This window comes from Epinephelus lanceolatus, chromosome 4 (genome assembly GCF_041903045.1).
Source record: "Epinephelus lanceolatus isolate andai-2023 chromosome 4, ASM4190304v1, whole genome shotgun sequence".
In the NCBI taxonomy this organism is placed as follows: domain Eukaryota; kingdom Metazoa; phylum Chordata; class Actinopteri; order Perciformes; family Serranidae; genus Epinephelus; species Epinephelus lanceolatus.
In genome coordinates this window covers 48,662,761-48,734,849 of record NC_135737.1, presented here as the reverse complement: position 1 = coordinate 48,734,849, position 72,089 = coordinate 48,662,761, and the positions used below count along the sequence as shown (strand labels likewise).

The 72,089-nt window shown below is 41.0% G+C and overlaps 8 protein-coding genes across 8 annotated transcripts; 2 read left to right on the top strand and 6 right to left on the bottom strand.

The window, feature by feature from the left end:
* The first annotated feature begins 9,650 nt into the window (after positions 1-9,650).
* On the top strand, positions 9,651-19,275 carry LOC144462693 (olfactory receptor 4B13-like). Its single transcript, XM_078166811.1, has 3 exons — positions 9,651-9,667; positions 9,758-9,775; positions 18,333-19,275. Exons 1-3 carry the CDS (start codon positions 9,651-9,653, stop codon positions 19,273-19,275), a joined length of 978 nt encoding a protein of 325 aa, XP_078022937.1.
* Positions 11,451-12,386, bottom strand: LOC117259243 (olfactory receptor 4B13-like). Its single transcript, XM_033630490.1, has one exon. It carries the CDS (start codon positions 12,384-12,386, stop codon positions 11,451-11,453), a length of 936 nt encoding a protein of 311 aa, XP_033486381.1.
* A 3,762-nt stretch (positions 19,276-23,037) lies between the features above and the next one.
* LOC117259244 (olfactory receptor 4B13-like) lies at positions 23,038-23,967 on the top strand. Its single transcript, XM_078166810.1, has one exon. The coding sequence runs from the start codon at positions 23,038-23,040 to the stop codon at positions 23,965-23,967; it is 930 nt and encodes a 309-aa protein (XP_078022936.1).
* A 4,275-nt stretch (positions 23,968-28,242) lies between these two features.
* On the bottom strand, positions 28,243-29,172 carry LOC117259245 (olfactory receptor 5M5-like). The gene has a single exon (XM_033630491.2). The coding sequence runs from the start codon at positions 29,170-29,172 to the stop codon at positions 28,243-28,245; it is 930 nt and encodes a 309-aa protein (XP_033486382.2).
* A 5,120-nt stretch (positions 29,173-34,292) lies between these two features.
* LOC117259246 (olfactory receptor 6N1-like) lies at positions 34,293-35,222 on the bottom strand. Its single transcript, XM_033630492.2, has one exon. It carries the CDS (start codon positions 35,220-35,222, stop codon positions 34,293-34,295), a length of 930 nt encoding a protein of 309 aa, XP_033486383.2.
* A 10,917-nt stretch (positions 35,223-46,139) lies between these two features.
* LOC117259247 (olfactory receptor 5F1-like) lies at positions 46,140-47,069 on the bottom strand. Its single transcript, XM_033630493.2, has one exon. It carries the CDS (start codon positions 47,067-47,069, stop codon positions 46,140-46,142), a length of 930 nt encoding a protein of 309 aa, XP_033486384.2.
* Positions 47,070-53,409: 6,340 nt separating this feature from the next.
* On the bottom strand, positions 53,410-54,345 carry LOC117259248 (olfactory receptor 10A6-like). Its single transcript, XM_033630494.2, has one exon. The coding sequence runs from the start codon at positions 54,343-54,345 to the stop codon at positions 53,410-53,412; it is 936 nt and encodes a 311-aa protein (XP_033486385.2).
* A 16,234-nt stretch (positions 54,346-70,579) lies between these two features.
* LOC117259250 (olfactory receptor 10A6-like) lies at positions 70,580-71,515 on the bottom strand. Its single transcript, XM_033630495.2, has one exon. It carries the CDS (start codon positions 71,513-71,515, stop codon positions 70,580-70,582), a length of 936 nt encoding a protein of 311 aa, XP_033486386.2.
* Between the last annotated feature and the right edge of the window lie 574 nt (positions 71,516-72,089).

The following is a 72,089-nucleotide window of genomic DNA, read 5'->3' as shown; positions in this document are numbered from 1 at the left end:
CTTTGGTCTGATGAGTCCAAATTTGAGATCTTTGGTTCCAACCGCCGTGTCTTTGTGAGACGCAGAAAAGGTGAACGGATGGATTCCACATGCCTGGTTCCCACTGTGAAGCATGGAGGAGGAGGTGTGATGGTGTGGGGGTGTTTTGCTGGTTACACTGTTGGGGATTTATTCAAAATTGAAGGCACACTGAACCAGCATGGCTACCACAGCATCCTGCAGCGACATGCCATCCCATCCGGTTTGCGTTTAGTTGGACGATCATTTATTTTTCAACAGGACAATGACCCCAAACACACCTCCAGGCTGTGTAAGGGCTATTTGACCAAGAAGGAGAGTGATGGAGTGCTGCGGCAGATGACCTGGCCTCCACAGTCACCGGACCTGAACCCAATCGAGATGGTTTGGGATGAGCTGGACCGCAGAGTGAAGGCAAAGGGGCCAACAAGTGCTAAACACCTCTGGGAACTCCTTCAAGACTGTTGGAAAACCATTTCAGGTGACTACCTCTTGAAGCTCATGGAGAGAATGCCAAGAGTGTGCAAAGCAGTAATCAGAGCAAAGGGTGGCTATTTTGAAGAAACTAGAACATAAAACGTGTTTTCAGTTATTTCACTTTTTTTTGTTAAGTACATAACTCCATATGTGTTCATTCATAGTTTTGATGCCTTCAGTGAGAATCTACAATGTAAATAGTCATGAAAATAAAGAAAACGCATTGAATGAGAAGGTGTGTCCAAACTTTTGGCCTGTACTGTAGATGTTCAGTTGGGCACACTTATTGGCAACATGACAAATATTGTAACTATTTCTAGTACTGAGGCTGTGTGTTAAAGGAATAGTTCAGGTTTTTGGACATGAAGTTATGTGAAACGCTGACCATCTGTAGCTCTGATGTGACGGTGTCACTACTCTCAACGAGCCTCCTGCTCTGAGAAATCGCCCGTAGCTTACCGGAGAAAAAGTAGTTCTTAAGATGTACGGGGGACACGTAACCAAAAGGTTTTAAGCTACAAAAAAGTATGCATGTGTTTTGTTAGACTATTTCAATAATTTTAAAACATCCCCACATTACATCAGACCTTGCTATCAATTGGGACTATTTTCTGGCCAGTATCACTCCGCCGTGCAGGCCCGCAAGACAGCACGCCAACAGAAATCAATCAGACAGTTCATCACCACGCCGTGCAGGTGCTCAGGATAGCAACGGCTAACGAAAACTTCATCTGCTGTTTCCAACAGAGAACCAGTAGGCTATTATTAGTGAGGAAAAATATGTACTAGCCCTATATATACCTACTACTACAGCGCAAACACCGGCTCAGACTCACGACACATCCTCGTCAGCTGCTGTAGGTAAACAGAGGAATACCAAAATGGTGCGAACTTGTGATTTCCCCAGCTGTGGGAATAAAAACATTGCCGGCTCCCAATTCCATAGATTTCCTGTTACAGATGTAACCCGTAGGCAACTTTGGCTAACCCACCACCAGAACAAAGTAGAGACTGGTCGTAATCACATATGAATTCACATTTCTATGTGATTGATTACTCATGTCATGGATTTAACAGTTCGCCTAATATAATAAACTAAATGCTGACGGTAAAACGAGGCCGCGTATAATGTACTCTCCACAACACAACAGGCTATTAGTTCAATCAAACATTTTGTTTTACAGACAATCAGTTACAGACATCGTTATATAGACTGGTATTAGGTAATATATCTCTCTTTGGGCACAGCAGTGTGGAAATTGCATTTTCTCTGTCCGTCGGGATCTGTGGGCAGCTGAAGTGAGCCTGACATACACGCAGTTGCTTCACCCTCGCCGGCTTGGTAGCGAGGTTCATCCCAATTGACACGAGCCAAAGTTGCCTACGGGTTACATCTGTAACAGGAAACCGATGGAATTGGGAGCCGGCAATGTTTTTATTCCCACAGCTGTTTGCACCATTTTGGTATTCCTCTGTTTACCTACAGCAGCTGACGAGGATGTGTCGTGAGTCTGAGCCGGTGTTTGCGCTGTAGTAGTAGGTATATATAGGGCTAGTACATCTTTTTCCTCACTAATAATAGCCTACTGGTTCTCTGTTGGAAACAGCCGATGACGTTTTCGTTAGCCATTGCTATCCTGCGCACCTGCACGGCGTGGTGATGAACTGTCTGATTGATTTCTGTTGGCGTGCTGTCTTGCGGGCCTGCACAGCGGAATGATACTGGCCAGAAAATAGTCCCAATTGATAGCAAGGTCTGACGTAATGCGGGGATGTTTTAAAATTAAAAATAATTAAAATAATTAAAATAGTCTAACAAAACACATGCATACTTTTTTGTAGCTTAAAACCTTTTGGTTACATGTCCCCCGTACATCTTAAGAACTACTTTTTCTCTGGTAAGCTACGGGCAATTTCTCAGAGCAGGAGGCTCATTGAGAGCAGTGACACCGTCACATCAGAGCTACAGATGGTCAGCGTTTCACACAACTTCATGTCCAAAAACCTGAACTATCACTTTAAGATTTTTTATTCTGTGATAGACTTGTGAGATAATAAAATACACAAAAAAGAAAACAAATGATCTGGAACAGACTGAGTATTTAATCAAAGTTGTAATTGTACATTTTTTGGCATATTTTCCAGGAGGGTGATCCTACCATTAAGAGATCTGCTGCCATTGTGTCCATCATTGCTGACAGTGAGGATGTAAACATGGTGCCATACCATCCCCGTGAAGTCAAGGTCTTCCTCCAGGATCAGGTTGTCTTGCAGGGGACTGAGTGCTGGCCTGATGCCCTCCTGTACTTGTATGGCTTGCTGTATGTCCTCCAGGCTGAGTACCCAAAAGGCATGACGTATACGTTCGAGTTCATTCAGAAAGTCCTTCTGAATGTGGGTGGAGACAAACTGAATCCCAAGACGCTGTCCTTAAATAATAAGCTACAGTAGTGTACAAACAAGTACAGACAGTGTTGAAATTGTTTTGTTGTTATGGAGATGTTGAGCTGTTCTAGCCCTGATTGTATACTGTATCTAAAATGGCATGGCACCCTGTCAGCTTTCATGATCAGTTAAAGGAATAGTTATTTGGGGAAATACACTTATTTGCTTTCAAGTACAGAGCTGGAGCCAGGAGGGGATTAGTTCATTTTAGCATAAAGAATGGAAGCAGGACTGTCCAAAATTCCAAAATACAGGCTCCCTGATTAACACGTTCTATCATATTTGTTTATTCTGTACACAAATCAAAAACTACAAGCTACCCAAAGCAAAATCAGTTGCATAGTTAGCAAAGAAAGTGTCATTTTAGGTCAGGATTGATCACCATGGTAAATAGAAGACAAGTACTTGCAGACATGTTGAAATTGTTGCAGTTCTTTCATGAAGATGTTGAGCTATTGACCCTGATTGTGGCCCTTGCAAAATTAAAAAAAGATAAATTTTAGACCATTATGTTCAGAGTTTTTCTTAGCTAACCTTGTATTTTGTATTAGCAGTGAGAATGTTGAGACACCATGGGAGTTTGTATGAACAGTAAAATGTTCTGGACACGGCATAATTGATTATTTTTAGTAGAGAAATGTGTTAATGCTACCCAACATTTTTACGTTAGATATATTTATTTTTGAGTGTAAGGCGTTTCCAAAATTTATTTTGAGTTGTTTTTAGATAAGTGAATTTCAACTAGTGTCAACATAAATGCTTTTAGTAGGTACATTTGGAGAAGATGTGAAAACAGCCAAATGTAGTGGGTTTGGTTCATATCAACTTTTGAGTATATTCACATCAGTAGGAATAGTTATGTTGACATAAAAGCAATTCGTACACTTAATGAAATAGATTATAGGTTCCAAACACAAATCTTTTTTGTCTTTGTCACACATTAACAGTAGTGGTGTAAAAATAAATATATTTAGTATATAAAGCAGGAAGTGTATAGTTCAAATGTCATTGTAAAACTATCAACACTATTTTACAGTTTTTGTTTAACATAAGTAAAAAAAACATGGGTCGTATGGCAGAAAAGATTCAATATGTAAGTATAACAAAAATGTGTGAAGTTAACTTAATTTTTATAGTACATTTAGTATGACAAATGTCGATATTTTGACACATTTTTTGTATGTATGGAACACTGGTTTAATAACGTTTTAAAACCTAAATATTTTATGCTTAATGCACACAATGATAGACGTTTTGTAAAAGAAAATTAATAGGTTTAAACAGCAGAGAATATATAGTTCAAATGAACAATTACAAATGTGTCACCGTATTTTAAAAGATTTTTGTAAATTGCACTAAAAAAATACTGGTTGGAAAATGAATAACTTCATGTTAAGTTGACTATAAGACTGTAATACGTATTAGTTAACTGTACACAAAATAATTTAGTTTAGTCACGTCATTGTGTTTGTGTTGAAAAACCATTGATATTTACATTTAACAACTCAATAACTTTGTGTTATGTATACTAGATATTCCAACTTAATATGACATAAACTTCTAAGTTCTTAAAACACAAATTATTTCATCAATTGATTGAAAATGTTATGTTAAACTGACAGAAATCTCTGGTCAGACAAGGGTCATGTGACACATTTATTTTCAGTTAGGTGTACTCATAACTTTCATGTTACTGTACTGAAAAGTTTAGTGTGCAAGCTGTTTCCAATAAATATTTGAGTAGAGTGAGCTAATTGGGATTTAGCTGAATAATGAAAAATGTTGTTAATTTGACTTTAAAATTACAATATATAACTGTTGTTTATACATAAAATGACTAAGTTATGACACACTATTTTGTTTATGCCCAATAAACATAAAAAAATGTCATATAATATATATATTTCCTGTTAATATGACATAAAAATAAATGCTCACAAAACACAAATTATTTTGTTGTGTGATTAAAAAAGTTCTGTTGAACTGACATAAATGTCCAGTCAGACAAGGGTCATGTGACACAGTTATTTTTGTGTCTGGTGTACTCAAAACTTTCATGTTACTGCACTGTACTAAACTAAAAATTTTGAGTGCAAGCTGTTTCCAATAAATTTTTAAGTTGAGTGAGCGAATTGGGATTTACAGTGAGCTTTGAAAGGACTCAACAGCAAATATATGACAAGGCAACAACATAAAAAGCTGGCTCATCTCTCTTCAGGCTGCTGGGTTTCACATTTAAGAGAGAACTGAAAAATACTGTAAACAGAACAACAATAATTAAAAAGTTCAGCCAGTAGAGTCAGATCATTTCACTTTTCAAAAACATCTACAGTAAGGCACATCAAATCACAAGAGTCAAAATATGCCGATATAGGAAAAGTCTGAAATAATCTGAGGTGAAATTATTTCTACAATGTTTCTCTTGTTTGAAGAAAATTAGATTTAAGGACTCAGAAATGGTGAGATGCTGACAGTTAAGCCCTGTACAAAAAGAGATCAACAGGTTTTACTTGTTCTGGGTGTTTGGGAGTTCATCAGTAAATCTGTCCCATCTGTAGGCTAAAGATGTCAACCGCTGACTGCTCCGTCCATCTCTTTCCTGCTGAACCACTGACTCAGCACTTTAATACCCTCTGTCTGAGGCTGCTATTGGCTGCAGAGACAAAGTCAGACTGAATGTGTCAGAAAGTGTCAGTGTCTTCCAGTGTAACTAAGAAACTAAGTATGGAAAACTTTATCAATTCTAAAGCACATGAAAACAATTTAAAAAGTTCCTCCCAGTAAGGTAAGAAGGACTGAACCATCATCATCCTCACTGTGACCTCGTCACATGTCCACGTTTGGTCATGGACTTTCCACGTCCACATATGACGTCCAAGGTACCCTGGGTGTGTTGGTTGTTGACGTTCTGGGACGCCGTGTCAACTTCAGCCTGTTACATGCATTGTCTGTTTTCAAAAAACACTTCTGTTTTCACAGGAAATGTACAGTTTGCATACAGTCTCTTTCAAAATAAAAGCCCTACGTCAGTACAACACTTCAAAAGTGTTTTTTTTTTTTCTTCAGCAACACACACGTGGTTACGTTTAGCGGACACACACACGTGGTTACGTTTAGCCGACACACACACGTGGTTATGTTTAGCCAACACACACATGTGGTTACGTTTAGCCAACACACACACGTGGTTACATTTAGCCAACACACGCACGTGGTTACGTTTAGCCAACACACGCACATGGTTACGTTTAGCCAACACACGCACGTGGTTACGTTTAGCCAACACACGAACGTGGTTACGTTTAGCCAACACACACACGGTTACGTTTAGCCAACACACACACACGTGGTTACATATAACCAACACACACGCGTGGTTACGTTTAGCCAACACACACACGTAGTTACGTTTAGTCGACACACACACGTGGTTACGTATAACCAACACACACACGTGGTTATGTTTAGCCAACACACAGACGTGGTTACGTTTAGCCAACACAAACACATGGTTACGTTTAGCCAACACACACACGTGGTTACGTTTAGCCGACACACAGACGTGGTTACGTTTAGTCAACACACACACACGTGGTTACGTTTAGCCAACACACGCATGTGGTTACGTTTAGCCAACAACACACCCATGGTTACGTTTAGCCAACACACACACACGTGGTTACGTTTAGCCAACACACACACATGGTTACGTTTAGTCAACACACACACACGTGGTTACGTTTAGCCAACACACGCATGTGGTTACGTTTAGCCAACACACACACCCATGGTTACGTTTAGTCAACACACACACACGTGGTTACGTTTAGCCAACAACACACCCACGGTTATGTTTAGTCAACACACACACACGTGGTTACGTTTAGCCAACAACACACCCATGGTTACGTTTAGTCAACACACACACACGTGGTTACGTTTAGCCAACACACGCATGTGGTTATGTTTAGCCAACAACACACCCATGGTTACGTTTAGTCAACACACACACACGTGGTTACGTTTAGCCAACAACACACCCATGGTTACGTTTAGTCAACACACACACACGTGGTTACATTTAGCCAACACACACATGTGATTACGTTTAGGAAAAAAGAACAGGGTTTGGCTTTACAATCTTACAGGAAGAGAACACCATGAATGTGTGAATGCGATATCTCAAGAACACCTTAAGGGCACTCCTCAAATTTGGCACAAATGTCCACTTGGCCTTAAGAATGAACTGATTAGAATTTGGTGGTTAAAGGACAGGGTCACTGTGACCTTGTGTCCATCTCATTCTATGAATGCAATACCTCAAGAGGGCCTTGAGGGAATTCCTCAAATATGGCACAAATTTGTAGAAAACCAAGAAAATAAAAGACAATTTGTAGCAGGGGCGATTGCTCTGACACAACAAGGGAGGCTGAACTTCCCCTAAAATTTCATAGAAGAAATGGTCAAATATGCACTATTGAATTTACATTAAAATAAGAATTTACATTGCATTAAACATGCGCTAGGATGCGTTTCACATCATGACTATGATGTTCAAATGTCAGCTGTTTATCACCAGTTTTCAAACGCGACCTCCCTGTCATACATTCTTGTATCAGCAAGGTGGACGTGGAGCCTCCAAGCATTCCTATGAGACAGCGCTGAGCAGGTTTTTTGCAGCAAAGCGAGACACTTGTGATATATCTTGATCGAGCACTCGGTACTCGACTATGTTCACCTGTACTGTATTTGATCAGGGCTCGATTGCTCGTGTCTGTGGTCGTTGACATGGCTACCAGTAAAGGCTACCGTTATACGTCTCCGTGTCCTGGTAATTATATGAGTATCATAGGAACATATACTCACCCTGCATTCGGGAGTCAAGCTATACTATAACAGTATATCTAGGAAACCACAACAACGCTCATTGGATAAATGCAACAAAATCGTCACTTCCAGGGAGGCTCAGCTTCCCTGGGACCTGATGGAGCGGTAGGCGGAAGAGGATGCTCAGTGTCTGCCTGCTGATTGGAGGAATTGTCTAAAAGGCTGAACCCCTTTGTGATTGACAGCGCTTTTGATGTACACACCGCCATCGAGCTCAGTCCCATGCGGATATTTGCGAGTGGAGTCTTCTGACAGAGTGCCATCCGGAGTTCCTTATTTTCATAAGCCATATAGCTCATTTTCACTGTTTGTACAGTTCATGTGTTTAAACCCATCTTTGAGGTGATTAAAAAATCTCTGAGGTGTGTGTTGCTGTGGTTCTGTGGCATGAGTGTGGTTGAAAAACTGCTTCAATGAAAAGTTCCTTTTATAAGTTACTGCCTCGCTACAATATGACACATGTTATGATGTAAACTTAAAGTGAGCTTCCCCTGTTTGAAAGACCAGCAGCCACCACTGGTTTGTAGGATATTAGAACTCAAGTAAATCAGGAAAGACTGTCAGATAAAAGTATGCTTTAAGAAGGGACTTAAAAGATATCAGTGACTCGGCCGACCTACTTCTTCTTCTTCTTCTTCTTCTGATGTTTAAAGTCGGTTGGCAAACAGCTTTTAGGTGCATTACTACCACCTCCTGAAATGGAGTGTGGATTGGAGAGGCCTCATGCCTACATTATATACTTATCCCTGTGTTCTCCAAAAATGTAAATATTGCCCTATAACCTACATGCCCTGAGTTCAACTGTAGCATTTCCTTTAGTTCCAGTTTGATGCGTCTTTCCTGCCAATACTTTGGACAATTCATTATAACACGCTCTACTGTCTCCTGCATGTTACAATATTCAAACATGCCTGTTTCATTTTTACCAATTAACCTAAGTGCACTATTCAGACCAGTGTGTCCAAATCTCATCATTGAAATTATATCTTCCTCTTTTTTAGTTGTGCTAGTTTCTCTCATTTCTTCTGTTTTATTTTGGATACTGTAGTAATGGACTCGGCTGACCTGATTTCCTTGTGCAGATCAATCCAGAGCCTCGAGTCCTGACTGCAAACACTCTGTCCTCTTTAGTTCTCAGCCGGGCCTCTGTAAAAGACAGAGGACCTCTGCTCCCGAGGATCTCAGAGTACGTACCAACATGTACAGAATTAAGAGGTCTGACATAGAGTTGGGAGAGAGAAAATGAAGAGCCTTAAAAGTAACTTGTGAACATACTTGTGCTGTTATTTTCCTTTATTTCAATAAAGGGTTAAAATATCTGCAGCTCATTCAGCAGGAGGCTCTCGTGTCTTCTGTGTCTCTGCATCAAAAACCAAACTTTTTTGGAAATATCTGAACTCAAGAAGCTCAGACATCAACAGTTTACAGGAAACAAGGACCTGAACCACAGCGCTAACACATGACGTCGACCTGTTCAAGGTCAGTGAAGGTCATAGATGGATTCATTGTCCTTGTTTGTGTGATGTTTGGTGGACAGAGAGTGGGCAGTGGGGACTCTGGTGTGTGATTTCATCATGTTTACTGTTTCATCTGACGGTAATGAGCCCGGGAGGAGAAACAACACCAGACCCCAGAGGCATCTGTGGACACTTGGACACTCTGGAGGCTCTAAGCAGCTCCACAACAGGCCAATTAGCACACTGTGCATCATGGGAAATCATGGGAGGAGACTGCTGTAACCATGGTTACTGCTGAACACACAGCTGCTTCAGGCCTTCGCTCTGGGTGTTTATGCTCCTGTGTAGTGACCACAGGAAAAAGTAATGTTTTATTTTATGATGTGTTCCTGTGGCAGCTGTCACACTGATGTATAATTGGCAGATTAAAAAGATGAGAAAGTGAAAGAAGGAAGGAGGAAAACTTACAACAGTTTACAGTTCTTTTTCATGTTTTATCCAAATAAGCACAGATACAGTTTACTTCTGTCCCCACTGATCATTTTCCAAATCATCACCAATTTTTAGATTGATGTCCACCCTCCAAAGCCACTGGTTCTAATTAATTTATAAAACATTTCATCTTGCCAATAAATTATCAATCACATTAAACATTTAGTCACCTTTATGTTTAGTCAGAATTATAATATTATAAGGTGAAGCAGCTGAAAACAGGAGCGGATTGGAAGATGTCTCCCTACTGTCAAACATCCGATCTTCAGGCCCTCTAAAGGTCTGGGTCACTTTACCTGGTTAATCAACCCTAATGTCTGTGAGTTAACTATGACTGGTGAGAAAAGCAGTGAATGCCGTGAGCTGTTGATTTACCACCCCTCCTGCCTACTCCACTTGGACTTTTTACCGACTTAACTTTCGTCCTTGTCCTGCTCCGTTTCCCCCTGAGGCCGCCACGCACCATTAAACTATAACAACAACTGGCTGCGTGTCATGCCAGTGTTAAAGGATGCCTTTTTTGTTGGTTTATGACACTGCAAGTCACTGCCCAAGTGAGAGTGAGACCTGGCTCTGATATCTGTCTTTCACTTTGCATGGTAGAGTCTGAACTGTCATTGGTAGATGCAGCCATGTGTTTACTGACAGTGGTTTCCAAAGTGTTCCTGAGCCCACGTAGTAATGTCCTTTATACAGTTAAGCTGTTTTTTAATGCAGTGCAGTCTGAGGGGTCAAAGGTCATTCAGTGTTGGTTTTCAGCCTTGTCCCTTACATACAGAGATTTCTCCAGATTCTCGAAATATTTTGATAATATTATGGATTGTAGATGTGAATTCACTAAATTCTTTACAGTTGTGTGTTAGCTTAGTGAAAGTGTTAGCTGATTCAGGAAACAAAGGGAAATTAACTGATTCCATGAATGCTTTTTTGCATTCCCAAGTTGCTGAATATTGGCGCTTGGGCAGTAACTTCCGTGTCAGACACTGACGAAAAAAGCCGTCCTTTCATGTCAATATGACACACGGCCGGGCACCATCAGCCTGTGAATTATATTTACTCAGTCTCTTTTCAAGGCAGCTGATCTGTAATCATGGTGCCCACCAATGTTTTCAAAAGTGTTGCATTGCTATTAGTATTAATAGATTAGCAGATTAACAGGTTATTTACAGTTCAGTAGATGTGTTTATTTCTTCACACTGAAAGAGAATACATTTTTATAACACAATAATAACTTCATTTGTGAAGCACTTATCTAAACAAGGTCACAAAGTGTTTCACACAGTGTATGAAAATAAAACAAGGATAATAAGAACAACAATTAGCCTAATAAAAATAGAGATTACAATAATTAAAAACAATGTTAAGAGCGAAGACAAATCATGTGCAAAAACAGAACAAAAGGATATAAAACAAACAAGTAACGTGCTTGCAAGACTGATTTACTCAGGCAGAGAATTCCAGAGCCTTGGGCCTTGATGGCAACAGCCCAGCAACTAGTGAGGGCAGGCTTTAGGATCTAAGTGCATGACTTGCAGCACACAGAGTCAAATGCTCAGCTATATAACTGGGAGCCAAACCACATTGAGCTTTAAAAATTATTAAAAGAACCTTAAAATCAAATCTGAAGTTCACTGGCAACCAACAAACAGAGGCGAGATTGGGCTGATATGTGACCTACGATTTGTTCCAGTTAAAATATATCATACCTTTACATAAGACACGGATTTTAGACAGTTTCAGGCCGTACATCATAGGGTTAAAGAGCGGCGGGCATGTGAGAAAGTATAATGACAAAAAAATGCGCAACATATTGGGAACAACAGTCATCTTAAACCTGCTCTGTATTATTTCAAAGCAAGCACCAAAAGAAAAGTTGAGCAGAGAGGCGAGGTGAGGTGTGCAGGTACTGACAGCTTTCTGTCTCGTCTGTTTAGAACCAGAAAAACAAACTTTAAAGATCTTTATATACGTGTAACAGATTAAAAACAGAGGACAGAAAACTGATAAAGAAGTAACAATGAGTCCATAAATGTTATTGATGGTTGTGTCAGAGCAGGCCAGTTTCACTACAGAGTGATTGTCACAGTACACTTTGTTAATGATGTTCCCACACAGCTGTAAAGGCACAATCAAAGTTAATGTGAAAATATTTACAAAAAATGTGAGTAACCATATCAGAGCAATAAGAACAACAACTTTTTTTGCTGTCATACGTGTGTTATATTGTAGAGGATAACAGATGGCAAGATATCTGTCATAAGACATGACGGCTAAGTTTAAAAATTCTATGTTTCCATATGTGTACACACAGAAAATCTGCAGGTAACAGAATGAAGCAGAGACAGTGTGAATGTCAGAGAGGATCTGAAGCAGCAGCAATGGAAACAACCCTGTACTACCATATAGTTCATTTACAAACAGGCTGCACAGAAACATGTACATAGGTTCATGTAAGCTTCTGTTCACACAGATAACCACAATCAGCAGGAGGTTGGAGCAAAGAATCAACATGTATAGGAACATGACAATCAAGAAACATAAGTGTTTAAACAGTCCAGTGTCAAAGTAGGCAGCAAACATGAAATATGAAATTTGTGTAGAGTTAGTCATGAGCCTCCTCCTGCTTCACCACAACTCTACTGTGCACACAAAGCAACAGAGTTGTTAAAATGTTGTAGATTCAACTGGTAGTTACAGTGAGTCTGGTTGTTTGGCACAATGTGCAGCTTAAACATGAAGCACATATAAACACATCCATTGTGACAAGAAAAATGTTATCAACCAACCCCAGATGTATCGTTTCAATTTCAGAGTCAATGAAATCCTTTGGTCAGAAATTAGAAGAAAACACTTTTGTGACATTGTGTCAATGTGAGCCTTCACCTGCTGCAGTCATACTGAGAGTCCCTCCTCACTGAGCTGAAACTCTGCTTTGACTCCTCTTAAACTTTTCCAGACAGAGGGCACCCACAGCAGCAGAGTGACCTCATTATAAAAGGACACACTGATTCATACTCACATTTAATTAATGCCAGCAAAACACTGAACTCATTACTAATTACTTAACAAATGTTTTTTTTTTCCTTTCCATTCCAATGGACGAAGATACTTAAAGCATAAATCACCCAACAGGAAAAACGACTGTAAATGGTCTCAGCAGACGTTTTTTAAACAAACCTCCTCATGAGTGTACAGAATCAGTAAAATACTATATACGCTGATGGTGTCATTACAAAATCAATTCAGAACAGTATTTCCCTGTTTAAACAGTTTTTCATTTTCTGGGGACACTTGGGTCCAAAGGGCAGATATTTTTGAAAAAAATCCTGATTAAAATCTATAAATATTTCACATGATTTTTTTTTAAATGTAAAAGTAAAATAACATCGCATGTTTACTTTACATACAGTTTAAACACAAATTTTGTACTTTAATAATATGATACATAAACTGCAATGTGCCTTGCGCTTCCTCCCTGCCTAACAGTTGACCTTGCTTGTTAAAAAAGATGATGTGGAAGGCTATGATTGGTTTATAGACATCCCATCAAATAAGTCTGTCCATTTGAGTGGAGTTAGATGACAGAAATCATAGATCTAGACATCCTAGAAAGGTTATGTCCATTGGAAGGGACGGGGGATCTGAGCAGGCTAAGGTGCCACTGATTCTCACTGATGTTGAACTAATGTCAGAAAACAAAGATACCATTGTACAGAGTTAGCACCAAACTGCTAACTCTGTACGGACACACAGTGAACAGATTCCTCTGCACTACTGGAGCACAACACAGCTGGATTGCATCAGGAGCCACACTTCTTTCAGCTTTGCTCATCCAGCTAACAAACAACACAACAACAATGAACTCTTCCCTCCATTCACGGACTGGTAACGTAACGAGTCATCACATTAGCACAGTAGTACAGGCTAAGCAAGACTGTTAACTTTTGTCACTATATGTGTAACATGTTTTGATTTTAATGTTTTAATGAGTTTATTGTTGTGATCTCTTTGTAGTCAGGTTACTGGTTAGCTGGCTTTGCCAAAGCTAAGTTTTTTTTAAAAGATATTTTTTGGGGCATTTTTAGCCTTTATTTGATAGGACAGACAAGCATGAAAGGAGGAGAGAGAGAGGGAGTGAGATGCAGCAAAGGGCCACAGGCTGGAGTTGAACCCGGGCCGCTGCGGCAACAGCCTTGTACATGGGGCGCCTGCTCTACCACTAAGCCTCCAGCACCCCTTGCCAAAGCTAAGTTGATGTTAGTTTGCTAGTGCTTTGCACAGACAGAGTCTCACACGCAACTTAAAATCCTTTCTACTACCCAACACCTTTTCACAACATAGATCACATACACATATGCTGTTATTTGGCTCTCAACATAGTTCCCGCTTCACAGGTTTCCATTGTTTCTTTGTCCCTGACTGACCACATGTGGTCGGACAGAACCACCCCCACTCTGAGGCCATCTTTGATCTAGCCAACACATTTGTAGTCTTTGTTGTCAGCCATTTTGTCTTTGATTGTTCACACTCACACTCTCACACACTGGCAGCAACCTGCCAATTTACAGATTTTTCCACATGTCCTCACTATCTTTCTTAATTTCTTTAAATTTGGCAGACTGGTTCACTTGGACTGGAAATGAACTGGAAAGATTTTGTTGACCAAAGGTCAAGGTCACTGTGACCTGGTTTGCCCTATTCTCTGAAAACGATATCTTTGTCCTTCCCCTTCAGGGAATTTATTGAAATTTGGCATGAATCTCCTCTTGGACACAAGAATGAACTGATCAGATTTTGGTCAAAGGTCAAAGTCAAGGTCATAAGGATAAAGATCCTTAAAGTTTGTTTTTCTGGCTCTAAACAGACGAGACAGAAAGCTGTCAGTACCTGCACACCTCACCTCGCCTCTCTGCTCAACTTTTCTGTTGCTGCTTGCTTTGAAATAGTTCAGAACAGGTTTAATATGACTGGTGTTCCCAATGTGTTGCGCATCTTTTTATCCTTGTATTTTCTCACATGTCCTCCACTCTTTAACCCTGTGATATACGGCCTGAAACTGTCTAAAATTCGTGTGACATGTAAAAATCTGATTTTAAATGTAGGCTGTTAGTATTAGCAGACACACAACAGATGTGCCTGTTGTCTTTAATGATGTTGTATCTTTTTACTGTTCTGTGCATTGTGTTGCTATTATACTTTGATAATTGTTTCAGCCTGTTTTGCTTTTGTGCACACAGAGACATGATGGCCACAGTAGTAATGCTAAAGCTGTACAACAGTTGTAGAAACAGTTGTGTGCACCACATTGTGTCGATTGGATTCAAATATGTAGGAAACCTCAGGAAGAGAAACTGTGGAGGGAGCCCTCTGCCTGGACGGACAGACGTGCCATAGATGCTGTGTGTACAGAACACGTCAACATAATGAATTTACAGTGATTCATATGACACAATGATAAATAGAGACATCCAGAGAGACAGACGGATGCACAACAACAACAACAATAATAACAATAAATGTAACTGTAGAATATGTAGTAATAAAATATGAATAATATAAATAGTTAAAGACTGTATATATATTATTTGTAAACATTAATATGACAGTACATGTATGTAAGAATAATAATTATACATATTTGGCACAAACGGCCACTTGGACTCAAGAATAAATCGAGTGGTTTGCACCTTATTAAAAGCTCTGCAATTTTATCGAGTGCTCCAGATCTGGGTTCAGTCATTTTTTGAAGTGGCCCACTTGATTCAGTGTCTAATAAATCGAGTAGATTTAACTCTTGCACTCCACCCCCATTCTGTAGCAAAAACACCTAAAATGACATGCCCAAATTAAAATGACTGTAGCTTCTGAACCGCTCTGACTACATGCATGCATGAGGTCTTGCCAGAAAGAAAACTCTCTGAAGTTTCTTGTGAAAGTGTCAGAAACACTCTAGGTGATACAGACACAGAGTAATGGGCCTCTGAAGTCAGTAAAAAGTTGAAGGTTTTGCCTAAAATAAAATAAAAAATGTGTTTCAGGATGAATAACTGTCTGTGGCTTCATCTGAGCAGGTAAATGACACTGTGGGGCTGTAGGCACACTATCAATGAACACTTGTTTCAAATTTGAAGAAGACTGCTCAAAGTATGACCATTCTACAGTGTTTTTACCATGAAAAGATCCAGGCGGAGCTCCAAATGACAGAGCACTCACTCTGCTTCAAAACAGTCCTATCAGTGATCAAACAACACTCAGCCAGCTTCAAACATTGTACCTTATTGAAATCAGGTGTGATTATGATAGCTGATGTTGTTTATGACACAGAAACACCATAAAATATCACCAAATAAAGCCATATGAAACGTGAAAGTTATGATCCCACTTTCTAGACGGTGTATCTCAGCCAAAAATAGTGGTAGGAGTGAGACTCTTACCTTTTATAAACCAGCTAAGTCCCCGCTAACAGCTCCACATAAGATCGCGAGTAATCCTTTAACTTTTCCCGTCAAAAAATAGCATGACATGACTTGTCACCACACATCGTGATTTTGGACTTTGTGTGTTTAGGCTGCTCTGGTGCGAAATACATAATAAATAAAAGAAAAGTTATGTTATTTTTGAAAAGTCGAGAGCTTCCTGAATCCGGCAATACCAAACATCACATGGTTTGATGACGAAGTGCACCTGGGAGATACCATTTAACAGAGGGGGGGGGGGGGGGTGGGGGGGCGGAGTGGGGGGGGGGGGGGGGGGGGCAGCGAGGACGTCGCCGTGATATCTCAAGAAGGCCTTGATAGAATATCATCCACTGTGACTCAAGGATGAACTGATTAGATGATGGTAGTCATTGTCACCACTCGTCCCCAAAACCCTGACCAGGATAGACAGGTTAAATGAATGCTTGGCTAAAATGGACACGACTGACCTTTTGTTAGGTCCTGCACCTTAAATGCAGACTGGCCAATTATAGCGTAGCATTGGCTAGCTCCAACATGAGTCCAACAACAACACGGCTGTGCTCTGTAGACTGTGATACGATTGTTTCAGGTCTTGTTCATTTTCAGGCTGGTTTTGTGGATTAGGAGCTAAACATTGTGCCTGGAGCTCATTGTGTGTTAATGACACTCGATGGACGGAGATATACCTTTCTTTCCTGTTCCAAGACCAAAATCAAACACTAGAGAGTGCAGGGTTAGCTAGTCAGCTGCAGGAGATAAAGCCCATTATTCAAATCACTACTCAGAACTCACCTGTTCCATTCTGCTTTTAATGTTTATCTACTTTTATTCATTTATTTATTTGTTTTGACACTCCCATTGCTATTTCTCTTTGTCTTTGATGTCTTTTGCTGAAAATTGTTTTTTGATGTGTTTTAACCGTTTCTGTAAAGTGACTTTGAGAACTTTGAAAAGCGCTTTATAAATAAAATGTATTATTATTACTGAATGTATACACATGCTGCTTGTTAATGAATATAACAATGAATAAAGGCCGACCTGCTCTAAAGAAACCAGTGAAGGGAAACTTTGCCAATGTTTAACCAGCTGTGTGACATCGCAGTGTGTGCAGATAAACAGTGTTTGGCTTCCCCTGAAGCTCCCTGCCCGTGCAGCAGTTGAGATCCAGGCACTGGTTGCATGGAGGAAGCCAAACACCATTCATCTGCACACACTGCGATGATACACAGCTGGTTAAACATTGGCAAACTGTCCTGTTTAATTCATTGTCTTCTGTCTCAATCACCGGTAATGTGGTGGTTCAGGTTTACACTGTGATCTGTAGCCTACAGTTCGGCTTTAGCTCCAATCGACTGTAATCTTTGTGACCTTTTTTTGTGAGTTTGACATTCCTATACATCCTTGAACCACATATTGTAGACCTTCTGTCTGCTTCTTTTTGAAATCGCATTTTCTTTTTTTGTGTGTGTGTTTTTTAAAATTGGACATTGTTTCTTCAGGGAGTGCAGTTAGTGACAGTCAGGGCTCCATGCTAACTCCAAAAGCTTGATGGACCATCATAAAGGGGCGGGGCTTAGGAAAGGGTCAGCTGACTGAAACATGTTGTTTTATGGTACAGGACCAAAATCATTCCTTTTACTTTATATTAAGTATAAAATAAGTTGTTCAACAGAGTTCAGGGTTTTGCTGGCATTAATTAAATGTGAGTATGAATCAGTGTGTCCTTTTATAATGAGGTCACTCTGCTGCTGTGGGTGCCCTCTGTCTGGAAAAGTTTAAGAGGAGTCAAAGCAGAGTTTCAGCTCAGTGAGGAGGGACTCTCAGTATGACTGCAGCAGGTGAAGGCTCACATTGACACAATGTCACAAAAGTGTTTTCTTCTAATTTCTGACCAAAGGATTTCATTGACTCTGAAATTGAAACGATACATCTGGGGTTGGTTGATAACATTTTTCTTGTCACAATGGATGTGTTTATATGTGCTTCATGTTTAAGCTGCACATTGTGCCAAACAACCAGACTCACTGTAACTACCAGTTGAATCTACAACATTTTAACAACTCTGTTGCTTTGTGTGCACAGTAGAGTTGTGGTGAAGCAGGAGGAGGCTCATGACTAACTCTACACAAATTTCATATTTCATGTTTGCTGCCTACTTTGACACTGGGCTGTTTAAACACTTATGTTTCTTGATTGTCATGTTCCTATACATGTTGATTCTTTGCTCCAACCTCCTGCTGATTGTGGTTATCTGTGTGAACAGAAGCTTACATGAACCTATGTACATGTTTCTGTGCAGCCTGTTTGTAAATGAACTGTATGGTAGTACAGGGTTGTTTCCATTGCTGCTGCTTCAGATCCTCTCTGACATTCACACTGTCTCTGCTTCAGCTTGTTTCCTGCAGATTTTCTGTGTGTACTCTTACGGAAGTGTAGAACTTTTAAACTTAGCCGTCATTTCTTATGACAGATATCTTGCTATCTGTTATCCTCTGCAGTATAACACACGGATGACAAATCATAAGGTTGTTGTGCTCATTTCTCTGAGTTGGTTATTCCCTCTTCTTGCATTTATTGTTTTGGTATCTTTAATTGTGCCTTTACAGCTGTGTGGGAACATTATTAACAAAGTGTACTGTGACTACTACTCCATCGTTAAACTGGCATGTGATGACACAACAGTCCAGAACATTTATGGGCTAACTCATGCCACTCTTGGTATCTCATGTCCTGTACTGTTAATCTGTTACACATATATAAAGATCCTTAAAGTTTGTTTTTCTGGCTCTAAACAGACGAGACAGAAAGCTGTCAGTACCTGCACACCTCACCTCGCCTCTCTGCTCAACTTTTCTGTTGCTGCTTGCTTTGAAATAGTTCAGAGCAGGTTTAATATGACTGGTGTTCCCAATGTGTTGCGCATCTTTTTATCCTTGTATTTTCTCACATGTCCTCCACTCTTTAACCCTGTGATATACGGCCTGAAACTGTCTAAAATTCGTGTGACATGTAAAAATCTGATTTTAAATGTAGGCTGTTAGTATTAGCAGACACACAACAGATGTGCCTGTTGTCTTTAATGATGTTGTATCTTTTTACTGTTCTGTGCATTGTGTTGCTATTATACTTTGATAATTGTTTCAGCCTGTTTTGCTTTTGTGCACACAGAGACATGATGGCCACAGTAGTAATGCTAAAGCTGTACAACAGTTGTAGAAACAGTTGTGTGCACCACGTTGTGTCGATTGGATTCAAATATGTAGGAAACCTCAGGAAGAGAAACTGTGGAGGGAGCCCTCTGCCTGGACGGACAGACGTGCCATAGATGCTGTGTGTACAGAACACGTCAACATAATGAATTTACAGTGATTCATATGACACAATGATAAATAGAGACATCCAGAGAGACAGACGGATGCACAACAACAACAACAATAATAACAATAAATGTAACTGTAGAATATGTAGTAATAAAATATGAATAATATAAATAGTTAAAGACTGTATATATATTATTTGTAAACATTAATATGACAGTACATGTATGTAAGAATAATAATTATACATATTTGGCACAAACGGCCACTTGGACTCAAGAATAAATCGAGTGGTTTGCACCTTATTAAAAGCTCTGCAATTTTATCGAGTGCTCCAGATCTGGGTTCAGTCATTTTTTGAAGTGGCCCACTTGATTCAGTGTCTAATAAATCGAGTAGATTTAACTCTCGCACTCCACCCCCATTCTGTAGCAAAAACACCTAAAATGACATGCCCAAATTAAAATGACTGTAGCTTCTGAACCGCTCTGACTACATGCATGCATGAGGTCTTGCCAGAAAGAAAACTCTCTGAAGTTTCTTGTGAAAGTGTCAGAAACACTCTAGGTGATACAGACACAGAGTAATGGGCCTCTGAAGTCAGTAAAAAGTTGAAGGTTTTGCCTAAAATAAAATAAAAAATGTGTTTCAGGATGAATAACTGTCTGTGGCTTCATCTGAACAGGTAAATGACACTGTGGGGCTGTAGGTACACTATCAATGAACACTTGTTTCAAATTTGAAGAAGACTGCTCAAAGTATGACCATTCTACAGTGTTTTTACCATGAAAAGATCCAGGCGGAGCTCCAAATGACAGAGCGCTCACTCGGCTTCAAAACAGTACTATCAGTGATCAAACAACACTCAGCCACCTTCAAACATTGTACCTTATTGAAATCAGGTGTGATTATGATAGCTGATGTTGTTTATGACACAGAAACACCATAAAATATCACCAAATAAAGCCATATGAAACCTGAAAGTTATGATCCCACTTTCTAGATGGTATATCTCAGCCAAAAATAGTGGTAGGAGTGAGACTCTTACCTTTTATAAACCAGCTAAGTCCCCGCTAACAGCTCCACATAAGATCGCGAGTAATCCTTTAACTTTTCCCGTCAAAAAACGGCATGACATGACTTGTCACCACACATCGTGATTTTGGACCTTGTGTGTTTAGGCTGCTCTGGTGCGAAATACATAATAAATAAAAGAAAAGTTATGTTATTTTTGAAAAGTCGAGAGCTTCCTGAATCCGGCAATACCAAACATCACATGGTTTGATGACGAAGTGCACCTGGGAGATACCATTTAACAGAGGGGGGGGGGGGGGGGGGGGGGGGGGGCAGCGAGGACGTCGCCGTCCTGGCGGAGTCAGAGAGGTTCAGTAGTCAAAGCTCAAAGGTCACTGTGTCCTTGCGTCTATATCTCAAGAAGGCCCTGAGAGAATTTCTTCTAAATTGGTACAAACCTCTGCCTGGACTCAAGGATGATGGCATTTTGGTAGTCAAAGGTCAAAGGCCAAGGTCACTGTGACCATGTGTCTGTCTCAGTCTCATGAACAAGATACCTCAAGAACATTTTGAGGGAATTTTTTCAAATTGGGCACAAATGTTTGCTTGAACTCAAGGATGAACTGTTAGGATAATGGTGGCTGTGACCTTGTATCCATGTCATTCTCATGAATGTGATATCTCAAGAAGGCCTTGATAGAATATCATCCACTGTGACTCAAGGATGAACTGATTAGATGATGGTAGTCATTGTCACCACTCGTCCCCAAAACCCTGACCAGGATAGACAGGTTAAATGAATGCTTGGCTAAAATGGACACGACTGACCTTTTGTTAGGTCCTGCACCTTAAATGCAGACTGGCCAATTATAGCGTAGCATTGGCTAGCTCCAACATGAGTCCAACAACAACACGGCTGTGCTCTGTAGACTGTGATACGATTGTTTCAGGTCTTGTTCATTTTCAGGCTGGTTTTGTGGATTAGGAGCTAAACATTGTGCCTGGAGCTCATTGTGTGTTAATGACACTCGATGGACGGAGATATACCTTTCTTTCCTGTTCCAAGACCAAAATCAAACACTAGAGAGTGCAGGGTTAGCTAGTCAGCTGCAGGAGATAAAGCCCATTATTCAAATCACTACTCAGAACTCACCTGTTCCATTCTGCTTTTAATGTTTATCTACTTTTATTCATTTATTTATTTGTTTTGACACTCCCATTGCTATTTCTCTTTGTCTTTGATGTCTTTTGCTGAAAATTGTTTTTTGATGTGTTTTAACCGTTTCTGTAAAGTGACTTTGAGAACTTTGAAAAGCGCTTTATAAATAAAATGTATTATTATTACTGAATGTATACACATGCTGCTTGTTAATGAATATAACAATGAATAAAGGCCGACCTGCTCTAAAGAAACCAGTGAAGGGAAACTTTGCCAATGTTTAACCAGCTGTGTGACATCGCAGTGTGTGCAGATAAACAGTGTTTGGCTTCCCCTGAAGCTCCCTGCCCGTGCAGCAGTTGAGATCCAGGCACTGGTTGCATGGAGGAAGCCAAACACCATTCATCTGCACACACTGCGATGACACACAGCTGGTTAAACATTGGCAAACTGTCCTGTTTAATTCATTGTCTTCTGTCTCAATCACCGGTAATGTGGTGGTTCAGGTTTACACTGTGATCTGTAGCCTACAGTTCGGCTTTAGCTCCAATCGACTGTAATCTTTGTGACCTTTTTTTGTGAGTTTGACATTCCTATACATCCTTGAACCACATATTGTAGACCTTCTGTCTGCTTCTTTTTGAAATCGCATTTTCTTTTTTTGTGTGTGTGTTTTTTAAAATTGGACATTGTTTCTTCAGGGAGTGCAGTTAGTGACAGTCAGGGCTCCATGCTAACTCCAAAAGCTTGATGGACCATCATAAAGGGGCGGGGCTTAGGAAAGGGTCAGCTGACTGAAACATGTTGTTTTATGGTACAGGACCAAAATCATTCCTTTTACTTTATATTAAGTATAAAATAAGTTGTTCAACAGAGTTCAGGGTTTTGCTGGCATTAATTAAATGTGAGTATGAATCAGTGTGTCCTTTTATAATGAGGTCACTCTGCTGCTGTGGGTGTCCTCTGTCTGGAAAAGTTTAAGAGGAGTCAAAGCAGAGTTTCAGCTCAGTGAGGAGGGACTCTCAGTATGACTGCAGCAGGTGAAGGCTCACATTGACACAATGTCACAAAAGTGTTTTCTTCTAATTTCTGACCAAAGGATTTCATTGACTCTGAAATTGAAACGATACATCTGGGGTTGGTTGATAACATTTTTCTTGTCACAATGGATGTGTTTATATGTGCTTCATGTTTAAGCTGCACATTGTGCCAAACAACCAGACTCACTGTAACTACCAGTTGAATCTACAACATTTTAACAACTCTGTTGCTTTGTGTGCACAGTAGAGTTGTGGTGAAGCAGGAGGAGGCTCATGACTAACTCTACACAAATTTCATATTTCATGTTTGCTGCCTACTTTGACACTGGGCTGTTTAAACACTTATGTTTCTTGATTGTCATGTTCCTATACATGTTGATTCTTTGCTCCAACCTCCTGCTGATTGTGGTTATCTGTGTGAACAGAAGCTTACATGAACCTATGTACATGTTTCTGTGCAGCCTGTTTGTAAATGAACTGTATGGTAGTACAGGGTTGTTTCCATTCCTGCTGCTTCAGATCCTCTCTGACATTCACACTGTCTCTGCTTCAGCTTGTTTCCTGCAGATTTTCTGTGTGTACTCTTACGGAAGTGTAGAACTTTTAAACTTAGCCGTCATTTCTTATGACAGATATCTTGCTATCTGTTATCCTCTGCAGTATAACACACGGATGACATATGAAAAAGTTGCACTCTTTATTGTTCTGATATGGTTAGTCGTATTTCTTGTGAATTTCTTTACACTGCCTTTGATTGTGCCTTTACAGCTGTGTGGGAACATTATTAACAAAGTGTACTGTGACAATCACTCTGTAGTGAAACTGGCCTGCTCTGACACAACGGTCATTAACATCTATGGACTCATTGTCAGTGCCTTCTCAGTCTTTGGCCCTCTAACTTTAATCTGTTACACATATATAAAGATCCTTAAAGTTTGTTTTTCTGGCTCTAAACAGACGAGACAGAAAGCTGTCAGTACCTGCACACCTCACCTCGCCTCTCTGCTCAACTTTTCTTTCGGGGCTTTCTTTGAAATAGTTCAGAGCAGGTTTAATATGACTGGTGTTCCCAATATGTTGCGAATCTTTTTATCATTGTATTTTCTCACATGTCCTCCACTCTTTAACCCTGTGATATACGGCCTGAAACTGTCCAAAATTCGTGTGACATGTAAAAATCTGATTTTAAATGTAGGCTGTTAGTATTAGCAGACACACAACAGATGTGCCTGTTGTCTTTAATGATATTTTACCTTCGTATTGTTCTGTGCAATGTGTTACCATTTTAAACACAAGTGTGTACACAGGGACATGATGGCCACAGTAGTAATGCTAAAAGAACTGAATATATTCAGTAGCAGAGGGGGAATTAAAAGCTCTGTGTAATCAGAAAATAGAATATTAAACACACTTTGCTTTTTAACCACGTATTTGTGGAGACAAGTGGCTGCATCTTGAATGAAACTGTTCACATATTTGCCATTGTGTTATGTTGACATCAGAAAACTCAGACCATTCAGAACTTTATAAACATGACGACATTCGAGGAGGTTACGATGTTGTTAATTCTGAGATCACAACAGAAAAAGTGACAGCGGTGCCATCATAGATTGCAGAGGTGGGACTGAGTCATTGTTTTGTAAGTCACAAGTAAGCCCAAGTCCGAGTCAAGTCCCAAGTCATGACCAACAAGCCCCTGGTTTAGTCCCATGTCAAGACTGACAAGTCCCAAGTCCTCAACTTTGAGTTTTAAGTCCTACACAAGTCATTACATGTTCTTCACCAAATGTAATGCCATTTTAACAAAAATCATAATACATGACATTTACAAAAATCATGGATGCTTTTTTAAAATTTGTATTTATTTGTTGACCAGTTTTGGTCAAACAAGTGCAGCTGAACTTCATCTTAAAAAAACGTAAAAACGTGCTGACAATGCACCTTTGTAGCATATAGCACTGTTAACAACAACAGAGTGAAATGTGTATGTTTCTATCCTGTCTTGTATAATATGAATGTACAATATGTAAATTGGTAAATACAGTAAACTGTAATCGTATACCATATCAGCGATTGTAAAATACTCTTTAATCTTTGGATTTATGGAAATGTTTCAAGTATTTTTAAGCCAAAAGACTCAAGTCCAAGTATAGCCATGAATTATTTGTGTTACAGTCCAAGTTAAGTCCATCCATTTATTCATTGTCTGTAATGACTAATCCTGTTGAGGTCACAAGGGGGGTGGAGCCTATCCCAGGTGACATTGGGCAAGAGGTGGAGTTCACCCTGGACAAGTCACCGGACTATCACAGGACTGACACATAGAGACAGACAACCATTCACACTCACATTCACACCTACGGACAATTTAGAGCAGGGGTGTCAAACATACGGCCCGGGGGCCAGACTGGCCCCGCCAAAGGGTTCAGTCTGGCCCACTGGATGACTAGGCTAAGTACAAAGTTTTAAGGGCCAGGTTAAGAAGTGATTAGCTGCTTCAGAGGCCTCTCCACCCCAATTACAATCTACTTCTCTAGGAAAAAAACCCAAATAGTTACAGATATTAAACAATGTGCAAAATATTGTCAGTCAGCAAGAATCTTTATTAAAATTCCTTCTTAAAACAATATAAGTGGAGCTGTATTACTAAAAAAAACATGTAGTGACTGAGAGGTATAACTGAATGTGGGAAAACTGAGACATATTATTGAAACTGCACCTATTTTTCTGAATACCTCTCACGTTGTTCATCTGTTTTATGAAATGCTGACACGGGGAGAACGTGTCGGAGCACCTGGAGGAAACCCACGCTGACACAGGGAGAACATGTCAGAGCACCTGGAGGAAACCCACGCTGACACAGGGAGAACATGTCAGAGCACCTGGAGGAAACCCACGCTGACACAGGGAGAACATGTCAGAGCACCTGGAGGAAACCCACGCTGACACAGGGAGAACATGTCGGAGCACCTGGAGGAAACCCACACTGACACAGGGAGAACATGTCGGAGCACCTGGAGGAAACCCACACTGACACGGGGAGAACATGTCAGAGCACCTGGAGGAAACCCACGCTGACACAGGGAGAAGATATCGGAGCACCTGGAGGAAACCCACGCTGACACAGGGAGAACATGTCGGAGCACCTGGAGGAAACCCACGCTGACACAGGGAGAACATGTCGGAGCACCTGGAGGAAACCCACGCTGACACAGGGAGAACATGTCGGAGCACCTGGAGGAAACCCACGCTGACACAGGGAGAACATGTCAGAGCACCTGGAGGAAACCCACGCTGACACAGGGAGAACATGTCAGAGCACCTGGAGGAAACCCACGCTGACACAGGGAGAACATGTGGGAGCACCTGGAGGAAACCCACGCTGACCACACCATATATATGTGAATGTCCGCCTCCTCCGTTCACTGAGTTTTTCCTACTGACTAAAATATGAGCCTGTACACATCTACTGTGGACAAGGGTGCAACTTGACACTTTCCCTCCCACTGACAAGATTTTCTGTCATTCATGACACAATGCTCCCCGCCATTGATGGGATATTCCGGCAATCCGTGTTTTCACTGCTTTAAGATAAGGGGCACTGTTACACATCTCGTGAAATAGAACAGCACTGCCGTGTCCAAAAATAAATGAAGAAGAAAATCCGCTGGAAACCGGAGGAAGATGTTGCAGCTTGTAAACTGCACGATGGAAAAGTTTACGGTTGCACAGCATGTTGATGGACTCGGACTCTGACACTTCCTGTTTTGATCAACATTTTGAATGTGATTTGGATGAAGAAACAAATGAGCTTGGTGGGACGAAACAGGATCTCCATGACAACCACAGAGGAAACGGAGACAACAGAACACTGAACGATCACTAAACGTGACAATGTGTTCAGCTATACTTTGAAGAGAATTTTATTATTATTATTATTATTATTATATTATATTTTCATTTATACAATGCAAACTTACGTAAGGAAATAAGAAAATACAAAAAATGTAAATGTGAATCGATTTTGTTCTAGAAAATGACTTTTTGACAAAAATGCATTTTTCTCAGCTTTTTGTCTGAAAAGGATAAATAAAATGATTTTTTGTTTATAAAAACAGGAGGACTGTTCTTTATTTTGATGTATATACTGTTCACATAATTATAGAACAAATTATTCTGTGGGTCCTGAAATATTAGTGAAGATGATCAAAAAGGCCGACGGTGGCTGGCGACTTAAAAATAATACTCTGGCAGGAAAGTGTAAATACACCTAATATTATATTTTTGTTTCTGCTTTTTACATGTTATTGTCATTCTTTTTTCATTCTTTTTTCATTTCCTACTCGGGTCAGCTCTGTACTCTGCAAAGATTATGTCTTAAACATGTCTGCCCTTTCTGGAAGAGGAATCCTTCCTCTACAGTTATTACTGAAGTCAGAGGAAAACGTGGTGGGACAACAACAAAAGTTAAGGGGGCAGGATGATTGTATGATTGCAAAGACAAACCCTTTTCTTTTTTCCTAAACCCAACAATGTGTGTTTGTTGTTTAAGGGAAAAAATAAAAATAAATAATGGTGGTCGGTGTGAGAATGTGTTGGTTTGTTACATCAATACGTACTGCTCTGTGAGGACACTTGTTCTTGTGACTTTTCCAGAAATAAAAAGTAGCATCTACTCAAATGTTGTGCTGAAGTACCATTAAGAGATAATTGTACCAAAATCATAAGAGGCTGAAATGTTGAGTGAATTAATTTTATTTTTCATAACAATAACAAAATGCACAGTTCTACATTAGAATACTTCAAAGGTCTGATTAAATTAAATCTGATAAGTAAACCTGTTCAGCAACTTGGCAACAGCTTATACCAACCATCTTTAATAAATGATTAATTGATAGTTCATTAAATTTTACTGTTAATAAACAAATTGAGCAGATATTTACAACACTTTGTAAATGGTTAATATTTGGTTTGGAAACTGTCTAGAAGTATTATTTTTGACAGCTATAACAAAAATCATAACACCTTGTTTGATGATGAATAAATACTGTGCAATACATCTGTAAACATTATCTGGGTGGTTATTATAAAGCTGCGGTGGTTGTAGTTGCACTGTGGAGTATTTACTAACCATCTCATAAGGTTTATAACAGCCATCCAAAATATAGTTTATGGACTCTTTACAAACCAGTTTCTATCCTTTACAAGGTGTTACAAATATCCAATCCATTTATCAACATATCTATACAAATCATCTGATCATCACTAACAAATACTGAATATAGTATATTAAAAGTTTTGCAATGTGGACAACAAAAAACTGTTAACATAGATAATAACATTACTTATAATGACTGAACACTGTCAATTATTACTTCATTGTTTTTTAACAGAAAAATGTGGACTAACTTCAGTTTAATTAACTATTAATTTTTATCATTTGTTGATGATGGTTTTGAGAAATTGTTACAGACAACATTAATATCCTATATTTGACAACAGACTTTTACCTATTTCACGGATCTTGGACATGTTCAAGCCATACAGTACAGGGTTGAACAGTGGCGGGCACGTAAGGAAGTATAAGGATAAAAATATTCGCATCATGTTGGGCACACTGCTCATATTAAATCTGCTCTGTATTAATTCAAAGCAAGTACCAACAGAAAAGTTAAAGAGGGAAATGAGGTGAGGTGTGCAGGTACTGACAGCTTTCTGTCTGGTCTGTTTAGAACCAGAAAAACAAACTAAAAGGATCTTCATGTACGTGTAAAGTATGAAAATTAAAGCCCCAAAGATTGTGCCAAAACATGCAAGGAGCCCATAAGCATTAACTACAACAGTATCTGAGCATGCCAGCTTGACAACAGAGTGGCTATCACAGTAAACTTTGTAGATGATGTTCCCACACAGCTGGGAATCAGAATTCAAATATGTATAGACAACACAAGCAAGCAAAGGATATAACCATGTAAAAGCTATAAGAGTGGCGATCTTGTTATGAGTAATCCGTGTGTTGTACTGCAGAGGATAACAGATGGCAAGATATCTGTCATAAGACATTATGGCTAAGTTTAAATATTCAACAGCTCCATATGTGTACAAACAGAAAATCTGCAAGTAACAAGCTGAAGCAGAGACAGTGTGAATGTCAGAGAGGATCTGAAGCAGCAGCAATGGAAACAACCCTGTACTACCATACAGTTCATTTACAAACAGGCTACACAGAAACATGTACATAGGTTCATGTAAGCTTCTGTTCACACAGATAACCACAATCAGCAGGAGGTTGGCACTAACAATGAAAATATATAAAGACAAAACGATAATAAAATACAAGTACTTCAAAGCTCCGGTGTCAAAATAGGCAGCAAGTGTGAAATATGAAACCTGTGTAAAGTTAATCATGATCCCTCTTTAGGTTCACAACAACTCCTCTGTACACACCAAGCATTACTTACCTTTTGTTATAGATTTGTAAAAATTTAACTAGCTTCAGCTTTGAATTGTTTGGCACGATTTTCAACTTAAACATAAAGCACACATGAACAGAGGTCAGTGCAGTAATGCTAAACAGATTCATCATCATGGAAACTATTGTAAAAAGCATCACTAAATGGACCATTTTCGTTTCAAAGTCACAGCAATATCCTGGTTAAAATGTACAAAACAAAGTCAGAATTATCGTGTGAATGTGATTATTCACCTGCTGCCCCATTGTACTGTAACTGTGAGAGCCTCTAACTAAGCTCAAACCCTGCTTCAACATCTTATCAAAACTTTTAAAGACAGAGAACACCCACACCAGCAGCGTGACCTCACATCAAAAGGTCCCAATGATCCTCAAACTTTTGTTTAGTGTTAGTAAAAACAAGAAACGTTTGTAGCCTGCTCTTTGTAATTTCTAACCCTAACCTCAAAGATTGATACTGATCATTTCAATTCCCTAAAAGAACAATTTTCAGTCAATTGTGATTCCTTCTTTCAGAAGTTACTGAATTCTGGATTGTTGCAATAGTTGCTTCATTCCCAAAGTGGTAGACTCCACCAGTATAAAACAATTCAGAACCATCTCACTGCTGACTGTGGTTGGATTAAATCTTCACAAGTGATTTTTTTGACGACTTGCATGAGTCTGAAGAAGAATAAAAAACCAACACTTCAAAGCTGACACAGTGTAGCTTACAGTAGCCTGCAGCTGCATCTTTGGAGTGGAAGAGGCACAGTCCTGATAGTCAGTCAACAAATCAATCAATCAGTCCAATTTGTCATTTTACTATATATCTGTTTGGATTCACTGGACCACAGATGATTTGTCATTTGTTAAGATCTAAACTTGACATGTGAAGGCTTTTCTTCTGGGTCTGTGGTCTGAAATGGCGGCTGAGACAACATGATCTTTGTTCATCAAACAAAGGACAGCCATTTGGCACTCAACTCCGCAGGATGCCTCATTGTCACACCTCAGTGAGAGTCCTGCCCATGGACCCAGTTTATAAACTCGATTGAGTATTACCGTCACAGTGACCTGTGACCCTGTGATGTCACCAGGCCAACAGACCTCAGCTTCCTGGTTTGGTATGATCTTTTTTTGCCCCTGAATCACTGAAGGGGGCTCTTGCTCCTAGATCTCAGCAGACACAGAACCTGAAGACCAGAAAAGTTAGTGTGCCAAACACAAGGTTTGCAACTAACTTTTCAACAAGAAGAGCCAAGTCGAGTTGACACAAGACTTCTAACTCTGCAAGTATACTGTATACTCAGATCTGCGCCTTTGGATCAAAGACATAAGGACTGAATCTGGAACAACATTTCTTTCCAACCTTCAACTGCCAGCTAACAAAAGCAGCACGCCACAGCATCTCTTTTTCATTTAATTTTTTTTAATTTAATTTTTAATTTTATATACTTTATTAATTAAATTCAATTCAATTCAAATTTTTCACTCCGTTGTCAGTAACACACAGGTCTGAAATACACACACATGCACAAAGTGGAGAGATGTCAGAGTGAGGGGGCTGCCTTGGTCAGGCGCTCCGAGCAGTTGGGGGGTTCGGTGCCTTGCTCAAGGGCACTTTGGCAGTGCCCAGGAGGTGAACTGGCACCTCTCCAACCACCAGTCCATGCTCCATGTTTGGTCTGGATGGGGACTTGAACCGGCGATGGTAACCACGTGTGTGTGTTGCCGAAGGAAAAAAAAAGTCAAATTGTGGTGTTGTACCAATGTAGTGCTTTTATTTTGAAAGAGACTGTATGCAAACTGTACATTTCCTGTGAAAACAGAAGTGTATTTTGAAAACGGACAATGCATGTAACAGGCTGAAGTTGACACGGCGTCCCAGAACGTCAACAACCAACACACCCAGGGTACCTTGGACGTCATATGTGGACGTGGAAAGTCCATGACCAAACGTGGACATGTGACGAGGTCACAGTGAGGATGAGTTGCTATGACAGGCTGTCTGTATCCCCTCCACACTGTTCCTCATAGAGCAGTGAAGGACAAGACGGGCAGCTGTGTTTTGAACAAGCTGAATTTTATTGAGCTCTTGTTTTGAGGCACTAGACCAGATCCCTGGACAGAAGTCCACGTGTGATAAACCTAAAGACTGTACTACTTGTTTAATTGTCATCTCTGTTAAAAAATAAAAATAAAAGTAAGCACACTTTCTGATAACTGAGATGCCTCTACTCATTTTAGCAACCATGTTATTAATGTGAGCTGACCATGAAATTGTTCCTTCAAGTGTGACCCCGAACAATTTGGCCTCCTTAACCTGCTCAATAGCCACTCCATGCAAAGACATGCACAGCTCTTGACGTGTCCATAAAGTATACCTGGGGCAAAAAATCAGACCCTTTGTTTTTGAGATGTTCAACTTTAGCCTGTTTTTAGAAATGCATTTAAAAACCCACCTCAACTTGGCATTTTTTGCAGATACACACTTTGTTGTATCATCCGTGTAACCGTGCATGCATTTTTTAAGAAATGTGTCATATCATTTGTGAAGATTGAATAAGGGAGCGGTCCTAGGCAGCTGCCCTGGGGAACTCCACATTGTAATGTTTTAATGTCTAACAGGGCAACATTAAAAAAACAACCTGCTGTCTATTGAATAAATAATTTTTCATCCAATTTACCGCTGAAGTTTTGAATCCATATGCAGATAGCTTTAGAAGCAGTAGATCATGATCTATAAGTACAGTAACCATGATTCATTTTTTGTAAATCTGTTATTTGTTACGGTCTGATTTTTTAGACTGGTGTCGAAACTGTGTCATCTGGGAATATCTGACCCCGTCTGCCGCTGGATCAAAGACTTTTTGATAGACCGCCCCCAGAGGGCGAGAGTGGGACCCCATGTCTCCCCAGCCATCAGCCACACACCGGCTCCCCTCAGGGCTGTGTGCTGGGCCCATTATTATACACACTCTACACACACGACTGTACCGCCATACACCCCAGCAACAGCATTATAAAGTTTGCTGACGATACCACCGTGGTGGGATTCATTTCAGGAGGGGACGAGTCTGCGTACCAGGATGAGGTGGAGCAGCTCTCTGTATGGTGCAAAGCGAACAACCTAATCCTCAACGCTAACAAGACAAAAGAAATCGTGACAGACTTCAGGAAGAAGACAACACCCATCCGGCCCCTGTTCATTGGCGGGGAGTGTGTGGAGAGGGTCCCCAACATCCAGTACCTGGCCGTGTACATCGAGGACCACCTGACCTGGAGCACCAACACCAGAGCCACCATCAAAAAGGCACAGCAGAGACTCTTTTTTCTGAGGATTCTGAAAAACAACGACCTCAATCAGAAACTGCTTGTGTCCTTCTACAAATGCTCCATTCAGAGCATTCTAACATACTGCATTGGCATGTGGTTTTCCAGCTGCACAGCAGCAGACAGAAAAACGCTGCAGAGAGTCGTCGCCTCAGCCCAGAGCATCATCAGTTGCAATCTTCCTTTGCTGGAGGAACTGCACAGCTCTCACTGCCTCAGGAAGGCTCAACACATCCTCAGGGATTCAACCCACCCTGGAAACACACTTTTTAAACTGCTGCCCTCTGGCAGATGGTTCAGGACTCTGAGGTCAAGAACAAATAGACTGAGAAACAGCTTTTATGCAAGAGCCATAACTGCACTAAACACAGCTTGATTGACCAACTAACTGTAACACATAACACAAATTACAAATGTGCAGTAACAGAGTTGTTTTATTTATTGAATGTGAATACGGTGTGCTTGTTGATAGATATATTTTTTTCTACCTGTGTTTTTTTTTTTGCTTTTCTGTATTTCTCTTTTAATGACCTTTTAATGACACCTAAGGGGGAGGATAGACCTTTCAATGTCGTTGTGCTTGTTGCAAAGACTATAAAGACATTCTATTCTATTCTATTCTATAACCAGTCATCTGTTAACTGCATTAGAGCTGTACATGTTGAGTAACCCACCTTATAAGCATGCTGGAGTTCAGAGTAAATGTTATTTTCTGAAAAATTGTGCTGAATCTGGTCAAATACAAAACCCTCCATAAAGTTGCTCAGGACAGGCAAAATCTTTATCGGGTGGCTGTTTGGTCCCGTAAATTACTTTTTGCAATGTTTTGGTACTGGAGTAACCTTTGCAATTTTCCACATTTGTGGATAAACACCTTCATTCAGAGATAAATTAAAAACATGACATAGTGGCTTTGCTACAGTCCTAGCTGACAGCTGCAGTAATCTCCCATCCAGATTGTCATAGCCACACTTAAATGACAAGAAATGCTTTTCCATTTCTTCAATGTTTACATTTGTAAAATTAAATGCAACTTTCAACACATAAAATGCCACTTAATTAATGACTGAGAAAGTTCACCATACCACCTGGTTTCTAATTATAGCCACTTCACTTATGAAGTGATCATTGAAAAAGTCAGCTATATGTTGAGGTTTGGTAATAAATTCTTAACTTGTTTGAATAAATGGCGGGTTTACTCACTTTATCTTTACTCATTACTTAATTTGGGTTCTCCATAATTTTTTACTATCACCCTTAATCTTCTCAATCTATGAATGATAAGATTGCTTCTTCTTTTGTTTATTAATTTTTGTAACTCTGTTTCTCAGTGAATAGTAGGCAGGCCAATCAGCTGAGCTACCAGATGTCATGACAGCTTTTTTAGTTGGTCCCTCTCTGTCATACAGCTTCTTAGCTCCGAACCAATCTAAGTAGCTTTGATGGCTGTGACAGTTAGTTTCCTAACAGGAACTGCTTGTCACAAACAGATAAAAACAAATGCATAAACAACTGTAATGCAGCCTCTGTATGAGTTAGGTTAATGACATTATCCCCTTGTATCGTAGTCATGTCTTCAATGAATGCATCTCTACAAAAGTTTCTATTAATTCTTTTGTAAATCACTTTTGTCCCAGTTTTAGGAACCTTCATTTTCCTCACCACAGCAACGATGTTGTGATCACTGTAGCCCACTGGTACTGATATAACCATCAAACATTATAAGCTGTTACAGACAACATTAATATCCTATATTTGACAACAGACTTTTACCTATTTTACGGATCTTGGACATGTTCAAGCCATACAGTACAGGGTTGAACAGTGGCGGGCACGTAAGGAAGTATAAGGATAAAAATATTCGCATCATGTTGGGCACACTGCTCATATTAAACCTGCTCTGTATTAATTCGAAGCAAGCTCCAACAGAAAAGTTAAAGAGGGAAATGAGGTGAGGTGTGCAGGTACTGACAGCTTTCTGTCTGGTCTGTTTAGAACCAGAGAAACAAACTAAAAGGATCTTCATGTACGTGTAAAGTATGAAAATTAAAGCCCCAAAGATTGTGCCAAAAGATGCAAGGAGCCCATAAGCATTAACTACAACAGTATCTGAGCATGCCAGCTTGACAACAGAGTGGCTATCACAGTAAACTTTGTAGATGATGTTCCCACACAGCTGGGAATCAGAGTTCAAATATATAATGAGAACACATGCAAGCAAAGGATATAACCATGTAAAAGCTATAAGAGTGGCGATCTTGTTATGAGTCATCCGTGTGTTGTACTGCAGAGGATAACAGATAGCAAGGTATCTGTCATAAGACATTATGGCTAAGTTTAAATATTCAACAGCTCCATAAGTGTGCACACAATAAATCTGCAGGAAACAAGCTGAAGCAGAGACAGTGTGAATGTCAGAGAGGATCTGAAGCAGCAGCAATGGAAACAACCCTGTACTACCATACAGTTCATTTACAAACAGGCTGCACAGAAACATGTACATAGGTTCATGTAAGCTTCTGTTCACACAGATAACCACAATCAGCAGGAGGTTGGCACTAACAATGAAAATATATAAAGACAAAACGATAATAAAATACAAGTACTTCAAAGCTCCGGTGTCAACATAGGCAGCAAGTGTGAAATATGAAACCTGTGTAAAGTTAATCATGATCCCTCTTTAGGTTCACAACAACTCCTCTGTACACACCAAGCATTACTTACCTTTTGTTATAGATTTGTAAAAATTTAACTAGCTTCAGCTTTGAATTGTTTGGCACGATTTTCAACTTAAACATAAAGCACACATGAACAGAGGTCAGTGCAGTAATGCTAAACAGATTCATCATCATGGAAACTATTGTAAAAAACATCACTAAATGGACCATTTTCGTTTCAAAGTCACAGCAATATCCTGGTTAAAATGTACAAAACAAAGCCAGAATCATCGTGTGAATGTGATTATTCACCTGCTGCCCCTTTGTACTGTAACTGTGAGAGCCTCTAACTAAGCTCAAACCCTGCTTCAACATCTTATCAAAACTTTTAAAGACAGAGAACACCCACACCAGCAGCGTGACCTCACATCAAAAGGTCCCAATGATCCTCAAGTTTTTGTTCAGTGTTAGTAAAAAAAAGAAAAGTTTGTAGCCTGCTCTTTGTACTTTCTGTAACTGTAATTACTGCACATTATATTTTTAGGTTATTTTTATTACTTAAGTTATTGTGTCATTTTGTGTTTTTTTTTATTAAGCAGTACAGTACATATATTATTAATATATGTAAGTAATAGTATTTTTACGGCATCATTGAGTTACTTGTTAATTATTATTTTATTGTCATTTATAGTACTTAGTATATTGTTTCATTTATATGTTCATGTGCACTTCTTTTTTTTAAGTAGTTATTGTATTCCCTTGTATGAATGAATTGGTTCCTACCTGCCCTTGTTTTGTGGGGACAGGTATTAGTGACGCACAGTGAGTGCCTCGAGCTGAACGAGTAAGAGAAAGAAGTTGTTGTACCCTGAAGTTGGAGCATGCTGTTACTGTCTACCATGTTGGCGATAATTAAAAGAGAGAGAGAAACAATGATATATTGTAGCCCGCTTTATTACCCACAGCCCGGAAGAACTGGGGAACGCTAAAAGTCAAGAAAAGAGGGTTACAGACTGGTGGCAGCGGTGTTTCTCGTCGGTGTTTTTCCCTCATCTTAATTAGCCAAGGTAATCAACTAGCTCTCGCGGCGGGAGCAACAGCTGCAGTCTACAGGTGGACTGTGTAAGTTTGTTTCTGTTTTGCATGGACAGTTAAACATTTTTGCTGGCAGTTGCTAAAGAGACGAGCAGACCAAAGTTTTTTTTCGCCGTCGGTTGAAGTTGGACAGTACTTTACAGCATGTCGCTGCAGTCATTAGTGGAAGAAGTTGAGGACAACGAGCCTCCCCATGAGGATGACGGTGCATGCAGCGCAACCCAATGGGACACAACAAAGACAGTGGTTCACTACAGAGTGGATTTACCGCCATATTTTCACGGAGATGGTAAGGACAAAGAAAATTTTTCACTGTGGAAAACCAGGCTAGAGCCAGATATCGCCACTATACTGCCCACCCGCCTTAGTGGAGACGCACTGGCATATTGGCTGTCATTATCACCAGAAGTACAGCAGGACTATGATGAATGTGCAGCCAAATTAAATGAAGTTTTCGGGAGGAAAGAATTTTTGCTGCACTTCCAGACTTTTGTAAATGCCAGACAGCGCTTGCCCAAGGAACCCTTAGAGGTTTATGCTGCAGAAATTACAAGACTGGTTCTGGAGGCATTCCCTAACTATGGCAAGCCAGCTATTGCAATGGAATGCTTCAGAAGATTTGTTGCTGGTTTAGACCCTATTCTGCAAGCTAAATGCCATGAGCATGGCGCTGCTACACTGGAGGATGCCTTAAATGTTGCATGTAAATGGGAACGTGCACAGGAAGCTCTCAAACTCCTTCCCCCACCTGCTTCTCCATATGCAACCAGCCAGTATGCTACTCCTCCTGCCCCACAAGGTGAGCCACTCTCTGCTATGGTTTCCACCAAACATGAAAAATCTCACTCAGACTCATCTGCTGCCCTTATGGATGCTGTTAAACAGCTCTCAAAGGATGTGCATGCACTCAGGCTTGAAGTCACTCAGCTGGGACAAGATTGTAGCTACTCTGCTAGTCACCGTGCTCCCCATACTGATTTTTCCAAACATAAATATAGCCGTCCTGATGAACTGAGGGGTGAGCGTGGCAGAGAAAGATATCGTCGGTCTCCGTCTGTGTCTCCTGACCGTGGTGTTTACTCCTCTGCAACCCACCATCAGAGACCCAGCAGGTCATACAGTGATCATCCCCATCCCAGATACTCTCCTGGTCGCCGTGATGGGCGATACTCACCTACTCCACCATCTTCTCCACATCATCGACGTGACCATCATTCTACCAGCAGTCAGGATCGCTTTAGGCACCACAGCCCAGACAGGCGCCGCTCACCTGACCACTACAACGTAAGATACCCACACCAAGATGACTCCCAGAGACACACCTCCTACTCTCCCCCATATGAGTCAGCCAGACCCAGGTATGAGTCACATTATGCCTACTCTACTCGGGAAAGACAACCACCATACAGGGAGAGGAGCCATCATGTGAGCTTTAAAGGAGACCCCACTGAACAGGGAAACGAATGGTAGCAGACGCTGAGGGCCAAGTGTCTGCTCCTACTGCTCATGAGGCCCCACAACAGGTGCTTCCACCTTCACACAAAAAGCCTACACGCTATGTAATGACTGTCATTGAGAACATTGCTACCAAAGTCTACCTAGACACAGGTTCAGACATTTCACTGATTAGTGAGGACTTTAGAATGTCTGTTCCATCTCTGAAAACTAAGCCTAGGCAACGCTCTGAGCTTCTTCCTAGGGCAGTGACTGGTGACTATTTGGACATTCTAGGCACACTCCCTCTCACCATCAGGCTAGGTAATGAGGTTTTCACTCACACTGTCCAAGTAGTCAGAAATGTTACACAACCAGTGATCCTAGGATGGGACTTTCTACTCGCACACCATGCAGTTTTGGATTTGAGGGAAGGCATTTTTAAAGTAGGGAGTCGTACTAGCGCCCCTCTCCTGTGTGCTACTGAGACTGCTCCCCTTTCCTGCAATGCTGTCACCTTATCCCCTGTTGTAGTCCCTGCCATGTCACAAATGACTGTTCTAGCTAAAGTACAGCCCACTATTGATATTGAAGCTGACTACACAGGTATTCTAGAGCCAGGTCCACCTAGTTTTCAAGGTCTGTTAGCAGCACACACACTTGCTAATGTACAAGCGGGGCTCATTTATGTCAGAGTAATGAATCCAACGACTACTGACCTTCATGTTCCACGTGAAACTAGGCTAGGTGACTTTCACCCACTAGGTGATAGTGAGTATGACTATTCTGTAGTGGAAGCTGACGTAGCCACAGTTACAACCACAGCAGAACCCTCCCCTCAACAGACATTACCAGATGTTGACCTCAGTCAGGCAGAACTTACTGACGAACAGAGACGAAAGCTTGAAGCTTTACTGCTGACTTACAGTGATGTTTTTAGTGCTCATGACCAAGACTATGGACGCACTAATGTTGTACAACACGGCATAAACACAGCAGATGCTCGTCCCATCAAACAGAGAGCATACAGAACCTACCCAAACATCAGAGCAGAGATAGACCGGCAGGTCCAGCAGCTCCTCACCCAAGACATCATTGAGGACAGCTGCAGCCCCTGGTCTTCCCCTGTCGTTCTTGTGAGGAAAAAAGATGGCAGCTACAGGTTCTGCATCGATTACAGAAAGCTGAATGCAGTCACCATCAAAGACTCATACCCCCTGCTGCGCCCTGCAGATGCCCTTGACAGCCTATCAGGTGCATGCTGGTTCAGCACAATGGACTTATCAAGTGGGTATTGGCAGGTTGAGCTTGAGCCACAGGACAAGGAGAAAACAGCATTCAACACTGGCAGTGCTCTCTACCAGTTCAAGGTTATGCCTATGGGATTAACCAACGCCCCACCAACATTTCAACGGTTGATGGAGTTGGTGCTCCATGGCCTGCACTGGAAGGACTGCTTGATTTACTTGGATGACGTCCTTGTGTTCAGCCGCTCTTTTCCAGACCACCTAAAGAGCCTGGAAGAGGTGTTCAGCAGGTTTCGCTCAGCTGGTCTCAAACTGAAAGCCAGAAAGTGCCAGTTGGCACAAACTCAAGTGACTTTCCTTGGACACGTGGTCTCCAATCATGGACTCCAACCAGATGCAAGGAACGTTGAAAAGGTACGTGGATGGCCAACACCCAGAAAAACTACAGAGGTGAGAGCTTTTATTGGACTGTGCTCCTACTACCGTAGGTTTGTCAAAAACTTTTCTGTCATTGCAGCTCCACTGCACGCTCTCACACAAAAAGGAGCAATATTCAAATGGACTGTCGAATGTGAGGATGCTTTTCAGTCACTGAAACACGCTCTCACTCACCCACCAATCATGGCACATCCCATTTTCACACAACCATTCTTGTTGTACACGGATGCTTCACAGGATGGCATTGGCATTGTGCTGGCTCAACGTCAAGACAACAAAGAACGTGTTATTGCCTATGTGAGCCACACACTAAGGCCTCCTGAAAGAAAATGGTCTACCTTTGATCGTGAGCTCTAGGCAATTGTTTGGTCTGTGAGACATTTTAAACACTTCCTCTCTGGCAGCTCATTCATAGTGATCACGGATCATAAGCCTCTCCTGAGCCTGAGGAAAGCACCAGTGGATAATGACCCCACTGGCAGACGCAGTCGGTGGATACTCGAGCTGGATGTGTATGACTACAACCTACTGCACAGAGAAGGTAAACAACATGCCAATGCGGATGCCATGTCCAGGCGCCCCAATTCTGAGACCCACAACAAAGCTGTTCAGTGTGTTATCTCCTCCATCACCTCCGCTGACAGGCATGACAACACATCCTCAGGTATGCCTGACATCACCCACACACTGTCAGTTGACTTTGAAAAGTTGCAGAAACAGCAAAAGGAGGATGAATGTCTCAGCACAGTCATTGAATGGCTAGAGAACACTGCTCAAAGACCACCAATAGGTCACCTCAAACATTCCTCCCCCACACTGAGGAAACTCTGGCATGAGTACCCCAAATTGATCGTTCGACATGGAATCCTCTGCAGGAAAGTCAATCAAAGTTCTCACACACCTGCAAACTTTCAAGTTGTTTTACCTGCAGCTCTCATTCCCACAGCTTTGTCAGGTTTGCATGGGAATCAGTTCAGTGGTCACCTAGGTGCAGAGTGCACACTGCAAAGAGCCAGACGCATCTGTTATTGGCCATATATGACCCGTGACATTCACAAGTTTTGTGCTGAGTGCCTGCCATGTCAAACACGGGCTTCCCCAATCCCACATGAAAGAGCCCCATTGCAGTCAATCCACGCAGAAAGGCCATTTCAGAAAATTGCTGCAGACATCACTGAGCTACCTATCACTACGCAAGGGAACAGGTATGTTCTCATAGTAATGGACTATTTCACACGCTATGTTAATCTGTTTTCCCTGAAAGACCAGCGTGCTACCACAGTGGCAAAGTGCATTTTTGAGGACTATATCAGACAACTGATCAAAGTCGCCAGTTTGAGTCAGACCTCATCAAGCATCTTTGCAGCCTGCTGGGAATCAACAAAACACGCACATCACCATACCATGCCCAGTCAGACGGTATGGTGGAGAGACTAAACAGGACATTGAAAGATCAACTCGCTAAGTACATCTCACAAAGTGGTGGTGAATGGGACCAGTATCTGCCACAGTGTGAGCTTGCTTACAATTCCAGTGTTCATTCAAGTACTGGATTTTCCCCTTTCTTCCTTGTACATGGAAGAGAACCAAACCTGCCACTGGATGTCATGTTGAACTGTAGTCCTGCAGTGACCTCTTCCACACCAGGTACACCAGCAGCTTATGCACAGGACCTCACCACACGTTTGTCACATGCTTTCAGGAATGCAGCCCAAACCTCTGCTGCAACCAAACAGCATCAAAAGACTCAATACGACAAGGCAGTTGTGTTTCACCCTCACCAGCCGGGAGACCTTGTTCTCCTGGACGACCCAGCACAAAGAATGTATAAACTTGCTCCCAGATGGAAGGGCCCATTTGTGGTCCGGAAAAGGATGAGCAGGGATGGACACCCCAGTGTAACCTATGAGATCACAGATCCTAGGAATGCACGCTCACGGACATGGATTGTTCATCATAACAGACTGAAAGCCTACAAAGGGACTTTGCCGGCTGCCCCTGTCAGCAGCCGGCCACCCTCTGTGCCAGCTGATTTGGGCACATCACTGACATTGGCCCCCTCTCCTCTCACTGCCTTGTCAGGGGCCCTGCCTTTTCGCCCTCCTACTCCCCCACATGTGCCTGCCCGAGCTAGGAGTGAGACCCTATCTGCCCCTGTCAGAACTGCTCCCCAGAACGGTGCTCCACCTTGTCCTCATTCCCCTAGTCCCTCCCCCTCTTTCCCCTCCTCCCCCCCTGGCAATGCAGATGGACTTTCCCCACCTCTTCAGGAGCCCCTGCTCGTCACATCCCGTTGTGGATGCCAAGTTAGGCGACCACTCAAGTACAGAGACTTTGTCACTTAAAGTGATTTGGTTGAACTGAGTCAGGCCCTTACATGTTGTGTTTATTGTTGTTGGGTACTGTGATTTTGTAATACACTGTTTATGTATACTTGACTGTTATTTGAGTAGATTTCAGTTCAAGGAGTTTCTGCCTGCACTAACATAATTTTCTTGCAGGAAGTGTCTAATGTGTTGATCAGTTTCTGAGTTGGCTACAGCTAATAGTAAGAGTGTTCTAGTTACTGCATTGTTTAGTATTGACTATTGTGATTTGTTACATCACACTGTTTTCCAATGGATAATTGAAATGGGGACATTTCTATTGGTAGCAAGGGAAGACTGTAACTGTAATTACTGCACATTATATTTTTAGGTTATTTTTATTACTTAAGTTATTGTGTCATTTTGTGTTTTTTTTTTTATTAAGCAGTACAGTACATATATTATTAATATATTTAAGTAATAGTATTTTTACGGCATCATTGAGTTACTTGTTAATTATTATTTTATTGTCATTTATTGTACTTAGTATATTGTTTCATTTATATGTTCATGTGCACTTCTTTTTTTTAAGTAGTTATTGTATTCCCTTGTATGAATGAATTGGTTGCTACCTGCCCTTGTTTTGTGGGGACAGGTATTAGTGACGCACGGTGAGTGCCTCGTGCTGAACGAGTAAGAGAGAGAAGTTGTTGTACCCTGAAGTTGGAGCATGCTGTTACTGTCTACCATGTTGGCGATAATTAAAAGAGAGAGAGAAACAATGATATATTGTAGCCCGCTTTATTACCCACAGCCCGGAAGAACTGGGGAACGCTAAAAGTCAAGAAAAGAGGGTTACATTTCTAACCCTAACCTCAAAGATTGATACTGATCATTTCAATTCCCTAAAAGAACAATTTTCAGTCAATTGTGATTCCTTCTTTCAGAAGTTACTGAATTCTGGATTGTTGCAATAGTTGCTTCATTCCCAAAGTGGTAGACTCCACCAGTATAAAACAATTCAGAACCATCTCACTGCTGACTGTGGTTGGATTAAATCTTCACAAGTGATTTTTTTGACGACTTGCATGAGTCTGAAGAAGAATAAAAAACCAACACTTCAAAGCTGACACAGTGTAGCTTACAGTAGCCTGCAGCTGCATCTTTGGAGTGGAAGAGGCACAGTCCTGATAGTCAGTCAACAAATCAATCAATCAGTCCAATTTGTCATTTTACTATATATCTGTTTGGATTCACTGGACCACAGATGATTTGTCATTTGTTAAGATCCAAACTTCGACATGTGACGAGGTCACAGTGAGGATGAGTTGCTATGACAGGCTGTCTGTATCCCCTCCACACTGTTCCTCATAGAGCAGTGAAGGACAAGACGGGCAGCTGTGTTTTGAACAAGCTGAATTTTATTAAGCTCTTGTTTTGAGGCACTAGACCAGATCCCTGGACAGAAGTCCACGTGTGATAAACCTAAAGACTGTACTACTTGTTTAATTGTCATCTCTGTTAAAAAATAAAAATAAAAGTAAGCACACTTTCTGATAACTGAGATGCCTCTACTCATTTTAGCAACCATGTTATTAATGTGAGCTGACCATGAAATTGTTCCTTCAAGTGTGACCCCGAACAATTTGGCCTCCTTAACCTGCTCAATAGCCACTCCATGCAAAGACATGCACAGCTCTTGACGTGTCCATAAAGTATACCTGGGGCAAAAAATCAGACCCTTTGTTTTTGAGATGTTCAACTTTAGCCTGTTTTTAGAAATGCATTTAAAAACCCACCTCAACTTGGCATTTTTTGCAGATACACTCTTTGTTGTATCATCCGTGTAACCGTGCATGCATTTTTTAAGAAATGTGTCATATCATTTGTGAAGATTGAATAAGGGAGCGGTCCTAGGCAGCTGCCCTGGGGAACTCCACATTGTAATGTTTTAATGTCTAACAGGGCAACATTAAAAAAACAACCTGCTGTCTATTGAATAAATAACTTCTCATCCAATTTACCGCTGAAGTTTTGAATCCATATGCAGATAGCTTTAGAAGCAGTAGATCATGATCTATAAGTACAGTAACCATGATTCATTTTTTGTAAATCTGTTATTTGTTACGGTCTGATTTTTTAGACTGGTGTCAAAACTGTGTCATCTGGGAATATCTGACCCCGTCTGCCGCTGGATCAAAGACTTTTTGATAGACCGCCCCCAGAGGGCGAGAGTGGGACCCCATGTCTCCCCAGCCATCAGCCACACACCGGCTCCCCTCAGGGCTGTGTGCTGGGCCCATTATTATACACACTCTACACACACGACTGTACCGCCATACACCCCAGCAACAGCATTATAAAGTTTGCTGACGATACCACCGTGGTGGGATTCATTTCAGGAGGGGACGAGTCTGCGTACCAGGATGAGGTGGAGCAGCTCTCTGTATGGTGCAAAGCGAACAACCTAATCCTCAACACTAACAAGACAAAAGAAATCGTGACAGACCAGGAAGAAGACAACACCCATCCGGCCCCTGTTCATTGGCGGGGAGTGTGTGGAGAGGGTCCCCAACATCCAGTACCTGGCCGTGTACATCGAGGACCACCTGACCTGGAGCACCAACACCAGAGCCACCATCAAAAAGGCACAGCAGAGACTCTTTTTTCTGAGGATTCTGAAAAACAACGACCTCAATCAGAAACTGCTTGTGTCCTTCTACAAATGCTCCATTCAGAGCATTCTAACATACTGCATTGGCATGTGGTTTTCCAGCTGCACAGCAGCAGACAGAAAAACGCTGCAGAGAGTCGTCGCCTCAGCCCAGAGCATCATCAGTTGCAATCTTCCTTTGCTGGAGGAACTGCACAGCTCTCACTGCCTCAGGAAGGCTCAACACATCCTCAGGGATTCAACCCACCCTGGAAACACACTTTTTAAACTGCTGCCCTCTGGCAGATGGTTCAGGACTCTGAGGTCAAGAACAAATAGACTGAGAAACAGCTTTTATGCAAGAGCCATAACTGCACTAAACACAGCTTGATTGACCAACTAACTGTAACACATAACACAAATTACAAATGTGCAGTAACAGAGTTGTTTTATTTATTGAATGTGAATACGGTGTGCTTGTTGATAGATATATTTTTTCTACCTGTGCTTTTTTTTGCTTTTCTGTATTTCTCTTTTAATGACCTTTTAATGACACCTAAGGGGGAGGATAGACCTTTCAATGTCGTTGTGCTTGTTGCAAAGACTATAAAGACATTCTATTCTATTCTATTCTATTCTATAACCAGTCATCTGTTAACTGCATTAGAGCTGTACATGTTGAGTAACCCACCTTATAAGCATGCTGGAGTTCAGAGTAAATGTTATTTTCTGAAAAATTGTGCTGAATCTGGTCAAATACAAAACCCTCCATAAAGTTGCTCAGGACAGGCAAAATCTTTATCGGATGGCTGTTTGGTCCCGTAAATTACTTTTTGCAATGTTTTGGTACTGGAGTAACCTTTGCAATTTTCCACATTTGTGGATAAACACCTTCATTCAGAGATAAATTAAAAACATGACATAGTGGCTTTGCTACAGTCCTAGCTGACAGCTGCAGTAATCTCCCATCCAGATTGTCATAGCCACACTTAAATGACAAGAAATGCTTTTCCATTTCTTCAATGTTTACATTTGTAAAATTAAATGCAACTTTCAACACATAAAATGCCACTTAATTAATGACTGAGAAAGTTCACCATACCACCTGGTTTCTAATTATAGCCACTTCACTTATGAAGTGATCATTGAAAAAGTCAGCTATATGTTGAGGTTTGGTAATAAATTCTTAACTTGTTTGAATAAATGGCGGGTTTACTCACTTTATCTTTACTCATTACTTAATTTGGGTTCTCCATAATTTTTTACTATCACCCTTAATCTTCTCAATCTATGAATGATAAGATTGCTTCTTCTTTTGTTTATTAATTTTTGTAACTCTGTTTCTCAGTGAATAGTAGGCAGGCCAATCAGCTGAGCTACCAGATGTCATGACAGCTTTTTTAGTTGGTCCCTCTCTGTCATACAGCTTCTTAGCTCCGAACCAATCTAAGTAGCTTTGATGGCTGTGACAGTTAGTTTCCTAACAGGAACTGCTTGTCACAAACAGATAAAAACAAATGCATAAACAACTGTAATGCAGCCTCTGTATGAGTTAGGTTAATGACATTATCCCCTTGTATCGTAGTCATGTCTTCAATGAATGCATCTCTACAAAAGTTTCTATTAATTCTTTTGTAAATCACTTTTGTCCCAGTTTTAGGAACCTTCATTTTCCTCACCACAGTAACGATGTTGTGATCACTGTAGCCCACTGGTACTGATATAACCATCAAACATTATAAGCTGTTACAGACAACATTAATATCCTATATTTGACAACAGACTTTTACCTATTTTACGGATCTTGGACATGTTCAAGCCATACAGTACAGGGTTGAACAGTGGCGGGCACGTAAGGAAGTATAAGGATAAAAATATTCGCATCATGTTGGGCACACTGCTCATATTAAACCTGCTCTGTATTAATTCGAAGCAAGCTCCAACAGAAAAGTTAAAGAGGGAAATGAGGTGAGGTGTGCAGGTACTGACAGCTTTCTGTCTGGTCTGTTTAGAACCAGAGAAACAGACTAAAAGAATCTTCATGTACGTGTAAAGTATGAAAATTAAAGCCCCAAAGATTGTGCCAAAAGATGCAAGGAGCCCATAAGCATTAACTACAACAGTATCTGAGCATGCCAGCTTGACAACAGAGTGGCTATCACAGTAAACTTTGTAGATGATGTTCCCACACAGCTGGGAATCAGAATTCAAATATGTATAGACAACACAAGCAAGCAAAGGATATAACCATGTAAAAGCTATAAGAGTGGCGATCTTGTTATGAGTCATCCGTGTGTTGTACTGCAGAGGATAACAGATAGCAAGGTATCTGTCATAAGACATTATGGCTAAGTTTAAATATTCAACAGCTCCATAAGTGTGCACACAATAAATCTGCAGGAAACAAGCTGAAGCAGAGACAGTGTGAATGTCAGAGAGGATCTGAAGCAGCAGCAATGGAAACAACCCTGTACTACCATACAGTTCATTTACAAACAGGCTGCACAGAAACATGTACATAGGTTCATGTAAGCTTCTGTTCACACAGATAACCACAATCAGCAGGAGGTTGGCACTAACAATGAAAATATATAAAGACAAAACGATAATAAAATACAAGTACTTCAAAGCTCCGGTGTCAACATAGGCAGCAAGTGTGAAATATGAAACCTGTGTAAAGTTAATCATGATCCCTCTTTAGGTTCACAACAACTCCTCTGTACACACCAAGCATTACTTACCTTTTGTTATAGATTTGTAAAAATTTAACTAGCTTCAGCTTTGAATTGTTTGGCACGATTTTCAACTTAAACATAAAGCACACATGAACAGAGGTCAGTGCAGTAATGCTAAACAGATTCATCATCATGGAAACTATTGTAAAAAACATCACTAAATGGACCATTTTCGTTTCAAAGTCACAGCAATATCCTGGTTAAAATGTACAAAACAAAGCCAGAATCATCGTGTGAATGTGATTATTCACCTGCTGCCCCTTTGTACTGTAACTGTGAGAGCCTCTAACTAAGCTCAAACCCTGCTTCAACATCTTATCAAAACTTTTAAAGACAGAGAACACCCACACCAGCAGCGTGACCTCACATCAAAAGGTCCCAATGATCCTCAAGTTTTTGTTCAGTGTTAGTAAAAAAAAGAAAAGTTTGTAGCCTGCTCTTTGTAATTTCTAACCCTAACCTCAAAGATTGATACTGATCATTTCAGTTCCCTAAAAGAACAATTTCCAGCCAACTGTGATCCCTATAGTTCGCCAATCTATACCCATTTACCCTGAACAGGTCTATCACTGGGCTGACATAAAGAATATTAACAGACAACATTCACACTAATATTAACACCTATATGCCAGTTAGTGTAATCAGTTTCCCAAACCCTCTGTCTTTGACTCATCGGAGGAAAAACATGTAGACAAGAATGTTTAAACTCCACAAATAAAGACCCCAAACAGTTTGTGGATTCCCGGGATATTCTCCCTGTATGGTGACAATGCTGAACACCTTTTATCAAAGGTCCCATCATGATATCAGATTATGGTGTGTAAAACAAATGGAAGTAGCATGTGGTAGTTAAACCTTAAATCAAAAGATGTCTGACAGAAGTTACGGAACACAAGTTTTTAAACTAAAATAGGACAGTGACTATAAGAAAAAACTAGTGAGAAACCTTTGAGGCATGGTAACAGATCAACCTGGACTCGCTCCGAAGTTGTCAAATATTGGTGCCTGGTCAGTGACCTCCAGTATCAAACGCCAACGAAAAAAGCTGTTTCATGTCAGAATGATACGTGGCCAGTCTTTGTTATTGTTATTGTGCCCAGGAGGATCCTGATCAGATGCCTGAACCACCTCAACTGACCCTTTTTGACACAAACGAGCAGCAGCTCTACTCCAAGCTCTCTCCGGATGTCTGACTCCTCCCCCTATCTTTAAGGCTGAGACCCTAAAGAAGAAATACATTTTGGCCTCTTGCATCTGTGACCTCATTCTTTCAGTCACTGCTCAGAGCTCATGACCATAGGTAAGGGTTGGGACGGAGATGCACCAGTAAATCGAAAGCTTTGCCTTCTGGCTCAGCTCCCTCTCAACCACGACGGTCCGGCACAGCGCCTGCATCACTGCAGATGCCGCACCAAAACGCCAATCCATCTCATTTTCTGGCAGAGAACCATGGCCTCAGAATTGGAGCTACTGACTCTCATCCCGACCATTTCACACACGGCTGCTAACCTCCCCAGTGCACACTGGAGGTCACGGTGTGATGAAGCAAACAGAACCACATCATCTGCAAAAATCAGAGACTCAATTTTGAGGTCACTAAACCACACCTCTTCCTCCCCCCAGCATGTGCCTTGAGATCCTGACCATGAAAATCACAAACAGAATCTGAGACAAGGGACAACCCTGGAGGAGAAACAAGACCCACTGAAAATGTGTTTGTGCCAAGTATTTGGACACAGCTCTCAAGGACCAGATGGGGGGGGATGCAGTCGTAAGCCCTCTCGAAGTCTACAAAAAACATGTAGACTGGATGGGCAAACCCCCATGACCCCTCAAGCAGCCCTGCAAGGGTAAAGAGCTGGCTAAAAGAGGTTAAGAGCTACTGTTCCACGACCAGGACGGAATCAGCATTGCTCCTCCTGAATACAAGGTTCGACAGACGGTTGGAGCCCCCTTTCCAGCAACCTGGAACAAACTTTCGCAGGGAGCCTCCCTGCGAAAGTTTGCCCTTGTAATTAGAGCAAACCCTCTAGTCCCCTTTTTTTAAAATGGGAACCACCACCCTGGTCTGCCACTCCACAGGCACTGTACCCAACTGTCACATGACACTGAAAAGGTGTGTCAGCCAAGACAGCCTAACAAAGTGTGAGAAAGATATTGACATACTAAGACACAGCCGATGTAAACTTACACTGAACAGAGAAATCTTATGACACAGTTTCACTCTGGATGATGGCAGCAAGGCCTGTCATAATTTTGTTATCGACTCATTGTATGAAACATGGCCATGACCATGTTCATTTTGCTGACCTCCATATTGTCTGTTGTGTTTATGTGTGTGTTTGTTTACATAAGAACCACCGATCACCAACATTTTAGTCAACATAATGTCAGAATAAACATTTAGCCCTCAGTAATGACTTTATGAGTTTTTGAAAACTTCTAACTATTAGAGACAAAATTCGTCACCTCCTGCCCTTGACTGGTACCAATCTGCCTTCAAATACAGGGACCCTAGACTCAGCTATAAGGCCTGATATATATATCAGGATTGCAGCGACAACTGACCTCAATGATTTCCTCTTCTAAATCATCCTTTTTCTTAGACCCCAATTCATCTAGGCTACTTAAAGAAGTTTTACCTTTAGTTAACACTAATTTATTTGAGGAATTTCAGTCAGGATTTAGAGTGCATCATAGCACTGAGACAGCACTAGTTAAAATTACAAATGACCTTCTGATTGCTTCAGACAAAGGACTTGTCTCTGTACTTGTTTTATTAGATCTTAGTGCGGCGTTTGACACAATTGACCATCAAATTCTACTGCAGAGACTGGATCACTTAATTGGCCTAAAAGGTTCTGCACTAAGCTGGTTTAAATCTTATTTATCTGATCGTTTTCAGTTTGTTGACGTTCATAATGAATCATCCTTACGTACCAAAGTTTGTTTTGGAGTTCCGCAAGGTTCTGTGCTCGGACCAATCCTATTTACTCTATATATGCTTCCTTTAGGTAACATCATTAGAAATCACTCTGTAAATTTCCATTGTTATGTGGATGATACACAGCTGTATTTATCTATGAAGCCAGAAGAAAGTAATCAATTAACTAAACTCCATAACTGCCTTAAAGACATAAAAACCTGGATGAGCACCAATTTCCTGATGTTAAATTCAGACAAAACTGAAGTTATTGTTCTTGGCCCCAAACAACTCAGAGACTCTTTATCTGATGACATAGTTTCTCTAGATGGCATTGCTCTGGCCTCTAGCACTACCGTAAGAAACCTCGGAGTAATATTTGATCAAGATTTGTCTTTTAATTCTCATTTAAAACAAACCTCACGGACTGCATTTTTTCATCTGCGTAATATTGTGAAAATTAGGCCTATCCTGACCCGAAAAGATGCAGAAAAATTGGTCCACACTTTTGTTACCTCTAGGCTGGATTACTGTAACTCTCTATTATCAGGTAGCTCTAATAAGTCTTTGAAAACTCCTGTTTTAGCTTCTCTGCACTGGCTTTTTGAAAGGGTGTGCTTCTATTGGTATGCAATCATATTATCATTATACACATGGCTTAACATGGTCTTAAAATGACAATGATATTGTTAACACAATTATTTTCGGGACAAAACCTCATCCAACAAAAGGAGTTATTGTGACAGGACCAAAGATAGGAGAGTCATACATTGTCTCCCTGAGGTCAAGTATACATCTCCATCTTTGATTTGGCCATCTTGTTGTTTTCATGTACACACCCACGCTTGTATATTGTTAGTTAGAATCTGTGGGTTTTGTTTTACTTTGCCTCTTTGTGAATAAATACTTTTGGAATCCTACCTGCTGTCTGTTTAATATTACACAAGAGTGAATGAGTAGTAATCCCCTGCTGTGTCAAGAACTCTGAAATCCTTCAACGTTTGCTATTAATATAGAAATCTTGGTTAAAGCTATTAATTTAATTATTAATCAGAATTCCAAATTGATAGGTTAGTGTATTTTATGAGACTTATTTCATTAACCGGCTATTATGTTTTCCCTTTCTGGGAATGGTGCCCCACAAGGTGATTTAATGTAAATTAAGTCACGTTATTTAACATAATTGATCATTATTATTATAAATAATTATTTCCGATAGCAATTTTGATACTTGAACCAGAAGTTCCTGACAATAGATAATCCGTTACAAGGTCAGGTCCCAACCGCAGCTTGCTGCTAACTAAGGTTTGTTGCTCCTTGTTGCCTCTGAAGTTAGTTTGCAGACTTTATTGTAGCTGCTTGTATTAAACTCGTTTATTTTAGATTAGCAGTCCACTCCTAACCAACCAAGAACTTTAGCAGGCCCTTACATCCTCTTAAGAAAAGTTCTATGTCTCCTTTTTGCAGGCCAAATGTGGTGACCACAGCAAGGCTGCAGCTCTTTATGGCAGCAGAGGTGAGAAGAAGACGACGAGGGGCCAGCAGGTCCCCCTGCTGCAGTGATCCTGATCGCTGGGGAATCCCTGAGCTGAGGTTTTGCTGACAGTTAACATTACAATTTTCCCACCTTATCTGTGCAAGTATTTGACATTCTTTATTGAAATGCAGCAGGAGAGGGGCACATGTCAATTTACATGTGCATATCCACCAGCACTAATGCTACCGGGAATATTTGTCTCCTACGTGCCATCTCTTCGTCATCTTCTGTTTTGAGCTTCAAAACAGAAGATGACGATTCCGCAGACTGCAGCCTATCATTTGCTCTGCTGAAAAAAATAATTGGCTACAATCTGCAATATTACCAGGACCGGTGGGACTCCAGCACCGTGACATGAACAGGAATGATTATGGCCAGCCCCCCCACCTTGGTCACAAATTCTTTGACACGCTCCTCTCCAGCGAGAGGTGGGGGTCTATCAAGACCAAAACCTCATGCCACAAGAACAGTGCCTTCTCAACTGCAGCTGACCTCATGAACAAAGCTCAGGACTCCAACTGACTCTGACTCTGATCCTGCTCTAAACACACTACTAATGACATTCATTATGTTTTCTTAATGGTGACTAATGACCAACCAGAAGTGTATGGCGATGCATTTACCTGCAGAAAGATGGACTTAGTAGTAGACTAGTAGACTTAGTAGGACTAAGTAGTGACCAGGTAGTAGCAGGAAAAAGCTACAAAAGTTCAGGACAAAGTACTTAGAAAATACAATCAAAGAAATGCCAAGCAGGCAGATCTTCTTCTAAATGATAGCAAATGGCATTCACATTCACTGGTTAGCACTGAAGGAGAGGATGAGGGTGAAGATTAACAGAGAGTTGGACTTTTTTCTGGAGGACAGGTCGATGCCGGTGGTTACCTTAGTTAGCTTGCTGAAGTATCAGCTCTTGCATTACAACAAATGTGACATCCCTGCAGTCGTACAGTAGCTTGCAGTGAACGTACAAGCAGCATAGGGAGGAGACGCCAAGTTTAAATGTTGTGTTTACAAACAGTAACCGATAACTCCAGTCCCTCCTGTTTCTCTATGCTGGAGTTCAGCCTAACTCCAAATTTGTTGGGTGATTATTTGATTGAACACCTTTACTCAGATGCATCACAGAAAAAAACTAAATAATAAAGGTCTTGAAACTTGAATTGATACGAGGACCTACTTCGAGAAAGGCCTCAGGGAAAAAAAGGAAAAGAAAGGGAGTATCCTCCTCTCCCCCTTGGAGACATTATCATGTTGACATGATACATTGGAACTGTGCCTGAGTGGTGCATGTTTCTAATCTCACACATTACCAGAGACCAGTCATGTATATTTCTCTTTATTCATTCATCTCTCTAATGTAACTTGACTCAATCATTTTCCACCCTGTGCAGTGTGTGAGTCCACAGAGACCTGTCCTTCTCAGGCGTTTCATAACCTTGTGATCTGTGTGTCTGACTGATTTATGATGGAGTTCTGACTTCTGTATCAAACTGCAGCATTTGCATCATTATTATCTAAAATAATTGATTTTGACTAAAGGCTGGACAGTGATCAATACCTACTTTAGGACTATCACTCTGACTCAAAATGTCTTACACATGTTGTTTGTTGATCACAATCTATTCTGCTTTTAAATACATTTCACTCTTTTCTTAATCTGTTTCTGTACAGATTTATCATTGGGATTGTGAACATCAAAAGCAAAACATTTCAAATCAAAGTATTAGTTCATATACTTTATTTTTCATTTTATAATAAAATGAACGTGTCTAAATAAGCATACTACAGGTCTGGTTACATCAGAGATGACGTGCTGATCTGTTTGACAACTTAACCTTGACGGAGAATATTTGCAATCAGATGTTTACATGTGACACGGATTTTGGACAGATTCAGGCCGTACATTAAAGGATTGAAGAGTGGAGGGCAAGTGAAAAAGTATAAGGATAAAAAGATGCGCAACATGTTGGGCACACCGCTCATATCAAACCTGCTCTGTAATATTTCAAAGCTCGCTCCAACAGAGAAGTTCAAGATGGAAGCAAGGTGAGGTGTGCAGGTACTGACAGCTTTCTGTCTGGTCTGTTTAGAACCCAAAAGACAAACTTTAAGGATCTTTATATATGTGTAACAGATTAAAATTAAAGCACCAAAGATTGTACCAAAAGTAGTTATTAGTCCATAAATATTAATGACATTGGTGTCAAAGCATGCCAGCTTCACAACAGAGTAGTTGATACAGTAAACTTTGTTTATGATGTTCCCACACAGCTGTAAAGAGGAAGTCATAAATGTCATGCAAATGCACACTATCAAAGGGTATAACCATGTTAACGCAATAAGCACGGCAATCTTAAGAGATGTCATTTGCATATTATATTGTAGAGGATAACAGATAGCAAGATATCTGTCATAAGACATGACGGCTAAGTTTAAATATTCTACACCTCCGTAAGAGTACAAGCAAAATGTCTGTAGTAAACAGACTGCAGCAGAGACAGTGTGAATGTCAGAGAGGATCTGACCCAGCAGCAATGGAAACAACCCTGTACTACCATACAGTTCATTTACAAACAGGCTGCACAGAAACATGTACATAGGTTCATGTAAGCTTCTGTTCACACAGATAACCACAATCAGCAGGAGGTTGGAGCAAAGAATCAACATGTAGAGACACATAACAATTATAAAATATAAGTATTTGAGCAATCCGGTGTCAAAGTAGGCTTCAAGTATGAAAAACAAACCCTGTGTAGAGTTTATCATGATCCTCTCTTTGATCCTTAGGATCACTACATCTATTCTGTGAACACAGAGCAAAAATTATTGCATTCTCTTAAAGATCTGTGAAAACTTCTTTAAACTTGCATTTTGGCACAATGTGCAGCTGAAATATCAAACACACAAAAACAGAGGTCTGCGTAGTTACACTGAACAGATTCATTATCATAGAGAAAACTGTAGAATACAACCCCAAACAGACCATTTACTTTTTAAAGTGGTCAGAAGTAACACTTTGGATGAGTACATTTGAACATTCACCTGTTAACCTGCTACAGTCACACTGTGAACCCCTCGTAACTGAAATGAAACTCTGCTTCAACCTCTTTTAAACTTTTCAAGACACAGAGCACACCCACAGCAGGGAGATAACCTCATTATTAAAGGTCCAGTGATAATTCGTGTTTGATGAATGTCAGCAAAACAAGTACACTCTGTCCATGTTTCCAATGTGTATAATTCTTCCACCTTTACTATTTATCTGGTAATTTTTCAGAATTATTAATCAGAGTTTCAAATCAATAGTTTATTTTATTTTATGAGAATTTATTTATTGGTTCTCATTTTCCCTAATTTAGAAGTGTAGCCCCACAAGGTGAGTTAATGCAAGTTAAAACATTATTTGATCTCATTCATAAATCCATCCGGTCCCTGTATGACCAAGGTGAGAGCTGTGTCCGAATACTCTCGGTGGATGTCGGCCTCCACCAGGGTTGTCCCTTGTCTCTGATCCTGTTTGTGATTTTCATGGACAGGATCTCGGGCACAGCTGGGGGGGAGGAAGGGGTCTGGTTTGGGCCCCTCTAAAGTTTATCTCTGCTTTTTGCAGATGATGTGGTTCTGTTGGCTTCATCACACCGTGACCTCCAGCATGACCGTTATGGTGAAGAGGTAGCTGAGCTGAAATGTGAGGCTATCGATTTACTGGTTTATCTCCGTCCCAACCCTCACCTATGGTCATGAGCTCTGGGTAGTGACTGAAAGAATGAGGTCACAGATACAAGCAGTGGAAATGAGTTTCCTCTGTAGGGTGTCTGGGCTCAGCCTTAGAGATAGGGGGAGGAGTCAGACGTGTGGAGGGAGCTCGGAGTAGAGCCGCTGCTCCTTCATGTCGAAAGGGGTCAGTTGAGGTGGTTCGGGCATCTGATAAGGATCCTCCTGGGTGCCTCCCGTTAGAGGTGTTTTGGGCACCTTCCACTTGTAGGAGACCCCGGGGCAGACCCAGAAAACGCTGGATGTATTACTTATCTCATCTGGCATCAGAATGCCTTTGGGTCTACCAGGAGGAGCGGGAAAGCGTTGCTGAGGAGAGGGATGTCTGGGGTGCTTTGCTCAGTCTGCTGCCCCCGAATAAGTGGATGGATGGACAATTCATAACTATTTTTAATAATAATTCATAATTTCTGATAGCCATTTAAATACTTTGAACCACAACTAGCAGGTCTTATAAACTTAGACTATCCAGAAAGAGAATTGATATGTACCCACCACAACAATTAGGTGTTGCCCAAGGTGGCTGTGGGACTGCAGAAAATGTAAAAGTTATACACATGGTTTTCCTGATCAGTGACCCTTGCTTCTTCGGGTGTCCATCATCCTTTGGTCTAAGTGTTCAGAACAGGGAGCAAGTTGAGAAGGGCAGGAAGCACAAAAGGGTGACGTTGAACAATTCTAGTCTCTGGTTCTTGAAAGCCAGGAGTTGAGATGGCAATTCTGGAAATTTCCAGGTGGGCTACAGTGAATTTGCAGTGCAATCACTCCCGCAAGCTTTAGGGGTTTGAAGGCTTTACCAGCAAGAAGTTAGTGGCTGACATCAGTAAACAGGCAAAGACTGTGACTCTGTCTCAACAGAAGTGTGCACTGACAGAAACTACTTGGTGGAAGCAAGAGACTTAAGGTGATGCAGCTGAGAGACTGAGGGCACAGTTCTAGGATGCTGGTTGTGTTATTGAGCCTGCTTAGGGTGTTGTGGGCAAACCACCAAAACAATAATGAAGGAGCATGAAAAATTAAAAAACATGTTTAGTCCAAATGTCTCAGCCACCAGACTGCACACTAAAGAAGGAAAATGCCAAGATGTGCCCCTCCACCCCCTGTAATCTCAATGCATGAAAAGAGATGGAGAGGTGACAAAGGTCAGAGGTAACACTTGTGACAGAAGGGAACACCAGTTGTTATTTACTACACAGTGTAATTTAGGTGAAGTTGAGAATGAGGTTCATTTCTTGTTTTACAATCCTGTATATGAAGACATAAGGAATGTACGCTATATGGACACAAGCAGGGCAGGAATTTCATGAGGGCCCTTGCAATTTTGCCCTGTGCCCTTGAAAAAAATATCTGCCCTAAGGCCACAGTGGCCTTGATGCCCCGCCCGCACTGCCCCAGGTGATTTTGCTGTTTTCTCCTCTGCCTCTTTCCTGTCAACACGGATTTGACACCTGCATCTTTTGAGAAAAAAAATGCATCTTTTGATGACATTCTGGATTCTTATTGGGCAACATCAAATGAGACGATGCGTACATCACCACTGGTGGGTTTGATTCGAGCCTGGCATGAACCACTCAGACAGGCTATAGTAAGAAAGTAAGTAAAACTTTATTTTTATAGCACGTTTTTTAACGCAGGTTACAAAGTGCTTTACATTGAAATTAAGACACAAAGAAAAGAGGACCCCAAGACCATAAAAGACACATTCAAGAACACATACAGACAACACACACATATACTAGCACAGCAAGCATGCAGTCATCATTCAGAGTATACATTTGAATTTATCGAATGTTATGAGTGAGCCATTTTAAAAAAAATAGGTTTTTAGGTGTTTTTTGAAACAGTCAACAGACTCAGCTGATCTAATGGAAGTGGGGAGGTTGTTCCAAAGTCTGGGTGACAAGGCAGCAAAAGCACAGTCACCTTTGGTTTTTAGTTTGGCACATGGTATGGCCAACATGTTTTGGTTGGAAGACCTAAGTGACCACTCGGTAGTATGTGGGCTTAGTAGCTCGGAAATATAGGTGGGAGCTAAACCGTGTAAGGCCTTATAGGTGATTAAAAGAATCTTGAAATGAATCCTGAGCTTCACTGGCAGCCAATGCAGTGAGGCTAAAACAGGAGTGATGTGGGATCTACGGCCAGTCCTAGTTAATAGCCTCGCTGCTGCATTTTGTACAAGCTGGATAAGTGACAGGTCAGCTCGGCTAAGGCAGGTGAAAAGGGAGTTGCAGTAATCGAGACAGGAAAAAATGAAGGCATGAATGATATGTTCCAAGTCAGAGGCTGACAATAACGGTCTGATTTTTGCAATGTTCCTGAGTTGAAAAAAAGCAGGATTGAATCATTTTATTGACATGTTGTTCAAGTTTCAATTAAGGGTCAAATGTAATGCCAAGATTCCTAGTGTTAGTTTTGACATAGGGGGCAAGTGGGCCAGTATGCTGAAAGATGCCTTTAGCAGTATATTCGGGCCAAAAATGAGAGGCTCAGTTTTGTCAGAATTTAGCTGAAGAAAGTTGACAGACATCCAGTCCTTTATTGCAGCTAAACAGTTGTGGAGAGTGTTTAGGTTGCTAAGATCATCTGGGTTTACTGAAAAAATATAGCTGAGTGCCATCCGCATAGCAATGACAGGTCACACAACCAAAGCGACTGATTATCTGGCCAAAGGGAAGCATATACAATGAGAAAAGAATGGGACTAAGGATTGAGCCCTGGGGCACCCCATATAACAGCGGAGTGGACGAGGACACAAAGTTACCTATGGACACACACACACGCATGCACGCACGCACACACACACACACACACACACTCAACAGAGTGAAGTCGGACAACAGCAGAGAGGCCACGGTGCAGATGAAAGGTATATAACTTCAAGATTACTTCAGTTGATGACAACTACAATTGTTACTGTAAGTGTTATAAAACCTCTGGCAGCCAAGTCAATACTTTATCAATACATGTGATCAGCATGTAGAAAGCCATATTTCAACCCACTCTATGATTTATGATCGCGGTTGACACAAGCACATTGTGCTCGCGAGGCTAACAGCAAACTGTTAAAGACAAACTAAATTAAAGCTGTCTGTATGTAGGCTAACACTTTATCTGAACATGTACCTGAGGCAGCGACCTGCAGACAGAGTATCCTCAGTAGAGGATGGACAGAGAGCAGGATGAATAACTGATACTGATGTTTGTCTTCATGCTGAGATAACGTGATTTTCTTCACTCAGTATTGTGATGTCAGGAGGAATATTTATATTCCAGTCAGATATTATTGGGTTTTAAATAGTGACTCTGTTGTTGTAAACATGGCTGTTGCTGCCATGGACTGTATAAAACTATATCCTGTGTAACTGACCTATAAGAAAAGCATCAGGAAGTGAGGTGTGTGCATGTATGTGTGTGGAGGAGAGGAGAGAGGGAGATGCTGGTAGAGAGATAGTGTGTGTTGTTAGATACTGTTAATGTCACTTATTATGCTTCTGTGCATTGACAGCTCTTTTAGTCTGTTTCTGCATCATGTTGAGGAGGGCCATGTCTGTATAGAAATATATATATATATATATATATATATATATATATATATATATATATATATATGAAAAAAAAAGTGGATCGGTTGCTCGCTGCTAAAAATGTGGCCAATCGACATGATCTGGTTTTGAAATGTGGCCCAGTTGAAATAGTAATTGAATAGTCCTGCTGCAGTTTGTTTGTTTGTTAGGTATCTAACAACACAACAGAAATAAGTGTAAGCCAGTCTTGCTCAGTGAATCAGTTTATCATGTACACTCAAAATAGATTGTTTGCTTATAAATACATAAACCTGGTTGTTCTATATTTAAAACACATTAGGTTTATTAGTGCTATTAAATAAATCACATTATTACTTATTAAACTTATTATTATTACTTGAGCTTGTTTTATTTATTCATTTCACAGATAGTTAAACGTCTTTAGTCCTGAAATTAAATTCATTATGGACATGGACTTAAAATCATTGTTTTATTTTATGGCCTTGCTGCCCTAAAAATTGACAACACGAAAGGCCAAGTGGCCTTGCCCCTTAAATGACGACATTCCAGTCCTGACCATTGCACCAACAAGGACTGTAAACCTTTAGCAATTGTTGTGATCTTTTTTGTAGTTAGTGGTTAGCTAGCATCACCAAACCTAAGTTTATGCTGAATGCTTTACACAAACAGAGTCTTGCATGCAACTGAACATCCTCTGTACTAACCCAGACACTTTTGCAACACATATCACATACACATATACTCACACATAAATTGGCTTTCAATATGACTACTCTTTGTGAGGAAACTCAACAGTCCCACGCTAGTCAGTTAACTAAAATATAAGCATGTCTTTAGGACATAAAATCCTAGTTGAGCTGTATTTTCCTGATGTTAACCTCAGACACAACTCAGGTCCTTGTACATGGCATCAAACACCTCCAAAACGAGAGGACATAGTTTCTCTAGATGGCATTGCTCTGGCCTCCAGCACCAACAAAAGGAATCACAAGTCATATATGATCAAGATTTGTCTTTTAACTCCCACATAAAGCAAACTTCACGGACTGCGTTCTTTCATCTACTTAATATTGCAAAAATTATCCTGGCTCAAAATAGATGCAGAAAAACAAGTCTACACATTTGTTACTTCTAGACTGGATTACTACGATTCATTATTATCAGGTTGCCCTAACAAGTCTGATCCAGACTGCCATGGCACATGTACTGATGGGGACTAAGAGCAGAGATCATATTTCTCCTGTTTTAGCTTCTCTGCACTGGCTCCCTGTAAAATCCAGAATTGAATTTAAAATCCTACTGTTAACTTATAAAGCTCTAAATGTTCAGGCTCCGTCATATCTTAGAGAGCTCATAGTGCCCTATTATCCCACCATAACACTGCGCTCTGAGAACGCAGGGTTACTCGTGGTCCCTAAAGTCTCCAAAAGTAGAACAGGAGTGGGAGCCTTCAGCTATCAGGCTCCTCTCCTGTGGAACCATCTTCCTATTTCAATTAGGAGTGGCCCATATAGTTAGGGCTGGCTCTTATAGTAAGGGCTAGCCCTTAAAGTTAGGCCTGGCTCTTACAGCCAGGGATAGCACATATAGTTAGGGTTACCTCTCATAATTAGGGCTGATCCTTAAAGTTAGGACTGGCCATTACAGTTAGGGCTGATTCTTACAGTCAGGGCTGACTCATATAGTTAGGACTGTCTCTTATAGTTTTGGCTTGGCTGTTATAGTTAGGGCCAGCTCTTATAGTTAGGGCTGATTCTTACAGTCAGGGCTGACTCTTATAGTTAGGACCGTCTCTTATAGTTTTGGCTTGGCTGTTATAGTTAGGGCCGGCTCTTATAGTTTGGGCCGGCTCTTATAGTTAGGGCTGATTCTTACAGTCAGGGCTGACTCTTATAGTTAGGACTGTCTCTTATAGTTTTGGCTTGGCTGTTATAGTTAGGGCTGGCTCTTATAGTTAGGGCTGATTCTTACAGTCAGGGCTGACTCTTATAGTTAGGACTGTCTCTTATAGTTTTGGCTTGGCTGTTATAGTTAGGGCCGGCTCTTATAGTTAGGGCTGACTCTTATAGTTAGGGCTGTCTCTTATAGTTTTGGCTTGGCTGTTATAGTTAGGGCCGGCTCTCGTAGTTTGGGCTGATTCTTACAGTCAGGGCTGACTCGTATAGTTAGGGCTGGCTCTTATAGTTTGGGCTGGCTCTTATAGTAAGGGCTAGCTCAGGCTTATCTTGAACCAGGCCCTAGTTAGGGTGATATAGGCCTTGTCTGCCGGGGGACTTAATATGATACACTGAACTCCTTTCTCCTCCTCTCTGTCAACATTCACATCCTATTACTGCATGTCACTAACTTTGCTCTACTGCATGTCACTAACTCGGGTCTACTGCATGTCACTACCTCAGCTTCTTCTGCGGAGCCTTTGTGCTCCACTGTCTCGCAGGTTCCCTTGTATCAAAGCTACACCTGAATCGTTGGTCATGGTTGTGCTGCTGCCGTGGTCCTGCCTGATGCCACCTACTGCTGCTGTTATCATTAGTCATACTTCTACTGTCATTATACACATATGATTATTATTGTCACATATATACACTGCTCAAAAAAACAAAGGGAACACATAATCATCACAGTGTAACTCAAATTCAATCAAACTCCTGGGATATCAGCCTGTCCAGTTAGGAAGCAATACTGATTGTGAATCAATTTCACCTGCTGTTGTGCTAATTGGACAGACAACAGGTGGAAAGGAGAGGCAATTACCAAGACAACCTGCTTGCTGGTGGTGGCCACAGACCATTTCCCTCTCTGCACCTTTTCTGGTTGATTTTTGGCTAGTTTTTTTTCCAGTGCCCTCACCACTAGTGGTATCATGAGGCAGTATCTGCAGCCCACAGAAGTGGCTCAGGTAGTGCAGCTACTCCAGGATAGCACATCCATACGCACAGTGGCCAGAAGGTTTGCTGTGTCTCCCAGCAGTGTCAAGAGCATGGAGGAGACACCAGGAGACAGGCCAGTACACCAGGAGAGGTCGAGGGGGCCGTAGGAGGGCAAGAACCCAGCAGCAGGACCGCTATCTGCTTCTTTGTTCAAGGAGGAATACGAGGAGCACTGCCAGAGCCCTACAAAATGACCTCCAACAGGCCACTTATGTGCATGTTTCTGCCCAAACTGTCAGAAACAGACTCCATGAGGGTGGCATGAGGGCCCGACATCCACAAGTGGGGCCTGTGCTCACAGCCCAACACCGTGCACCCTGACTGACATTTGCAAGAGAACACCAAAATCGACAGATTGGCCACTGGCGCCCTGTTCTCTTCACAGATGAGAGCAGATTCACACTGAGTACATGTGACAGATGTGACAGAGTCTAGAGACGCCATGGAGAACGCTGCTGCTGCCTGCAACATCCTCCAGCATGACCAGTTTGGTGGTTGGTCAGTGATGGTCTGGGGAGGCATATCCTTGGAGGGTCACACAGACCTCCATGTGCTAGCCAGAGGTACCCTGACTGCTAGTTCAATGGTGTTCATTATGTCTTCAGTTTCTGATAATGACTTTAGTTGTTCTTTTATCTCAGACATGTATTAGGATGTTACATACCTTGACAACTGTCACTTGGTGGTGGTTGTGACCAAGCCCCAACCTCCGGGGGAGACGAGTGAGACCAATGCGGAAGTGCCAAAAACTGCAGTTCACTGACTGTCCACTTGAGGCTGGCTCCGGAAGTGAGTCAATTCCCACAGACCACCATGTTAAAATGCCCAACTTTAGAGCAGAAATAAACATGTTTACAGCCTGGTACAAAAAATGGTTTTGGTCTCTATAGTTAATGTCCCCTTTCATGACAACTGTGGGGGGGATGAATTTTTTTATAACTCTTCCGTTTAAATGTTATTAAGGTTTGAAACTGCGCATAATTAAGGGCGTGGTCACACTGAGTGACAGGTCGCACCATCGTGGGTGGCTAACTAGCATGCTAACTAGCCTATTCGCTGCTCGGCAGAGCTGAGCTCAGACTCGGCTGTCTGCTCGGCATCAGCTCAGCCAATTCGTGCCCATGTTCAAGGCATTGAACTTGTCCTCTCAGCCGTGTTTGTGCCTTTTGGATATTTTTTCAGGCAAATATTGGAGTAATATGGCTTGCTGTTTGATTAATTATACCAACAGACCGTCCAAGAAGTCTGTGCTCCAGGTTTTTTGGTAAGTGAAATTCAGAAATTCTAGTATTATTTTATTTATGTTTATATGTTAGCACTAATTAGCGGGTATCGGCGTCTGTGGTCACTACGGTCACCACCTAGCTTGTCAGCTTATTATTATATTATTAAGCCTTTATTTAGGACATGTAAAATCACGTTGATACCGGAGGTCTCATTTTCAAGTGCGACCTGTATCACAGCAGCAACATCCACATCAAGTTACAGAGCCACAGACAATACGATACAACACAAGCTTAGCTCGTTAACTAGCTAACCAGCTAGCTAACGGTTAGCCTTCGAGCAAGACGCCAGTCCGGGGATGCATCGAAGTCAGAGCCTGACAGAGAAGTGTTAGAATATTTTGAACAAAAGGCTGAAGCTGTGTGAGGTTTGAAAATAAAGGTCCATCACGTTAGTTAGCTAACGTGATGCAATGTTAACGTTGTCATGTGAGCAGTGTAACGTTAACGTTACATTAAGGCTATACTTGTGTATGTAAATTAAAAAGTGGCGAACTGTGTGAAATTACAATAAGGTGTGTAACGTAATTAAAAAAAACTAATGTGACATTTGACTGTCACATATAAAATATTAATAAGATTAGTGTATGATAAAGGTCTGTAGGCCTGTAGTTACACAACAATAGATAATGCACAGACAGAATATGAGGACTGTGATGGCCACCACCTTTTTGTTTTGCTTAAATAAACTGATTATGATCAGTTGAACACTGAAGTAATTTAAGTTGTACTGTTTGCATGTTAAGGTGTCTGTGAAGTAGGTAGCTAACACATATATTACTTTTAATATCTATTTGTCTGTGTAAAGTTTTCCTCTAGGTGACCCAGAGAGACTGGACCAGTGGACACTCAACACGAGGAGACAGAACTGGAGTCCAAACAAGACTTCCTGTCTGTGCAGTGAACACTTTGAGAGTCATCACTTCAGCACTGACTCCAGGATAAAGACACCTTTTTTCATACAGTACCTCACAAAGAGTCAAGAAACTTATTAGTTTAAAATGATGAATTATTGTCCATAATACATTTAAATGCATTACATAAATTACTAATTGTCATACATTACTAAGTACTCGATTAGGGCACAGCTTGCTCTGTACTAGTACTGATATGGTGAAATTACTGACACACCAGTGCAGTTTAGTGTTCCCCTGATGCAAAAGGCCAAATGAAGATTTTATCAATTAAGGAACATGACATGTATTTACCAACTTTAACATTTTAGTGCCTTTTATGCAAAGACCCTTTATCAAAGTGAGAACTACTACCTTTTTCCCCACACACAGTCTGTGAAGAACCAGTGGAATAAAATATTCTCATAATGAGACAGCCGAACGTAGCATGATTCCACAGTGGCAGTGAGCTTTGAGAACAGTTCAGTTTCCTTTTGATAGCAACAATTATTTTAATGTGGATGAATTGCATACTGTACATTCATACTCCACTTGTCTTGATAGTACAGTTAAATTTAAAATCACATTCAAATATAAAGTCGAATATCCACAGAACTTAAACACAAAACTATTTTATGAATGACAGCCACTTACTCAGCAATAAGATCATTTTGGTGGTGAGTGGGCTTTTAACCAAGACAGGCTGTAGTCAGTGTTTTCAACCTGTGTTTTTAACCTGTCATCTTTCTCTCACGTAGGACACTTGAGGAAAGTTACAACGCCTCGACCAATGTGATGTTTACTCCACAGTAAAGAGGTTGTTTCACAAGAAATTAAGATTTTGCAAATTATGACACTGGGTCCTAATCCATAGGTTTTATAATTACTGTTATAAATCTTTTCATTAATTTCATGTGTACTTTTTGTAACCTTTTAATAGTGATGATTTCATGAATGCAAGCTTTGACTTAATTTTGTTAAACTGTTTGTGTAATGGTTATAACTTTTGTTTATATAAAATGGATCAGACAAAATTTACTTTAGAGTAAAAGCAAATTTTTTGAAAGCTGTCTTTCATCAGTTTCCTGTGATGATTGGAAATATAGTGGTGATTTAAACCATTAACAAAATATAATAGTTATTAATGGCATCTTAATGTTTTCATTTATGTCTTAACATTTACCCAAGTTTGCATTTATCTTAGCAGAATGTAAAAAAATGAAAAGCTGATGTTATGTGCTGGTTTTGTTTGAACATTTCTTTAAGACAAATGAAGAAAATTTCACTGAGAAACTATTCTCCTTTTGTGAAAAACAAGGAAATATCTGCACACTGAATAGTTTTAAAGCCACAGTGTGTAGGAATTTCTCCCATCTAACGTTGAAATCATATATTGTATTCAAACAGATGGCGCACTCTAGCGCCTCACTGTTTCAAACACGTATTGCTGTAGCCGCTGTGTACCAAAAAGCTATGATAACACTGATGAAACCATGTCATCTGATACTACATGGAGTATTCATTCAGGCTGCTACACAGACACACGCGACGCGAGTTGACAAACCCCCTCCTCACCATGCTGGCTGTGTTTACAACGTAGGACTGTTGGGGCGGATGTAAATTGAAACAAACCAATCACGTCTTGTCCTTTGACAACTGACAAGTGGCTCAACCTCACACACCTCATCCCTCTCCTCGCATTACTGCGTCGCTAACAGCTGTTAGTGGCTAGCAGCACTACTGCCGCATAACACAGTCCCACTCTTTGAGCATAATGCAGGATCATGCATATGCAGCATCACGGGAGACGGAATCCTCGTCGCCAAGAAAGTGCAAAAGGGAATCAAAAAGGCAACGTGACCGGCGAATTAAAAAAACAAGGGTCAGCATTGGGGTTGCCTTTCCCAGGTGGAGAGAGCTGCTGAAGGAGAAAGGTAATACAATCATAGGCCAGCGGCTAACAGCGGCTAACAGCTAACAGCGGTGCAGTGATGCGAGGAGAGGGATGAGGCTGTTAGCGACTGGCAGCTAACAGCAGCTAACAGCCAACAGCGGCGCTGGCCTGTGATTGCATTACCATTCTCCCTCAGCAGCTCTCTATACCTGGGAAAGGCGACCCCAATGCTGACCCTTGTTTGTTTAATTCGCCGGTCACGTTGCCTTTTTGATTACACAATGTCCCTTTAAGTCCCGTAGGAGGTATTATTTATTTGTGACGTAGTGACATATGAGAAGGTTCTGTGGGTATTGTGTAGTGAGGCTAAAAAACGTAACACATAATTGGCTGATTATCTTTCTGTTTGCCTCACTATAAAGACGTCACAATACATTTGCCTGAGGAAGACCCTCTCAGAGTTGGCAACATAGTGAACAAGTGATACCTCCTTGGGGGCTTCAAAACTATTGTGTCCAGCTAATTCTTTGTTTTTCACTTTGAGCCCTTTTATCCAGTCACATTCTTTTGTGTTACAACTAGACTTCTAACAGAGCAGCAAACAAAGGTTACTCTCCAAAATCTTCTCAGGCTCTGCTGCTGGGTGTAAGGTGCTTAGTTATCTTCAAATACAAAGTTAAAATAATCAGGACCACACAGAAATGGACTGCTTAATTTTTTGTCAGTGACAATGTTAAACATTAATGCTTAATGTTTTATCTGTAGTGTATGATTTGTTTGTCCTTTCAATTGACAGTCAGATTTGATTGTGAAATACAACATTCAGTCAGTAACAAAGACAAAAGGAGTGCAAATATAAATAGAATTTATTGAAACTTTAAACAAGTTATAGATGAATATCAAAAACTCAACATTAGCCATGACAGTCTGGGCTATGATCAGGCCTAACAAAATGTGTCCTAAAGCCCAAATTCAAAAGCAGTGACAGCCAACTGTAAGCAGTTCACTGCGTTTAAGACAATTAACTAATTTACTTTAAAAACATATAATTTCTCCTAGGTGTGAGATGAATGTGTCCTTTGGACCCTCACAGCCATAACACTGTAAACACATTTCCTGGCCTTATCAATCTTTGCTGGATTGCCACCAGCCTCCCACCTGCACCTTTGGGCCAATGAAGAAAATGTTATCTTAATGCCAGGATGCTGGAGGTGAAGCTGGTGCAGGTCGTCCTTCATCATGCTGACCAGCTTGACACTGCTGACCTTCCCCATGTCATTGCCACCACAGTGGATGAAGAGGACATCTGGTGCTGCTCTTCCTCGCAGGGAGTGGGAAAAGAAGGAGAAAAGGCCTCTCCACTGCAGTCCACCCCAGCCAAACCAGCAGACACGGACGCCCAGCATGCTGAGGGTGATTCCCAAGGTCTCTGCAGACCACGCCACCACGCCGGACATAGCTGTGACCAATGATCCACACTGTGCATATGAAAGTAAAATGAGTGTAATAAATTATTAGCGTTATATATTTAAAAAAAAGTTGAAGCGTTTTTTTTGTTTTTTTTTAAGATAACAGCTGAATCATTGTTTCAAGGTTTGTTGTATAACGTTAGTTTCAGCTAAACTCAACTTACCTCAAGTTTCGTGAGGGAGCTGCAGGGAAGCTGGCACCAAGCGGGAGCAGACAACACCACAGGGCTAGCCAAAGAAGCGTAGCTTCTTAGCCTCATAGCTTGTTAGCCTAGCTTGTTAGCCTTAGCTAACTTAGTAGGGCCGAGCGAGGTGGGCATGTTTAGGCAACCAGGCTTCCTTCGGCCCGCCTCTTTGCCCATTTTTGATTGTCCGGGAGTTGGGCGGAGTCAGGCACTGCCAAGATGGCGACGTCCAGAGCGAAGTATTTTGAGCTTCAAATCCACTCTTCAGAAATGGATGGGTGATGTCACGGTGACTACGTCCATTATTTTATAGTCTGTGGTTGTGACACGTCTTTATCAGCTGATTGACAGATCAGCTGATAAAGACGTGTCACAAAGGAGGCGTGACCGTGCGTAAATAAGGAAGCGGGGCCCAGGGATGATGAACAGGGACGTCAAAACTGACAGGACGATCACGTCTCCCTAATATCAGCTGATTGACTGATCAGCTTATAAAGACGCGTCACAACCACCACCAAGTGACACTTCTGAGGAAGGCGGAAGTTTACGCCGAAACATGTCAAGGTATGTAACATTCTAACATGTCTGAGATAAAAGAACAACTAAAGTCAGTACTTTGACTGCTGATAGGTACCGGGATGAGATTGTCAGACCAGGTGCAGTGGGCCCTGGGTTCCTTCTGATGCATGACAATGCCCGGCCTCATGTGGCTGGAGTGTGTCAGCAGTTCCTGGATGACAAAGGCATTGATGCTATTGACTGGCCCGCCTGTTCCCCAGACCTGAATCCAATTGAGCACCTTTGGGACATCATGTATCGTAGCATCTACCATTGCCACATCGCACCACAGACTGTCCAGGAGCTGACTGATGCCCTGATCCAGGTCTGGGAGGAGATCCCCCAGGAGAACATCCGTGGTCTCATCAGGAGCATGCCCAGACGTTGTAGGGAATGTATACAGGCACGTGGAGGCCATACACACTACTGAGCCACATTATGAGTTGTCCTGGGAAAATTCACAAAAGTTGGATCTGATGATCTGATTTTTCCACTTTGATTTTGGGTATGATTCTGAATCCAGTCCCAAATGAGTTAATGATTTTGGTTTCCATGGATTGTTCCTACATTATTTTGTTCTCAACGAATTACACTATGTAATCAATAAAGATTTTCATCGGAATATTTCATTCATCGAGATCTGGGATGTGTGATTTAGGTTTTTCCTTTATTTTTTGAGCAGTGTATATACTATCATATATTTTACCATGGTCTGGGTGAATACTTGGTTCTGATTGGCTGCAGAGTGTCCACTAAAAACTGATCATGGACATCTTGTCAGGCATTACTTCTTACAGAATGTATACATATCACATATAGTGTCCCAATGACGAGACGTTCCTTTCAACCTGGATAATCTCACTGCATTAAAACATGGGGAGAGGTGAAAAAGGTTAGCGGTAAGGCTTGTGGAAGCAAGGAACATCAGGCGTTATGCACTACCAGTGAGTTCTCATCCCACGTCATCACATATTGCCACTTTGTCAGTGGACTTTGACATTACATAGTAGGTGCCAAGTATCCTCCTGCATCTGCTGTTGACATTCAGGGATGCTACAACCAAAATCAACACTTCAAGCACTTGATTGTATTTAGGCAACAAAGCACATGGTTAGGTCGATGAAAAACAAGCAAACAAAAAAAACCCCATCATGATTTGGCTCTACATTAGAGGTGAACACGAGGCTCCAGGGCCATGTTGCAAAGTGACTATGCCTGGCGACAAATCAGACCACTGCAAAAGGTGGGTTTTGAGGCCAGTATGTGACACTGAACTTCATAATGAGAACAGGCTGGCACTACACATTTAAACTTATTTGTACTCCAAAAGTGAAAAGAGATCTGGGTAAAAACAGGCCTGACACCTCCCAGAAAACCCTTTGCTAGAAGCAATTAACCGTATTCATGGCCAACAGATCTAATGGACATGAAAACACACCTCACTCACTAAAATGTAAACTACAATGATGCTGTGCTTAGATGAGCACCGAACATGAACAAGGCACTGATATGTTGAACTGGAAAGTGTCATATTTAACTTCATACTATGGGGCGACCCTTTAGTTTATAGTTTTAACCATGGCTGTATTATCTGTTATGGAGCATCAGCGCTGAAATCAGCTACTGGGTCTCATTAACTCCAGTTCCTCTTGCTCTCTGTGCAGTGTGCAGAGTTTTTCTATGCTGAGGTATAGCCTCAGCCCAAATTTGTTGGACGGTAATTTGATTAAACACATTTATGTAGTAGATGCAACACAGAGGCACAAAACTAAAATAATAAAGGTCTTAAAACTTGGATTTGATGCAAGGACCCACGGCCACAAAGGTCTGGGGGAAAAAGAAGAATCCACTTTGAGGTTGTGTCATGTCAGTTGACACTGTGCCTGAGTGGTGCATGTTTCTAATCAAAGTTTCTCAGACATTACCACAGACATGTATATTTCTCTTTACTCATTCATCTCTCTAATGTAACTTGACCCAATCATTTTCCATCTTGTGCACTGTGTGAAAGAAGGTTGCCAAACATTATTCTGAGTCCACAGAGAACTGTCCTTCTCAGGCGTTTCATAACCTTGTGATCTGTGTGTTTGACTGATTTATGATGGAGTTCTGACTTCTGTATCAAACTGCAGCATTTGCATCATTATTATCTAAAATAACTGATTTTGACTAAAGGCTGGACAGTGATCAATACCTACTTAAGGACCATCACTCTGACTCAAAATATCTTACACACGTTGTTTGTTGATCACAATCTATTCTGCTTTTAAATACATTTCACTCTTTTCTTAATCTGTTTCTGTACAGATTTATCATTGGGATTGTGAACATCAAAAGCAAAACATTTCAAATCAAAGTATTAGTTCATATACTTTATTTTTCATTTTATAATAAAATGAACGTGTCTAAATAAGCATACTACAGGTCTGGTTACATCAGAGATGACGTGCTGATCTGTTTGACAACTTAACTTTGACGGAGAATATTTGCAATCAGATTTTTACATGTGACACGGATTTTGGACAGATTCAGGCCGTACATTAAAGGATTGAAGAGTGGAGGGCAAGTGAAAAAGTATAAGGATAAAAAGATGCGCAACATGTTGGGCACACCGCTCATATCAAACCTGCTCTGTAATATTTCAAAGCTCGCTCCAACAGAGAAGTTCAGGAGGGAAGCAAGGTGAGGTGTGCAGGTACTGACAGCTTTCTGTCTGGTCTGTTTAGAACCAGAAAAACACACTTTAAATATGTTCACGTAAGTGTAAATAATTAAAATTAACGCACCAAAGATTGTACCAAATGTGGCAATGAGTCCAAAAATGTTATTTACTTTGGTGTCATCACATGCCAGCTTGACTACAGAGTGGGTATCACAGTAAACTTTGTTAATGATGTTCCCACACAGCTGTAAAGAGGAAGTCATAAATATCATGACAACACATGCAAAAAAAGGCTGCAGCCATGATACAGTGATCAACATGATAATCTTGGTAGATGTCATCCGTGTGTTATACTGCAGAGGATAACAGATAGCAAGATATCTGTCATAAGACATGACGGCTAAGTTTAAATATTCAACACCTCCGTAAGTGTGTACACAATAAATCTGCAGGAAACAAGCTGAAGCAGAGACAGTGTGAATGTCAGAGAGGATCTGAAGCAGCAGCAATGGAAACAACCCTGTACTACCATACAGTTCATTTACAAACAGGCTGCACAGAAACATGTACATAGGTTCATGTAAGCTTCTGTTCACACAGATAACCACAATCAGCAGGAGGTTGGCACAGATAATCAACATGTAAAGAAACATTAAAATTACAAAATATAAGTATTTGAGCAGTCCTGTGTCAAAGTAGGCTTCAAGTGTAAAAAACAAACCCTGTGTAGAGTTTATCATGATCCTCTCTTTGATCCTTAGGATCACTACATCTATTCTGTGAACACAGAGCAAAAATTATTGCATTCTCTTAAAGATCTGTGAAAACTTCTTTAAACTTGCATTTTGGCACAATGTGCAGCTGAAATATCAAACACACAAAAACAGAGGTCTGCGTAGTTACACTGAACAGATTCATTATCATAGAGAAAACTGTAGAATACAACCCCAAACAGACCATTTACTTTTTAAAGTGGTCAGAAGTAACACTTTGGATGAGTACATTTGAACATTCACCTGTTAACCTGCTGCAGTCACACTGTGAACCCCTTGTAAACAATCAATCAATCAATTTTATTTATAAAGCCCAATATCACAAATCACAATTTGCCTCACAGGGCTTTACAGCATACGACATCCCTCTGTCCTTATGACCCTCACAGCTGATCAGGAAAAACTCCCCAAAAAAACCCTTTAATGGGGAAAAAAACGGTAGAAACCTCAGGAAGAGCAACTGAGGAGGGATCCCTCTTCCAGGACGGACAGACGTGCAATAGATGTCGTACAGAACAGATCAGCATAATAAATTAACAGT

Excerpts from the sequence above, each read along its gene's own strand:
- LOC117259250 (XM_033630495.2), bottom strand. The coding sequence starts at position 71,515 with ATGATAAACTCTACACAGGGTTTGTTTTTTACACTTGAAGCCTACTTT.
- LOC117259247 (XM_033630493.2), bottom strand. The coding sequence starts at position 47,069 with ATGATTAACTTTACACAGGTTTCATATTTCACACTTGCTGCCTATGTT.
- LOC117259244 (XM_078166810.1), top strand. The coding sequence starts at position 23,038 with ATGACTAACTCTACACAAATTTCATATTTCATGTTTGCTGCCTACTTT.
- LOC117259246 (XM_033630492.2), bottom strand. The coding sequence starts at position 35,222 with ATGATTAACTTTACACAGGTTTCATATTTCACACTTGCTGCCTATGTT.
- LOC117259248 (XM_033630494.2), bottom strand. The coding sequence starts at position 54,345 with ATGATAAACTCTACACAGGGTTTGTTTTTCATACTTGAAGCCTACTTT.
- LOC117259245 (XM_033630491.2), bottom strand. The coding sequence starts at position 29,172 with ATGATTAACTTTACACAGGTTTCATATTTCACACTTGCTGCCTATTTT.
- LOC117259243 (XM_033630490.1), bottom strand. The coding sequence starts at position 12,386 with ATGACTAACTCTACACAAATTTCATATTTCATGTTTGCTGCCTACTTT.